Source organism: Trachypithecus francoisi, unplaced genomic scaffold (assembly GCF_009764315.1).
Source record: "Trachypithecus francoisi isolate TF-2019V2 unplaced genomic scaffold, Tfra_2.0 Lachesis_group16, whole genome shotgun sequence".
Taxonomy (NCBI): Eukaryota; Metazoa; Chordata; class Mammalia; order Primates; family Cercopithecidae; genus Trachypithecus; species Trachypithecus francoisi.
Window position 1 is genome coordinate 98,409,343 of NW_022681461.1, and position 68,878 is coordinate 98,478,220.

At 54.8% G+C, this 68,878-nt stretch overlaps 2 protein-coding genes across 6 annotated transcripts; one reads left to right on the plus strand and one right to left on the minus strand.

Annotated features, from left to right (window-relative positions):
• The first annotated feature begins 8,425 nt into the window (after positions 1–8,425).
• On the plus strand, positions 8,426–46,707 carry BRD3 (bromodomain containing 3). 4 transcript variants are annotated; one of them, XM_033238635.1, is made up of 12 exons: positions 8,426–8,445; positions 23,401–23,726; positions 24,545–24,682; positions 25,314–25,461; positions 26,420–26,634; positions 28,543–28,914; positions 31,546–31,674; positions 35,076–35,267; positions 36,752–36,987; positions 40,733–41,025; positions 42,217–42,345; positions 43,324–44,169. In XM_033238635.1, the coding sequence occupies exons 2-12, from the start codon at positions 23,514–23,516 to the stop codon at positions 43,437–43,439; spliced, it is 2,181 nt and encodes a 726-aa protein (XP_033094526.1). In that variant the 5' UTR covers positions 8,426–8,445; positions 23,401–23,513; the 3' UTR covers positions 43,440–44,169. The 4 variants fall into 4 exon arrangements, with proteins under 4 accessions (XP_033094526.1, XP_033094528.1, XP_033094524.1 ...); XM_033238637.1 differs by lacking the exon at positions 8,426–8,445 and adding an exon at positions 8,840–8,986 and having other exon boundaries at positions 42,220–42,345; positions 43,324–46,707; XM_033238633.1 differs by lacking the exon at positions 8,426–8,445 and adding an exon at positions 8,842–8,986 and having other exon boundaries at positions 43,324–46,707.
• BRD3OS (BRD3 opposite strand) lies at positions 45,535–51,571 on the minus strand. 2 transcript variants are annotated; one of them, XM_033238638.1, is made up of 3 exons: positions 51,456–51,571; positions 50,902–51,147; positions 45,535–50,788 (listed from the first exon to the last, which is right to left on the minus strand). In XM_033238638.1, exon 3 carries the CDS (start codon positions 50,226–50,228, stop codon positions 49,974–49,976), a length of 255 nt encoding a protein of 84 aa, XP_033094529.1. In that variant the 5' UTR covers positions 50,229–50,788; positions 50,902–51,147; positions 51,456–51,571; the 3' UTR covers positions 45,535–49,973. The 2 variants fall into 2 exon arrangements, 1 of the variants encoding a protein (XP_033094529.1); XR_004443736.1 differs by having other exon boundaries at positions 48,883–50,788; positions 51,364–51,520.
• Positions 51,572–68,878: the final 17,307 nt, after the last annotated feature.

A 68,878-nucleotide genomic window follows, 5' to 3' on the forward strand; every position in this document is an offset into this window, starting at 1 on the left:
CTCCCAGGTTCAAGCGATTCTCCTGCCTCAGCCTCCTGAGTAGCTGGGATTACAGGTGTACGCCACCATGCCAGATTAATTTTTGTATTTTTAGTAGAGACAGAGTTTCACCATGTTGGCCAGGCTAGTCTCGAACTCCTGATCTTGGAATCTGCCCGCCTTGGCCTCCCAAAATGCTGGGATTACAGGCATGAGCCACTGCACCGGGCCTATTCTTTATCTCTTTACATGGATTCAAGTTACTGTCTAGTGTTCATTTATTCCAGCCTGACTCCCTTTAGCATTTCTTAAATGGCAAGTCTACTAGAAGTAAGCTATCTTGGTTTTTGTTTATCTGGGAACATCTTAATTTCTCCTTTTTTCTTGAGAAATTGTTTTGCAAGATATACAATTTTTGGTTGACAAGTTTTTCTGTTTCTTTTAGCACTTTGCATATATCATCCCACTACCTTTTGGCCTTTGTGGTTTCTGATGAGAAGTCCACTGTTAACTTTATTGAGGATCCCTTGTATATGAGTTGCTTTTCTCCCTACTTTCAGGATTTTCTTGTCTTTTTTTTTTTTTTTTTTTTTTTGAGACACAGTCTTATTCTGTTGCCCAGGCTGCTGGAGTGCAGTGGTGCAATGTTGGCTCACTGCAACCTCTGCCTCCTGGGTTCAAGCAATTCTCCTGCCTCAGCCTCTTGAGTAGCTGAGACTACAGGAACCCACAACTACGCCTGGCTAATTTTTATATTTTTAGTAGAGACAGGGTTTCACCATGTTGGTCAGGCTGCTTTCAAAATCCTGACCTCAGGTGATCCACCCACCTGAGCCTTCCAAAGTCCTGGGATTACAGGTGTGAGACACCAAGCCCAGCCTTCTTCTTGTCTTTAACTGTTTGATGATAGTGAGGCTTGATATGGATCTATTTGAGTTTATCTCACCTTGAAAAAACTTTTTTGAGTTTCTTGGATATGTAGATTCATATCTTTTGCCAAAAATTTGGGGAAATTTTGGCTATTATTTACTGAAATGATCTTTCCTCCTTACTCTTTCTCTCATATTCCTCTCTGACTCCCATTGTACATATATCGGTATGCTTGATAGTGTCCCACAGCTTTAAGGCTTTGTTAATTTTTTTCTTTATTCTTTTTTCCTTTCCTTTCCTCCAATGGCATAATTTCAATTGACTTATCTTTAAGTGTGCTGATTATTTTTTCTGTCTTCTCAAATATGCAATGAAATTTCTCTAGTGAATTTTAAATTTCAGATGAAATTGGGTTCATTCAGGGTGTTATGGCTGTAGATGGAATTTTTAATTTCAGTTATTGTTCTTTTCAACTCTAATCTTTCTATGTGGTTCCTTTTTTTTTTTTTTGAGACAGTGTCTCCTGTCACCCAGGCTGGAGTGCAGTGGCACGATTTCTGCTCACTGCAAGCTTCACCTCCTGGGTTGACGCCATTCTCCTGCCTTAGCCTCCTCAGTAACTGGGACTATAGGCGCCCGCCACTACGCCCGGCTAATTTTTTTGGATTTCTGGTAGAGACAGGGTTTCACCGTGTTAGCCAGGATGGCCTCGATCTCTTGACCTCATGATCTGCCCACCTTGGCCTCCCAAAGTGCTGGGATTACAGGTGTGAGCCACTGTGCCAGGCCTATTTGGTTCCTTTTTATAATTTCTCTTTATTTCTCATTTCTATTTGGTAAGATATCATGCTCATAGTTTCCTTTGGCTCTTTGACCATGGTTTTCTTCAGCTCTTGAGCATATTTAAGACTCGATTCAAAGTCTTTGTATAGTAAGTCCAATGCTTGGGCTTCCTTTTTTTTTTTTTTTGAGACGGAGTCTCGCTCTGTCGCCCAGGCTGGAGTGCAGTGGCTGGATTTCAGCTCACTGCAAGCTCCGCCTCCCGAGTTTAAGCCATTCTCCTGCCTCAGCCTCCCGAGTAGCTGGGGCTACAGGCGCCCGCCACCTTGCCCGGCTAGTTTTTTGTATTTTTTAGTAGAGACGGGGTTTCACCGTGTTAGCCAGGAGGGTCTCGATCTCCTGACCTCGTGATCCGCCCGTCTCGGCCTCCCAAAGTGCTGGGATTACAGGCTTGAGCCACCGCGCCCGGCCAATGCTTGGGCTTCCTAAGGATGAGTTCCTATTAATTCCTTTTTTTTGTCCCTGTGTATGGGCCACACTTTCTTTGCTTCTTTGCATGCCTTGTAGCTTTTTTGTTGAAAACTGGACATTTCAAATATTATAATGCAGCAACTCTGGAAATCAGATCCCCCCTCACCGGGGATTGTTGCTGCCATCTAAGTGTAATTGCTGTCATTCATTTGGTGACTTTTCTGAACTAACTTTGTATAACCATCCCTTTCCTGTTTCTCAACTGAATTTTCCAATTTTTGTGCTTTTTGTCTCTGTTTCTCTAAGCTTCATTCTAGCTGATTTCCTCAGATCTATCTTTCAAGGAACTAACTCTTTCTTCAGTTTTGTCTAAGCTTGTTTTCCGAGACGGAGTCACACTTTGTCACCCAGGTTGGAGTGCAGTGGTGTGATCTCAGCTCACTGCAACCTCCGCCTCCCGGGTTCAAACAATTCTCCTGACTCAGCCTCTCGAGTAACTGGGATTACAGGTGCGCACCACCATGCCTGGCTAACCCTTTCCCTAAGATTTAAATTTCCATGTAGCTGGTATTTTTTATTTTTCAAAGTTCTGGGATTATTTTCAAACCTTCCAGAAAATTTCGTTAGTCTTTTTAAAAAAAGTTTATTTCATGTTTTTAATCCTTTTACACACACTTATTTTATTGTCTTGGGGCTCCTTCTCTGTGGCCGGGGATATGAGGGAACACAGACAGGGCCATGGTGTCCCAGGACAGCAATGCAGAAAGCCTTCCTGTGGATGGCAAAGCCAAGATGGGCTGGCACACCATCTCCTAAACCATCAGCTTCAGAAATGCCAAGAGCACCTACAAATTCAGCAAGGATCCCAAGAGATTTATAGGACCTTCCAGGCCAGCTCTCTCTCCATTACATCATGATGACTGATTTTTAAAACCAAACTCAATTTTCCCTACCTAGTAATACCTATTTGCCACAGAAAAGTGGAAAAAAACCAATGATGAAAAAGAAAAATAAAATTACCCACGATGTTTATTACCCATATATAGCTGCCATGACCACACCACCCCGTCTCCCTGGCTCCCTTTCCTGCCTGCGTTTTCTCCCTAGCACGGAACACCATCAGGCACACTGTATGTTTTAGTTATTTATGATCGTCTGTCTGTCCCTAGGAGGGGGTCAGCTAAGGCTTTGTCTTGTTCATTGTTGAATCTGCAGTGTCAGGAGGTGAGAGCATAGAAACTCCATCAGTACCTCGGGAGTGAACGAACGAATGAATGTTCTAGCTTATGAGAGAGTATTTGTACTTCGTTTATCCTCACACCAATCCTATGAGGTAGGTGGGGGTTTTTTTTGTTGTAGTTTGTTTGTTTGTTTTTTTGAGATGGAGTTTTGCTCTTGTTGCCCAGGCTGGAGTGCAGTGGCGCAATCTCAGCTCACTACAACCACCGCCTCCCAGGTTCAAGCGATTCTCCGACTTCAGCCTCCCAAGTAGCTGGGATTACAGGCATTAGCCACCATGCCTGGTTAATTTTGTACTTTTAGTAGAGACAGGGTTTCTCTATGTTGGTCAGGCTGGTCACAAACTCCCGACCTCAGGTGATCCACCCACCTCGGCCTCCCAAAGTGCTGGGATTATAAGCATGAGCCACCGCGCCTGGCCTATTTTTTTGTTTTGTTTTGTTTTTTGTTTTCCGAGACAGAGTCTTGCTCTGTCACCCAGGTTGGAGTGCAGTGGTGCGATCTCAGCTCACTGCAACCTCTGCCTCCCAGGTTCGTTCAAGCAATTCTCCTGACTCAACCTCCCGAGTAACGGGGATTACAGGTGTGCACCACCATGCCTGGCTAATTTTTGTTATTTTTAGTAGTGATGGGGGTTTCACCGTGTTGGCTAGGCTGGTCTGAACTCCTGACCTCGTGATCTGCCTGCCTTGGATTACAGGCGTGAGCCACTGCGCCTAGCAGAGGTAGGTATTTATTGTACCCATCTTACAGATGTGAAGACTAAGACTCAGTGGGGGTCACCTGTCCTGTCTTTTTTTTTTTTTCTTTCTTTTTCCAGACAGGGGTCTCACTCTGCCGCCCATGCACTGGAGTGCAATGGCACAAACACAGTTCACTGCAGCCTCAAGCTCATTGGGCTCCAGCGACCCTCCTGCCTCAGCCTCCTGTGTAGCTGGGACCACAGGTGTGCACCACCACACCCGGCTAAATTTTTGATTTTTCACAGATACTGGCACTCACTTTGTTGCCCAGATTGGCCTCCAACTACTGGGCTCAAGCAGTCCCCTACCTCAGCCTCCCAAAATGTGGGATTGCAGGTGGAAGCCCCTGGGCCCGGCCCACCTGTCTTCTTGTCCTGCCTGCCTCCTTTTGACTGTCTTTCTGCAACCAATTTATGCAGCTGCAGCACAACTCTCTCTCCCTGTTCACCTGGGCTCCCAGGTTATACCAGAGACCTTTCCACTCCATGTCTTTAAGGACTTTACTATTATTTTTGTGCAAAAATTTTCCATGTTGTGGACGAGAAGAACAGGAAAGTGAGAAGGCTCAACTCTAAGTTCCCTCCCTTCCGTGGGGCTCCCCACCCTTTTCTTTTCTTTTTATTTTTTTGAGATAGAGTTTTGCTCTTGTTGCCCAGGCTGGAGTGCAGTGGCACAATCTCGGCTCACCATAACCTCTGCCTCCCGGGTTCAAGTGATTCTCCTGCCTCAGCCTCCTAAGTAGCTGGGATTACAGGCATGCACCACCACGCCTGGCTAATTTTATATTTTTAGGAGAGATGGGGTTTCTCCATGTTGTTCAGGCTGGTCTCGAACTCCTGACCTCAGGTGATCTGCCCACCTTGGTCTCCCAAATTGCTGGGATTACAGGTATGAGACACTGTGCCCAGCCTCCCCACCCTTTTCTAAGAGAAGTTTAATGAACTTAGATCTGGGCATTTACTTCCTCAAGTTAATGCCTCACCTTCCCCTACCAAGGTGCAGTCTTCTGGAATATATTTTGTAAATGAAATATGAAGCCATATTTGGGTTCATGGCTCAGGCTAGTAATTTAACCTCACTGTGCCTCCATTTTCACCTGTAAAGTAGACATAATCATCCCTACGTCATCGAACTGTTTCGGGATTCAGTAAAATGGTGTACATAAGGCTGTTGACACAGGGCCTGGCACATAGTAAGCACTAATTATTGTATAATTAAAAACCTCTGCTCCGCCACCCTCCAGAGTGCTCTGTAGCCCAGCCTCTGCTTGGTGGAGACAGAAATTCATTTTCTTAAAAAGTTGTGCTGAGAGCTGCTCAATCCTGGGGAAAGACACATGATAATGAAACTTTCAAGAAACTGATGAATAAATTTCAGTGCCATAATGTAACTGCTCAGTGCCTTAAGGCAGGATCCCCAACCCCGGGGCCTTGGACTGTTACTGGTCCATGGCCTGTTAGGAACAGGGCCACACAGCAGGAGGTGAGCAGTTGCGAGCGAGCATTCCCACCTGAGCTCTGGCTCCTGTTAGATCAGCAACGGCATTAGATTCTCACAGGAGCACAAACTGTACTGTGAACTGCACATGTGAGGAATCTAGGTTGTGTGCTGTTTATGAGAATCTAATGCCTGATGATCTGAGATGGAACAGTTTGATTCTAAAACCATTATCCGTCCCCACTCATCCATGGAAAAATTGTCTTCCATGGTCCCTGGTGCCAGAAAGGCTGGGGACTGTTGCCTTAAGGGGCATTATGGGTGAAGGAGGAGGAGGCAGCTGAGGCCCTGGCTCCTGTACTGGCTGGAGCCTGGCTCTGGGGCCTCCTTTAGATGTGAGCACGTGGCTGCTTCACTGGTAGAGCCTGGGCTACACTGAGGTTTGCAAATAGAGGCTGGAGGGCAGGACAGAGGTGCAGAAGAGAACATTTATTCATTCAACAACTATGTATTGAGCACCCACTAGGTACCAGATACTGTTGAAGGATGTTTAGGGATATCTCATGGACAAGGTGCTTTGCTGTCATAGAACTGTGAGACAGTCCACAAGGAGGCTCAGGAAGTAAAACGTCAAGGTAGACAGGTGAGTGGTGGCCAAGGAGGCAAAGGCAGCAGCCTGCTCCCGATCACAGTCCCAGCCTTTGCACACGCCCTGCTCCCTTCCCAGAGCTGCGAGATCAGGTTCTATTTTTATCCTCCTGTGACAGGAGAGGAAACCTGGGTCGGGGAGATTAAGTGGCTTCACTTGGGAAACTCAGCAGTACCAGAGGTTGAAACTCCAAGAGCTGAGGCTAGGAAGGGAGAGGATGATGGGCTGTTGGGGGCTGGAGGGGACCACAGAGCCACCCCAAATCCCTTCTCAATGTCAGCCCTGCTGGCTTTCAGCTGTTTGCCACTGTGGCCCCTAAACTAGTCCTCAGAGATAGTAGCACAGGGGCTGAGATGCTCAAATGAGAGTTTCTGTCCTGTTCCCTTACAGATTCTGCTTCCGAGACTTCTCCAGCCTCAGGAAAGTTGGCTCCATGGAACCATCCGGGCCACTCATGAGTGGGTGGGCAGTGGGAAGGGAAAGAAGAAGGGGATCTTGGTTCTTCCATCTGAGCCAGTGCCCAGGGAGGGCCTGGGTTCCTGCCATACTCCTGGGGGTCATCTTAGGGCAGTGGGAGGACCATCAGGGTTGGGGGCATTTGGTCAGCAGCCTCAGACACATTGGCTGGTCAGGGCAGCCTGCTGTGTGCATGCACCTGGGCTCCTTGAGGTCAAGACCAGGTGGAAAGGCTTTTTGTTCTGGCCTCGGAAGGAGTGCAGTGGGGTCTGTGTAGGTGGTGAGGTGGCCATCCTGGTGGCCAGGGTGCTCAAGATACCCAAGGAGATGAGATGCAGACAGCAAGAATGGGTTGCAGCCTCCAAGGTGGCTAACACAGAAGCCTGTAGTTTGAGGAACTACACTGGGGCTTTGGGGACACAACCAGGATGGTAGTTCTAAGGGACCTGCCTGCAGATCTTCACCTCCCATACTCCCCCTCCCCAACCTTCCTGTGCCTGAGGACTGCACTTTGTCCATTTTGCCAACTACAAAGGCACGGCTGGAACCTTGTCCTAGAGTCTTGCCCTGGAGTGTAAGAAGGTCCTGGGCTCCCAGCAGAAACAGAGGGGCAGGGCTGGGAAAGGTGCTGGCTTCTCCTGCAAACTCATCCTAAGACCCCAGGGCTTTGGGGTCTCAGCCCTCCTGCAAATTGGCTTCATGACCTTGGGCAGGACCCTTTGCCTCACTGAGCCTGTTTCACCTGTCAGCCTGGAACAGAACACCTGCCTTCTGGGTGTGCATGGGGTTGAATTGTCTCTATGCTGGCACTCACCTTGTGAATATTGCATAGATGTGTGCATTCCAGGCAGTGGAGCTGCTGCTCAACTTGGAATACACCTGGGGACCCCAGGAGCTTGGGGTTGGTGCAGCCCACACAAAGAAAGTCGACCTTGCAGTTGGCAGGTTCAGCAGGCACCGAGGAACCTTGTTTTGTTTTTGACTTTTTTATTGGGGTCAATATACACAACATGTAACCACCTTAAGTTACAGCTGGATTAAAATTGATTTATGTGGCCTGGTGCAGTGGCTCACGCTTGTAATCCCAGCACTTTGGAAGGGCGAGGTGGGCGGATCATCTGAGGTCAGGAGTTTGAGACCAGCCTGGCCAACACGGTGAAACCCCGTTTCTACTAAAAAATATAAAAATTAGCCGGGCATGGTGGCGGGTGCCTGTAATCTCAGCTACTCGGGAGGCTGAGCCAAGAGAATCGCTTGGACCCGGGAGGTGGACGTTGCAGTGAGCCGAGATCGAGCCACTGCACTACAGCACTCCAGCCTGGGTGACAAGAGCGAAACTACTTCTCAAACAAACAAACGAAATTGATTTATGTGTAAACCCAAGTGGTCATCACCCAAAACAAGATGCAAAACGTGTCCACGGGCTGAACCTCTCAAGATACAGAAAAAGGGCCAGGGGTGGCCCTCTCCCAGAATCTCAGCTTGGAAACCTGGTATCTAGTTGCTGCCCCTCACTGGGCAGATGGGGAAACTGAGGCTTGGGGCGAGAATGTCCCCAGCCCGAGCTGGGAACACCCCTAACTCTTCGCCAGCTCTGGGGACTTGGCGCCCTCTCCAGCCACAGCGAACTTGGGCGCCCGAGCCCCAGCAAGTCAGGGGTGGGGGAGATGGGGACACAGAGGGCGCGGCTGAGCGCGGCTCCTCCCCGGGCGGGGCCGACCTGCCCGCGCGCGCCGACGCCCCGCCCCCCCCGCCCCGCGGGCGCGCTCCCGTCAGGCTAATTAGGCGCGCGGTTTGTTTACAAACACGGGCTCCCGGCAGGTGCGCGCCGCCCCGCCCGTGCGCGGCCGGGGTTCGAGGGTGGCTCTCGTGGGCCCCGGGGTGTCCGGGCGGGGGCCGCGGTGCTGGCTGCATTCCCGCTTCTTCCACGCCGTCCTGGGGTACCGGAAAATCCGCCGCCAGGCGCCGTCCCCGACACCGGGTGGGGAGAGCCGCGCGGGCCCGGGCGGGGAACGGCCCACGGGGTCCCAGCGTTGCTGCCCTGCCGGGCGGGGGTCGGGCCCCGCCCCCGCGCGCCCCCCGGGCCAGGCCCGCTCTCGGCCGGGTCGGCGGGGCGGGCGGGGGCGCGCGGGGCGGGGCGCGGCGCCGGCGGGGCCGGGACATGTAGTCCGCGCTCTGCGGCCTCCCCTGGGCGGCCCCGGCGCGGGCCCGGCCGCGGACTACGACTCCCGCCAGGCGCCGCGGCGTAGCGCATGAGCCCTGCTCGGCTCCGGCGCGTCTATTATGCTGCCGGGGCCGGCGAGCCAAAGAGGAGCCGGCCGCGCGGGCCGGGAGGGGACGGCCGCCGGAGCCGCGAGGCCAAGTACGCCTTTCTCTTGCTTCCTTGCGCGCGCGGGGCGGCGGGCGGCGGCGGGTCGGGCCGGGCAGCGCGGCCCGAGCGCCCCGCGCAGGCCGCCGGCGCGTCCGGGGGAACCGGGAGCCCGGGGCCGCCGCTGCCGCCGCCTTTGTGCGCGGCCACGATGCAACAAAGCGCGGCGGCCGCCCGGGGTCGCGGCGGCGGTAGCGGCGGCGGCGGCGCGGACTCCGCTCCCCTCCGCCCGCTCCCGCCTGGCCGCCTCCGTCCCGGACTCGGGGGCGTCGCTGCGGCCGGGGCGCGCAGCCCGGAGTTGGCGCGGCCCGCGCGCCCCGCGCCAGCCCGGCCTCCGCGCGCCCTCCCTCACGGAAGGGATTTTTTTCCCCCTTTCCTCCGCCCGCCATCTTTCGAAGGGGGGAACCCAGGGAGGACGCGGAGGGGGAAGGTGCGCGCGGCGGCCCCGGCCTGCGGCCGTGCGCTCCGCGGCGCCACTTTCCCCGCGCCTGTCCCGCCGGCTTCTCTCCAGAGCCGTTGCTGGGGCCCGCGCCTGGGGACCGTCGCCGCGCGCCGCTGCCGGGGCGGGGGGCAAGGCTGGGCTCGGGCCTGGGCTCTGCGCGGCCTCCTCCCAGAGTTACGGGCCCAGAGCTGACTTTGAGCCCTCCTGAGTTGTCGGATTATTGCACCCAAACCAGGGGGAGACCCAGTTCCCGTTTTGAAATCAGCCTGAAAATAGCTTAATCCGGGCGAGGGCGAGTTGGAGCGGGAGGGTCGGGGGCGCTTCCCCTCCTTTCCACTTTTGGGGGCCGCCGGAGTGACAACGTGATACAAGCCCATCCGGGGAGAAATGCGCACCCCGAACCTTGTACACCCACATGGCCCTGGTGGGCTCCCTGTGAATAAAGCTGGGGCGTGCGGGAAGTCTCATTCCACCGGTTGCTCGTATGGGGGCAGGGCCGGGATGGGGGCTTCGCGCGGCCTCCTTTCCCTCGAGGGCGGGCGTCCCAGAACTCGGCCCGCCGAGACCCACCGGGGGCAGGGACCCGGCGTCCATCGTGTGAGTTCCTCCATTGGACCCAGTGCTTGAGTGGTTGCGATCCTTAATTTTGGTTGAAAGCTTTCTGCTCAGAAATATATAGCTGGGGTTTCTCTCCCTTACATTAAACTTGGCCATTGTCTACAAAAGTTAACCAGGAGGGGAGACTGTAGTGCATTGGTGGGCAGAGTAATTGGACTGGAACTGCAAGAGACAGCTTCGCGTGTCCTGCCCTCCCCCGCCCTCCCCTGTGAGAAGAAACAGAAGAGGAAAAGAATTTTCTTTTTCCCTCCTCTTTTGTAGGCTTTTCCCCTTACTCTTTCCTTTAAAATGGAGGTTTTTTTTCTGGGTCCATGCAGTGGCCCCGGGGAGATTCTGAAATCTATGCAAAGTTGTGTGGCATTTTTCTGGGGAAAGTAGTTTGTTACTGGCTTCCAGCGGGGTCTAAGGAAGGTCTAAATCCCGCAAGGGGCTGGCCTCAGGGGTTAGGGACACCTCCCTCCGGGGTCCTTCCCTGGCCACCCTGATGCAGCCTCTCATTTGCAAATAAAAGTCTGTGTTTGCCGTTTTCTCTGTTGAGGCCTTGATGTGTGCTGGTGGTTACTGATCAGGAAAGATAAGGCACTCGCTGTGACGGGACAGGCTGCAAGCGAGCGAGGGGCGTTTCTTTCTGACCTTCCCGGTAGCCTCGGAGGCCCAGTGCCCCAGCAGGGCACCGGGTGCCTGGAAAGACTGTGGGAGGAGCTCCAGCCTGAGCCCTGCCTCTGGGACATCCGGGGAGGAGGGATTTCAAAAGCTTTCTCCGGGTGGGCAGTCACTCCCGTTTTTATTTTTGTTTTGTTTTTAGAAAGCAGAGTAATTACTTTCCTTTGACAACTCGCGCCTGCGTCGGAAGTGAGTGAGCTTTGAATGAAGGACGGGACTTGCAAACACTCCGTGCCCTACACTCTGGAGTAGTCATACCCAGAAAGTGAAAGTGGGGGTGTGCGAAGCGGAGCAGCCAGGCCTGCTGCATGCAGCCTGCGGTCCCTTCCTCTGCCCTCTTCCTCCAGGCTCTGGAGGTGCCAGCCGCAGGAGCCCTGTGCACCAGGCGGGCGGTGATGGCCTCGTCCCATTCCTGGTGCCACCAGGAAGTGCCACCACTTTCTCTGAGGCATGGTGGCTCGGGGTTTCCCAAGTGGGGTGATTGGCACAAAACCAACAGCTGTGCTGTGTCTGTTCAGCCGCTCGTCCGCCCAGTTCTCCGGTAATGGGGCGGGGTGTGGGGAGCCGGGGTCTACCTTTCCCGGCGTTGCTGCCTGGGAGGTGGGGGCTTGCCTGAAGTCATGCTGCAGGTCTCTTGGTTTTCAAAGCAGTTAAAGCAGTTGGTCAGAGGATCCTCCTCCTGCTTCCTTGACCCAATCATCAAGGTATAACTGACCTGACGGGGTTCCTGTCCTAGGGCAGGTTCCTTTTTTTTTTTTTTTTCCCCCTTGAGATGGAGTCTCGCATTGTCACCCAGGCTGGAGTGCAGTGGCACCATCTCAGTTCACTGCAACCCCCACCTCTCGGGTTCTAGTGGTTCTCCTCCTTCAGCCTCCCAAGCAGCTGGGATTACAGGCGTCTGCCACCATGCACCGCTATTTTTTTTGTATTTTTAGTAGAGACGGGGTTTCACTATGTTGGCCAGACTGGTCTCAAGCTCCTTACCTCGTGATCCACCTGCCTTGGCCTCCCAAAGTGCTGGGATTATAGGCATGAGCTACCGCGCCTGGCCGGCAGGTCCCTTATACCACAAAGCCAGTGTCTGGTTGAAGCTAAAAGGTAGCTGGATGAATCAAGGCAGAATGCAAGGCTTCTTGCCATAAGAAGGTTTTGGAACTAGTTGGTCTGCCTGGGGCCTTCCTGACCCCTGTGGCTCCGCCCCCTTGTTGGAGCAGAAGAGATGTACAGGTGGCAAAGCATGATGGGGCGCCAGGTGCATTTGGGTCAGCATTTGCCAAGAATGGCGTTGCTCCTGTGTTTTTGTTGGTACTGCCACCTTGTAGAGGTGCCCAGCTGGTGGTGGAGCATAGGGCTTTCTTTGCCTCTCCATTCTGTGAAATCATGGGCCCCTGTGCCTGGGCCTCCCTGCTCCGGTTCCTGGACTCCTGCCATCTGAGATGCTTGAGGGCTTGCTTATTTGTTTGTTTGTATTTTTAGTAGAAATAGAGTTTCACCATGTTGGCCAGGCTGGTCTCAAACTTCTGGCCGTAATTGACCCACCCGCCTCAGCCTCCTGAAGTGCTGGGATTACAAGCATGAGCCACCATGCTCGGCCACGATCCTTAAGAGCTCATTTATTTATTTATTTGAGACAGAGTCTCATTCTGTTGCCCAGGCTGGTGTGTCATGGCATGATTTCCCCTCACTGCAACCTCCACCTCCTGGGTTCAAGCAATTCTCCTTGCCTCAGCCTCCCAAGTAGCTGGGGTTGCAGGTGCCTGCCACCACGCCTGGCTATTTTTATTTTTATTTTTTGGTAAAGATGGAGTTTCGCCATGTTGGCCATGCTGGTCTTGAACTCCTGACCTCAGGTGATCCACCCATCTGAGCCTCCCGAAGTGCTGAGATTATAGGTGTGAGCCACCATGCCCGAGAGCTCTTTTAAAGAGAAAGTGTCACATTTTGGGCCATTCACCTGTTGATGGTTTAAATTGTGAGTCTTCTGGCCACTGCTGATTGAGCTCCCAGTGGAGACAGGACCTGTGCGTGTGATTGGAGGCTCGGACCCTGTTGTGTCTGTGCTGTTGGCTGTCTGCATCTGGCACCAGCCTGTGGCTGTTCCCTGAGAGTCAGTTCACAGGCTGCCTCCTCGTGGGGCCTTCGGAGCCTTGTGTTGGGAAGACGGGGCTTGGAACATGCCCCCGCCCCCCTCCTTGCTGCAGGCCCCCAAGATACTGAGTTCGTCAGAAGTTAATGAAGTGTCGTGGGGACAACTCCAGCCACTTGGAAAAGTGTCCTGCTGAGGGTGCGGTGATGTTCAGAAGTTGCCGGCTGGGTCTTTCTGAGTGTGGCTTGTTAACCAGCTGCAGCATTTCCCAGAGCACCCGGTGGACTCAGGTGTGATCTGCAGAGGCGGCTGCTGGTTGGGCCTGGAGTCTGGGGCAGAGGGAGTGCCCTCGGTGCACCTATGAGGACCTGGGGCTCCGAGTCGGTACCTGGGAGCTGTGGGCTCGGGGGCGGGACGTCCTTAGCCTCTGTGTGAGCACTGACCGAGATGAGGCACAGATACATCTGTGTGGGGTGCCTGGCCCCTGCAGGAGTGTTGAGTGTTGTAGCTATAACCTGTCATGTGGCAGAAGGAAGAAGAATCTGCCATAAGCGGCTGAGGGGATGCCCTCCCTGTGGCATTCGTCCCTGCAGCCCTGGCCTGACAATCCTACAGGGAGCAAAATGTGCAAAGGGGCACCTGTGTGAGCCTGCGGGTCCACGGTGCCACCCGCCCCCATCTGCCCACACCACAGGACGGAGCCCTGGGTGCGCTGACCAGGCCCTTGCTGGTGCCAGGGGCTGGGTAGGAGACAAGGGTCAAGCACAGTGGCTCTGTGGGTTGTGGACTCACAGACAGGTGTGCTGCACGCCCACGCTCTGCTCTTAGCTCTGCCTCCGGTCTGTCCCTGCAACAGACCTGGGGGCGCCCTGCAGTCCTCCGTGTTTGTGGTTGGGGGCGGGCAGAGAACATGGACGAGATAACCAAGGGGATGGTCTAGCTGTGGCCCTGCTGGCCCCTTGTCCTGACTTGGCATGGCTGGGTGGGAGAGCGGTAAGGCCAGGCTTGACTCCTTGGCCGGGGTGTTTTGTGAGTTTGGTTCTCGGCAGGCCGGCCGAGAGGAGATGGAGCAGACATGGGTGCTGGGTGGGCCCACCGCAGCTTTGTTTTAGGAAGTGCACGGTCGGCGGAGTTCCAGGGCCTGACCCTGAGGCTGTGTCCCTCTGAGAGCACGGTGTCCCCTTCCCTGTAAAGGGCCAGGTGCTGTCCTCACTCACTGCCCCTCTGAAGAGAGTCCCCTGGCTGAGTCGTGGCTCTCCTGCCATTCCCAGCCCTGTGGGAGACCCTGACTACGTGGCAGTGGCCTGGGGTTGGGAGGGCCCAACCCGTGTCTATGGGGCTGGCTTCCTCGTTCCCACTGTGTGCAGAGGAGGGTCCCACAGGGGTAGAGAGGCGGGTGGGGACAGAGCTTGGAAGAGGTGATAGGGTGTGGCTAGAAGGCTGTGGGGCGTCATGGCAGGAAGGGAAACCTTCTGAGAGGCCATTCTCCCAGGGCCGTGGGGCCATGGAGAAGCACAGGCCCTGGGTTCAGAAAGCAGGAGGCGTATGAGGTCTTAGGTCTGGAAGGCACTGGGGGGTGCAGAATGGGGAGAACTGTGGGGTACAGGGGATAGTCACGGGAGAGGCGGTACTGGCAGCTGCAACCTGCCCAGTGCGTCTGGGGCCATGCCCCAGGACAGCTCCACCAGTCCGCTGAAGCACCCGGGGACAGGGCTGGGTCTGTAGACAGGCGGCCAGGCAGCTGTGGGAGAGCAAGTGTGCTGTGCATGGGGGGCTCACGGCACCGGGCAGAGTCCCCTGAGGAGTAGGCGCCAGGACTGGCCGTGCCTGCTCGGGTGGGGCCCATGATGCCCAGCTGCCCTCCCCAGGGCTCCTCCAGGGCGACAGGGGGCCCCCAACCCCCGACTTCTCCCCTGGCTCCACAGAAGGAAGCAGTTGGCTCCGTCTGTCACTGAAGGCAGCCCTGCCCGGACAGATCCAGTTTCCCGAGTCCTGGAGGGTGGCCCCAGGGTGGCCGCTGGTCACCACGTGGGCCAGGGAGGAGGCCCCTCTGGCCGCCTGGGGACAGGTGCTCGGTTGGCCGGGTTAGTTTCGGGTGTGGGGGCGGCAGGCTGGGGTCCCTTCTCACAGCCTCAGCTCCCTCTGCCACAGGCAATCACAGCACCACTCCCAGCATTATCCCGAGAATTCTGGGGCTGTGGGGTGCTGGCGGTGAGTCTGGCGTGGATGTCCAGCTTTGTTCAAGCTGGCTCTGGCCTTCTCTGCCTGGGTGACCTTCTGCCCCTTAACCTCTGAGCGTCCCCTCCACCTATGGAAGATGGTGCTCATCTGACCCCCACTGATGCAGGACAGAGTCCAGGAGACGGGCTGGAGTGCCGCAGTGGGGGCCACCCAGTCAGGGACATGGGGACCCTCAGGGTACAGAGGCCCAGGGCTATGGAAATCCCAGGGCTGGAGACCCCTGGGGAATGGGGAACCCCTTGGAAAAGCCTCCCTTCGTTTCCTCCAGCACCCCCACCCCTGGTTCTGGTGCTCCTGTCTCCCACCCTTTAGCTGGCAGGCCCGGCTGAGCCCCTGCAGAACTGTGTAGCCTGTCCCTCCCTGCCTCCGCTCCTCCCGACCCATGTTATAGCTGGACTGGCCTTGGCAGGCCGTCCTTCCAGCCCTGCCTGTTTGCTGAAAGCTGGGATTCCTCCTTCCTGGACCCCAAATAAGGGCTTTGTGTTCTGGGGCCAAACCAGGCTGGAGATGCCCCCATGGTCCAGCCGCTGCCCCTTGGCTGGTCTGCCCCAGGGTATGTCATTGGGGACGGCACCTCTCTGTCCTCCGTCTGTGGAGTGCCTGAAGGCTGTGCTGCTGTGCTGGCCAGGTGGTGTGTCTGCTCCTGCCTCTAGGTCCCTGCTCCCCAGGAGGGCCGTGGAACGGCGGGAGGGGTCAGGGAGGTCGCTGCCGGCTTTTCTGGGTATTTTCTTTGGTGGCAACTTTACAGATTCCCATTCCTTCCCCATTTGTCCACAGCCCTGAAACGGTCCAGGACTCAGCATCTTTTCTGATAAATTCTGGGCTGGGTCAGCCTAAAAGGGGCTGAATTTCTGCTTTTCATTCAGGTCCTCCTGCGCCCTATGGAGAGGAAGGTGGAGTCCAGGGACCTTGGGAGGGGTTCAGGGGAGCACCCACAGCTTCTGGGCCAGAGGTGTGCCTGCCTGGGGCCATACAGCAATGGTGAGGATAGGTAGGACTCGGGCCACTTCACCAACATCCCTTCCATATCCAGCACAGAGCCCCTCCTGGATAGGGCATGAGTGGGACCCAGGGAGGGGGCTAGTCAGTGTTTGGGGAGGCTGGCCACTGCCCTCCCTGGTGGCTACCTTGGAAATCTCCATGGCATTCCAGATCGTGCGTGCGTGCGTGTGTGTGTGTGTGTGTGTGTGTGTGTGTGTGTGTGTGTACTGGCTACCTTGGAAATCTCCGTGGCATTCCAGATCGTGTGTGTGTGTGTGTGTGTGTGTGTGTGTGTGTCAGGGGATTGCTCTGACATCCAGGCTAGAGTGCAGCAGTGCGATCACAGCTGACTGTGTCCTCAAGCTCCCAGGCTCAAGTGATCCTCCCAACCTCAGCCTCCTGAGTAGCTGGGATTCTAGGTGCACCACCAGGCCTGGCTAATTTTTTAAAATTTTCATAGAATCAGAGACTTACTATGTTGCCCAGGCTGGTCTTGAACTCCTGGCTTCAGGGGATCCTCCTGCCCCTCCCAAGGTGCTCGGGTCACAGGCCTGAGCCACTGTGCATGGCCTGGGTCCTTGAGGATCTCACCAGACCCACTCACTGCTGAGTTTTTTGCTCGGCGTTCGAGGACTTTTGTGGTTTGTCTGAGTTTCCTCTCTGGGCAGTTTCAGATCCTCTTGTGTCTAAGGCAGGCTGCCTGCTCACTCCGACTTTCACCCGACTGGCAAGGGTGGTCTCTGCCTCTGTGTCTGCTGGGCCCGGCAGGCAGTGCCTGTGGGCTCTATAGCATGGGCTTTGTGGGCAGCTGAGTGGGAGACCCGGGGAGGTGGGCCCCAGGGAGGATCTCTGAGCCTCCGCCTCCTCCTCTGGGAGATGGAGCTCCATCCCTGTCCTGTGGCGCCCTGGGGAGAGCAGCAATAGCACATCTGGCTCCCCAGGCCTGTCCCCAAAGGACCCACAGCTTTCCTGCCACGGTCCCAGGGATGGAGTGCGTTTGCTGAGGATGAGGCTGCTGCTGTGACAGGCAGCTAATAATGGCCGGGCTGCCTTCCTGAGGGGGCCTTGCTCACACAGCAAAGAGCCCCTCAGAACGAAGCAGCTGCCAGCAGGCTGTGTGGGAGCCCCTCACCACAGGAGGACTGAGTGGTGAAATTAGTTCTCCTGCCCTGTCTCCCACCCTTTAGCTAGCAGGCCTGGTTGAGCCCCCATACATGCTCACAGACCCTTCAGGTTCACATTCCAGCACACTGGCTTCCGGCCCCGCCAGTGTCCAGGGTCCCTGTGAGCCCTGGCTTGGCCAACCGCCCCCCCCCACCGCCGGCCGCTTCCCGAGAAGAGGAGCAAGGGTTTTCCCCCAGGAGACCACACCCCCTTCTGCTGCACATTCCCGCAGGGCAGGTACGAGGGCTGAAGGAGGGATAGCAACACGAAGGTTTCGTGTGTCTAGACTTTAAGGCACAGGGGTCTCTGGCACTGCTGCCTTCCTCCAAGTCACTCCACCTGAGTCCATCGGCCCCACCCTGCCCCACTTCCTCACAGGTGGCTCCTCAGCTTCTTCCCCATCCCATGAAGGTGGAGAGTGGGTACAAGGCAGAACCCTGGATCCCACAGTTGCTGTGAGGACACAGCATGCAGTGTGTGTGTGGAGGAACGGGGTCCTGGGGGCCTGGGGAGAAGGGAGGTGCGCCCTCTTCCCTCTGAGAAGCTTCTGCGGGCAGGAGCAGCTCTGGGCTGGCGCGTTTCTTCCAGACCCCACTCATTTTCACCCCTCATATTAGGAAGCACATTCCAGACACGTTTAATTCGTAGAACTTTCAGTCCAAATCCCTGAAAGATGAGGACTTTTGAAAGGTTATAACCACCATGCCACCGCACCCTCGGTACTAACTCTGGTTCCAGAAATACAGCCAGTGTTGAATCAGTGCCCCTTGACTCCTCCAGCAGGCTCTGCCAGCACAGCAGCCCAAGGCACAGCCACCAGTGCCCAGCTTTGCTTCACATCCAGTGCCACTGCCTACACCAGCCGTGGGGCCCAGACCACCCCTTCCTGGACTGTAAAACGGAGCCCTCTTTGGCCACCCGCCCACCCTCCCTCTTGGTGACACAGTGGGCTGAGCAAGGGACTGGACCCTTTACAGCTGATGCAAGGCTGCCCAGAGTTTGAACCTGTGTCTCTCTGCAGAAGACCGGGTTTGATTTGTGATGTCATCTCAGACCCTGGGGTAGGGGTGCGGGTAGGAGAGACACCTCCACCCCCTGAGGAAAGGCTCCCCTTGCGGGTTTGACTTTCTGAAATCCAGAAAGTTGACAGTCACGACAGGAGTAGAGGCAGGTGACACGGAGTGGTCAGACTCCGGCCTGGGGGGATAGGGCGATAGGGCTGTAACAGTGAGGGGCTGGTCCCTGGCGTCCAGACGTGATCCTTCTGTTTACTTTGTTTCTGGGAGCTGGGAGAAGTAAAGGCCATGTTTGTTTTGGGCAGATGTGTTCTGAATGTCCAACACTGCCAGCCACGCTCCCAGTGTTACACCTCTGTTCGTCCACGTGGCACCCTGGAGTGATGCAAGGTCCTCCTCCCTTTGCTGCGGCCCCGGGTGACTTGGGATCTAGGGACACCTCCTTTTCTCCCCGGCCAAGGGGGCCCATGGTCACACCCAGTGCTAGCCACTGGCTAGGACGTCCCAGCCCCCAGAATGTCCTTGCATGAGTGAAGCTGTGGCCTGTGGGGGGCATGACTCTCATGGCTGCCCATGGGCTGTGGTGGGAAGTACTCGGCAGATGACGGCCTTACTGAGCTCTCAGCACAAACCGTCTCTTAACTTCACAGCGAGGTCAGCCGGGGGTGGAGAGCCGGGCTGTGGATCCTGGTGTGCCGACACCCGGGCGCTCCATGCCTCCCTTGCAGGGCCTCTGTGTCTGGTGTGCGGACCCCATAGTGGCCCCCTACTGCCTTTCTGCATGGCCTCTGTGTCTGGTGTGCGGACCCCGTGGGGGCCCTGCAGTCAGCCCTTTCGGAGTCTCCACTGAACCTTGGGTTCTGGAGGGGCCTTGTGGCTGGTGGCTGGTCCTGCCCTGGGCTGCCTTTGTGTCCTTGCTGGCCGTTGGGGTTGGGGGGAGCAGGAGCGCCTCGTTCTTCAATTGCCCGGGGTCCTCTTGCTGTGTGGCCGCCTGCAGGCTGAGGAGCCTGGGATAGGAAGCCCAGGGTCTTGATCCTAGGCTGTGCCTCTACTGCCCACTGCTGAGTGCTTCGTGTCCCAAAGCGCCTGCGCTCAGGTGGCACTCCGGAGGTGAAGGAGGAAGGGGCCTCAGCTTAGTCGTCTGTACATGTGCACAATCATTCTGACCTTGCAGGTTTGTTGTGGGGATTGCGGGGGTCTCGGCATCAGTGAGCTGAAGGGTTTGTGGCCCTGGCCGACCACCTGTGCTGGTTGTGGTGTTCCCTCCACTGTCTGCTCCCACCCCACCTCACCCCGCAGAGGAGCCACCGACGTCTGGGCCAGAGGGCAGAGGTGGGGTGAGCATGGTGTGAAAGCACCTGGCTGTCCTGCTTGTGCGTCCTCTGGGGTGCTCAGAGGCTGGGGTAGGGTGATCCCACCACCGTCGTTCTCTTGTTGGAACCTCCACGTCGATTTGTACCTTCGTCCATCAGTGATTTTCAGCTGGCCTGGCCGGTGTCTGTTTCATTGTAATCTCTGTGTGGAAACCTCAGTTGCCTTTCACATCTCGGGGTGGGGCCCCGAGCTGCTTGCACAGACATGGAAGGTGCCTGGGCTCTGGTCGGGAAGCTGTTTGCCTCGTCTCGTTTCCGCCGCCCTAAGGGAGGTCTTTCAAGGTGGTCTGCAGGTCGCCCTGGTTCTTTCCAGCGTCTGTGTGGGGCTCCCTCGCACAGAGGCCTTCTGGTTTCTTCATCTTCTCTGGACAGTTGAGACACTGAGGGTGGCAGAGCCAGGCGCTGGCTGAGGTTTTTGTCTGTCCACCCACTGCACTTGGAGGGGAGGCGTCTGCAGACGGGAGTGGCCTTCAGCCCCAGAGGGGATGATGTGGGGTGAATGTGCTGTGGACGGGGACCTGAGGCACTGAGCCCGTCTCAGCCGTCCCTCCCCCGAGGACTCTGAGAGTCGCACACTCTCCCACAGGGAAGGGTCGCCCTGGGCTCTCACCTGACTCGTCTTCCGGTCTCGTCTTGCACGGCGTGGTCCTTACCAGGTGGTGCGTCTTGGTACCTGGTAGTGGAGAGGGCTTGAAGGGGATGCCACCCCTTTGCCCTCTGGCTGCCCTCCCTCCCTGTCCCTCCCACTGGCTGGTGCCAGGCTGCCTGGGGGCTCCACTTCTGTGCTGAGGGCTTCTTGGGGAGGCAGGGCCACTTATCATGGCATTGTGTTGTCCTCAAGATTTTGTAAAAATCTGAGTGTGTGTGGGGTAGGTGTCTCAGAGGGCAGGGTTTGTGTTCCAGGAGAGGAGACGTGAGGTCACCATACCTCGCCACCGGGGGTGGGGCAGTCACCTGCCAGTGTGTGCCAGGGGCTTTTTACACTGCACCCCTCAGCCTTCCAGGTCTTGTTGGGGTCGGTGTGTTTCTGCCAGGTAGCAGAGCTGAAGGCGAACTGCACCCTCAGGGCCTGTAGTGACCACTGGCATTCAGTGAGCGCATGCTGGCACCAGGCGCAGCCCTAGAGCTTTAACCACATTGGCTGGGATTTCCCTGGCAGTACCAGAAGGGCTCCTGGGCTGGGCCTGGGCGGCTCTGCCGTGGCTGGTGGGCTTGTGCCAACCAGAGCCCAGGGCGCTCCTCCCTCTGCCTTGCTCAAGCTCACAGTCCATGGCTGGGCGGGGCTGCCTTCCCCACCCAGGACGAGGCCTGCACTCCGGTGTCCATGGCCGGAGCTGGGCTCCTACTCAGCCTCTGGTTTGGAACAGTAGGCGGGTGGCTGGAAGTGGGTGGCTTGAAGGGCCTCATCTGGCCAGGCGTTGTGTCCCGACGGCGGCAGAAGCAGGCCCCCACGCTGAGCTGTGACCGTCTATCCTCATGCTTGGAGGAAGCTGGCCTGCAGCCTGGGAGCCTTCCTTTGTCCCATGACCACTCCCACACCCCCAAAGGTCAGTGTCAGCCCCATTTCCTGGCTCCTGGGCCTGTGCAGCAGCAGTGGGTACTGGGAATTTCCCCATAACGGACACCTGGGAGCCGGCATGTGGGCCCTGGGAGGCGGCAGCGGCACAGCCTGGGACTTCTGTCGGTGCTGCCCGGCAGTCTCAGCGGAGCTGCGTGTGGTGCTTGGTGCCCGTCACTGGCGTGAGCTCTCTCTGTGCCTGACTCCTCCAGCGTCAGGAGCCTCGTGGGGAAGTGGAAGGACTAGGTCGTGTGGCTGGCCCCAGCATCTGTGCTGCCTGGGGCCCAGCAGAAAGGGTGTTCTGGGAGGTACCTGGAGACCTTGGAAGGGCAGGAGCCTGCTGCTGTCCAGACATTGAGGGAGGGCCGCAAGTCACAGGAGACAGGACACAGGTCTCAGGACTCTGGGTCGTCCCAGGCCCCACCAGCCAGGGTGGGGCTGGACTCACTTTCACTCTGAGTCACATGGAGCGCCTGGGAGGTTTTGAGCAGACCAGTGACTTGATCTGACTTGGTTTTAACAGGATCACCCTGCGGTACGGGCTAGGCGGTCCTTGCAGGGCAGAGCAGGGAACCCTGCTGGGAGGGCTTCATGAAAATCGTAGCAAGTGGTGGTGGCAAGGGGCAGTGCCGCCACCCTCTGGCCTGGGGCAGCAGGAAGAGAGGCGTTTGGGGGACCCCAGGTTTGTGCCCAGCACAGCAGCTCTGTGTCTGGGGTGAAGACACAGAAACCGGCGCAGCTGCCCTCCCCACCAGGGTTGCAGCCTGGGGCTGTGAGCAGCGGCTTGGTGAGATGGAGGGGCATGGAGGCACCCGCTCACCCCAGGAGGGCGTCGAAGAGGTTGGGTATGAGGGGCTTCCCTGGATGAGACCTTGGCACAGGTGGGCGCCCCTGGAGTTGAGACACGTTCTCTCGTGCAGGCATGCTTGGTGGGTGAGCTGCGTTGCGTGTAGCTTTGAAGCCCTTTCCACTCTGGGGTGGGGTGGGAGGAAGTGAGGTTGCCATGCAGGGTGCTGACAACATCGAACATCCAGCTTGGAGAGGGGCTCCTGGTTTGCAGCATTTGCCCATTGCTGGGATGTAATTGCCAACCGGGGCAGATTTCAGGAGATCAACCAGATGTCAGCTAGCTCGCAAACTTTCCTAGTCTTGACTGTCTACCCTGAGCATCTACAAGTGGCTGGTTCTGGGGCTGGAGCCGGCTCCTCCCACAGCAGAGCTGCTGCCTGTGCTCCGAGGGGAGCCTGCAGCCCTGACCTGTCTGTCAGTTATACGAGCGCGGGAAAGGCCCAAATGGCAGCAAGGTACGAGGCTGAAGTTGGAAGTCCCAGGCGCCGGGTTAGAGCTCCTCACGTCTGCCCCACACCTTTACAGGTAGACCCGGGGCCACACCGCAGGGCCCTGGCCGTGGTTGGAGGCCTGCATGCATTCTGCACTCTGCAGCGATCCTGTGGGCGCTCCCGACTGTTTGTGCCCTCCTGGGACAGGCAGGGTGGCGGTGGCCTCTTCCTGCCAGCCCTGCCTGTGGCCAGCCACTCGGGGCCAGGGAAGCCCCAGCATCTTGCATGTGCAGAGCTCCCTGTGGTCAGCTGGGGTGCAGAGGTCGGCAGGGTCTGAGCTGCTGCTCCCACCTCTCTGATTGGCCGAGAGTCAGGCCGGGTCACAACCACGCTGCCATCACAAACCTTGGCTTGTTCTCCTGGTTACGGTAGAACCTCACTGCTTGGCCTCACTTGGGGGTGCCACCTCCCCGCCCCGTGTTTGGGTCTGCAAACGTCTGTGTTGTGCTGGCCCCACTTCCCGTGGCTGTGTTGGGCCCACATTGTGGCTGTCCACTCATGGGTCACTCTTCAGAACATTGTCATAGCCAAGCTGTCAGAGCCCAGTAGCAACTAGTCGGCCCCCACGAGTGGTTGGTTGGTGGGCAGAAGGCTGCCAGTGGCTGAGTCCCTTGACACACCTGCCTCCCAGCCTGTGCCCCAAGCCCCCACCTGGGAGCAAATGGCGTGTGCCTGAGCTCCCTCCGCCGCCCAGGCCTTCCCTCCTGGCCTGAGAGCAGTGGTTGGAGAGTCGTCCTGAGCTGGTGGCGCTTGGCTTGAACAGCTCTCCCGTCAGCCGCTCACCTGGGTGGCTGGGCAGCGGGGGTGAGTGAGTGGAGCAGGCCCTGCTGGGGCTCGACAGGTGCCCTCTGGAGCCTGCCACAGCTGGGAGAGTTGGGGTCCCCAAGGTGACTGGCCTGCCTCTCTGTTGTGCTTCCTCCCTGCAGTCGTTGCCTGGTTGGGCCCGGAAATGGGACGTCGCGCCTCCTCAGGGAGTGTAGAAGCAGCCAGGGCCTCTCCAAGCCGCTGCTGTGACAGAAAGTGATCGAGCTGCCAGAGGATGTCCACCACCACAACAGTCGCCCCCGCGGGGATCCCGGCAGCCCCGGGCCCTGTGAACCCACCGCCCCCGGAGGTCTCCAACCCCAGCAAGCCCGGCCGCAAGACCAACCAGCTGCAGTACATGCAGAATGTGGTGGTGAAGACGCTCTGGAAACACCAGTTCGCCTGGCCCTTCTACCAGCCCGTGGACGCAATCAAACTGAACCTGCCGGTGCGTAGCTGCTGCCTCCCCAAGAGCCACGTTCTGCTGCTGCCGTCCTCTGTCCCCCTCATGCTGCCCCCACTCCTGGAAAGACTGCCACTCTGGCCTTGGGAAGGTGCTGCTAAGCTGGGGACAGCCTGTGCCTCAGGAAGCCCACAGCACGAAGGCACACAGCGGCCACGTGGCCGTGGGAGAGTGGAGGGCGGCTGCCCCAGGTGCAGGAAATAGGGAGAAGCCAGGCGTGTCTGGGAGGAAAGCAGGTGGATGGTGATGGGGCTTAGGAGTTGAGGCTCGCTGGGGCCTTCTGCCTCACTGGCTCCTGCAGGATGGCCCATCTGCCAGCTTGGTGAGCCCACCTGGAGTTAGAGGCAGAGATGTTGAGGCCTGCCTTCCGGGCGAGGGTGCCCTCAGCTGCATGCTCATTTTTGACCTGGGCCCAAATAGACAAACCCTGAGCATTGCAGAGGAAGCCCTGGGCTGGTGCTTGGTGGCCTGGGCTCTAGGCTCTGCTAGGCCCTGGTCACCTGCAGGTTTAGACCCCAGAAGGTTTGGCCCCATCTCCAGTATGTAGACCTGTCCTGGGGTCTGCCCTAGCCCTGTGGGCTCCCCTCTGCACGTGCTTGGGGTCCGGAGAGAGGTTAGGCAGGAGTTTGGAGCTGGCCAAGTGCCCACCTCACCGTAGCCCACTGCCGTCAGAGATCAGAAAGTGCCTCTGGGCCAGCCCCAGTCCTCAGTCCACTTGGAAAGGCCAGGCTGTGTCCTCTTGGGAATTGCGAAAATAATTATGTAGAATCTTTTGGTAATGCCTCTGAAAATCTCTTTCCTAGGATTATCATAAAATAATAAAAAACCCAATGGATATGGGGACTATTAAGAAGAGACTAGAAAATAATTACTATTGGAGTGCAAGTGAATGTATGCAGGACTTCAACACCATGTTTACAAATTGTTACATTTATAACAAGGTAAGATGCCGGCCCAGAATACCGCTTGCAGTAAGGATTCGGGTGCTGTGTGGTGCGGATTCCCTGGCCATTCTTGCCAGTGCCAGGTGGGCCTGGGTGCTTTGCAGCAGCTCTTGGGCTGGCCCAAAGCCATCACCTGGCCGGGTGCTGTGGCTCACACCTGTAATCCCAGCACTTTGGGAGGCCAAGGTGGGCGGATCTCTTGAGCTCAGGAGTTTGAAACCAACCTGTGCAACATGGTGAAACCCCATCTCTACTAAAGATACAAAAAAATTACCCGGGTGTGGTGGCAGGCACCTATGTAATCCCAGCTACTTGGAAGGTTAAGGCAGGAGAATTAGTTAAACCTGGGAGGTGGAGGTTGCAGTGAGCCGAGATCGTGCCACTACACTCCAGCCTGGGTGACAGAGCAAGACTTCATCTCAAAAAAAAAGTGTGTGTGTGTGTGTGTGTGTGTATATATATATGTATACGTATGTGTGTATATATTACACATATTCATTTAGTTCTCTCCTGCGCTGCCAAATTTGTTAACAAATTTTAAGTATTTTTTTGAGCTACAACTAATAATGTCCTTTGTAAGCACACGGCTCCTTTCCTGACCGGTGACCTGGACTCTCTGTGTCTTCAGCCCACAGATGACATTGTGCTAATGGCCCAAGCCTTAGAGAAAATTTTTCTACAAAAAGTCGCCCAGATGCCCCAAGAGGAAGTTGAATTATTACCCCCTGCTCCAAAGGGCAAAGGCCGGAAGCCGTCTGCGGGAGTCCAGAGCGCAGGTACAGGGAGCCAGGGCGGGGAAGGGCAGAGGCCCACGGACGGATGGGCTGGGACGCGAGTCCCTTAGCCATCTGAGCTGTTTCCCGTCTGTCGTGAAGAGCTCGTGGGTGCTGGGTCTTGGCTGAGTGTGGCCTGTGGGTGATGTTGGAGGGGCATCTAGCCCAGGGATACAGATGACATTAACGCCGGAGCCGGCTGCCTTTGAGCCCACTCTAGGGAGGAGCTCATGGTCTGGGAGGATCGCCTGTCCCTGCTCTTCACCTCCCAAATCCTGCTCTCCCTTCCAGCTCCAGCCCTGAAGTCACTTCTTCCATGACACCTGGGGCCTGTGCTCCTCCTAGGGCTTTGTCTCTTCAGCACTCATTTTATTCTCTGTGACCTGAGAGTCACTGTCACCTGCTTGGCTCCCTGGTCAAGTAAGACCGCCTCTCCTTGTTGGGGAGCACGGTGGTGATTAGTGCTGTGAGCCCTGGGATCCCACCTGGCCTGGAAACCTGGCACGCAGGCGTGTCCAGGTGGAAAGGCTGACCGAGCGGGATGGTCAGTGCTGTGTGCTTTCCCGTGTTGCAGATGGGAGAAGCTGGGGGCTTAAGTATGGCCACATCCTTGGTCACTCAGCTAGTTACTGAGGGAACCGAGTTCGGTACCAGCTTTCTGTGACTCCAGGGTGGCCCTTGACTGCCAGGCCATGGGACTGCCCTGGCTTCCTTGTTCTGCCTCTTGTGGTCTGTGGCGGGGGTCTCGCCTTCATGCGGGGAGCCCTTAGCCAAGATGAGCCAGAGCAGTCCTGCCCCCAGGATGCAGGGTTGGGGGCATCTCAGCATGGAGGGCTCTTGTGGCTGGGGGTTTTGGCAGCACAGAGCTGGCCCCCATGTTCTGGCTGGAGGGGTGGCACTGGAAGCTTCTGGAAATACTAGTAGAGCCTGGCATACCAAATGTCCCTTCCTTGTCTTGAAGGTACGCAGCAAGTGGCGGCCGTGTCCTCTGTCTCCCCAGCGACCCCCTTTCAGAGCGTGCCCCCCACTGTCTCCCAGACGCCCGTCATCGCTGCCACCCCTGTACCAACCATCACTGCAAACGTCACGTCAGTCCCGGTCCCCCCAGCTGCCGCCCCACCTCCTCCTGCCACACCCATCGTCCCTGTGGTCCCTCCTACGCCGCCTGTTGTCAAGGTGAGCACCCTGAGTCCGGACGGCTGGGGCGTCCGAGCCCAGCCAGGGTTCCTGAGGTCAGGGCAGGAGCAGCGGGCGGGGGGCTCCCATCTTTCCCTGAGTGCCGGCTCTTGGGAGTGGTTCTCTCTGCACCCTGGGAGGTCAGGCCGTTGTTCCTGACGCAGATGAGGAGACCTAGGCCTGGGGAGCTGAAGGTCACACAGCTGGTAAGGGAGGGCCTGGCTGAACTTGAACCCCAGCTTCTCTGGCCAGAAGCCCTGGCCAAGGGCTTGGTCAAGGTGGGGAAGGTGTGGGAGAGAAGCAAGGGTGGGAGGGTCCCGGTCCTCCCCTGCTCACAGCCAGGAGAGTGGTGCCAGCTGTACCCACCTGGGTGCGTTGTGAGGTGCCGGCACCCAAGCCGGCCCCGCCCGTGGGCTCCACATGGGAGCATGGGGACCCGCCTATCCTGCTCCCCACTTGGCTGGGAGCTTTTCACAGCGGGCCCTGTTGGTCTCGGCAGGGAGTGGGTGCTCCCTGCAAGATTTGGGGCTAGCGAGGCCTGGTGAGTCTCCTGCTTTGGGCAGGGCCCGTGCCAGGCACTTATGTGTATTATCTTCTTCGATTTGATCCTCACAGCAACCCTCTGGGGCAGACAGTATTTCCCCCATCTTACAGATGAGGAAGCGGGCGCTCAAAGGGGTTAAATGGCTCGCCCAAGGTAAAACGCCACCTCCGTTGCTTCCCCTCCCCGTGGCCTTCACTGCCTGCACTTATGGGTGGCCCCCGGCCAAGCCGCCTCCCCCAGCGGGGGCTGTTTCTGGAGCATGTCCCATTTGCCACGGCCAGATGAGTCCATCCCTGCTCCCACCCGCCCTCTGAGGCACGCACCTGGCGCTTGGCAGCCCGTGGGTGCCTGTCAAGTGTTGTGGATAGCCGGCTCCGGCCCCTGCCAGTCCGAGGGCGGCGGCTTGGCTGGGCAGTGACTGTGGGTGGCTCTCTAGACGGCAGGTGCCGTGGGCTGGCTCCTCTCCCGCTGGGCTAAGATTAGAAGCCAGCTGAGCTGGTCTCAGGGTGCACACTGAGCCCTGGCCCCGGAACGCTGAGGTGATGCCCATGGGTGCTGGGTGCTGAGGCCCTTTACAGGCTGCCCAGAGAGACCTGCACACCCCCAGGAGGCCTGGACATTAAACATGAGTGTCTGGTGCCTGGCTCCGCCCCCAGGACACACCCGTGGAAGGCTCTGTGGGTCGCCTCCCTCCTCTCCTTGCTTGAAATAGCCTTCAGTGGCTCCCATTGCCGCCGGGATGGAGTCCAGACTCGCCCACTCACTCCCTGAAGTCCCTTGTTCCCAGAGCTGCTGTGGCTGCTTCATGCCTCCTGGTTGGGCTGCCCCTGCCCTGTGTCCGGAATGCTCTCCTGCCTCCTCCTTGTCCCGCAAAACTTGTGTTTGTCTGCGGAGTCCCCGCTGTCAGGCCCTTGTCTGGAACTTTCCTGCTGGTCTCTAAAAGCAGGGAGTTCCCAGGTCTCTGCAGCGCCGAGGTCCCCGGGTCCTGGCCTGGGTGCTTGTTAGGTGTCTGGCGAATTGCATGCAGCACCTCACACGGCTTGGGGTGTGAGGTGCGAGCCCACCCGGGACCCCTGAGCCCTCGGGGCTAAGGGAGAGAGGGGTCTCCCCACGCCCAGGTGAGGGCGGGTTTCAGAGTTGAGCCTGAGGGAGAGTCCCAGCCTCACCACTGCCAGCTGTGTGACCTTGGGCCAGTGACGTGGCCCCTGAGCCTTGGTGTCCTCTCCTGTGGGGCCGTGCATGTGGCCGCTTAGCCCAGCGCCAGGCAGGCAGACAGGCAGTGCCCCAGAAATGCGGCTGCAGTGACATGCGTCTTCGGGGCGGCGGCCTGGTTTCGGGGCTCACTGGTTATTTCACTGTCGCAGAAAAAGGGCGTGAAGCGGAAAGCAGACACAACCACTCCCACGACGTCGGCCATCACTGCCAGCCGGAGTGAGTCACCCCCGCCGTTGTCAGACCCCAAGCAGGCCAAAGTGGTGGCCCGGCGGGAGAGTGGTGGCCGCCCCATCAAGCCTCCCAAGAAGGACTTGGAGGATGGCGAGGTGCCCCAGCACGCAGGCAAGAAGGGCAAGCTGTCAGAGCACCTGCGCTACTGCGACAGCATCCTCAGGGAGATGCTGTCCAAGAAGCACGCGGCCTACGCCTGGCCCTTCTACAAGCCGGTGGACGCCGAGGCCCTGGAGCTGCATGACTACCACGACATCATCAAGCACCCGATGGACCTCAGCACTGTGAAAGTACGTGGCCGCGCGGCAGGCCCTGCTCTGCCCACGTCCTGCGGATCTGCCGTGGGTGCTAATGTCTTGTGCCGGCTGAGTGGGGGCTCTCGGGGAGCAGGGTCTCGCCTGCTGGAGAAGCGCACCCTCCGGGCTGACCCCCGTGGCCCTGGCTGTGGCTGGCAGGGCTCAGTGAGAAAGGTGTGCCCTGCCTGTGGGTCCCGGAGTCTGTGGCTCTGTTGTGTTTATTCCCATCAAACCCCTTTGGTGATTTAATTGATTTCCTACCCACCTCCCATTCTGTATCATCAGGTCAGGGGGCCCCTAGATCTAGGCCACTCTCACAGTTGGCTCAAGTTTTAAAGCTACACTTTGCCTCCCTCAAGCCCTGGATACAGGTGCCTCACAGCAAACCGGAATGAGGCGGCCGGTGGGGATGGCCTGGCTTCTGTCCCTTAAGTGCCTCCAAGCCCCACCCCCTCACCAGACGGAAGCGGGCCCTGGGCGGGTGGCAGAGCTGAGACTGAGAGCCTGGCCTCCCCCATGCCCGTCTTCTCGAGGCGGCAGCCTCTGCTTGGCCTCTTGTGTGCCTCGCAGCAGGTCAGAGTGAGTCTGGTCCCGGTGGGGGGTGGCATTTGAGCTGCGCCGCCCCAAGGCAGGGTGAGCTCCACGAGGTCTTCCCTGAGCGCCTTTCCAAACTTCTAGCTGGCACCTGGTCTCCCTCTGGGAGAGCTCTGAGCCAGCTCCCAGTGCAGGCGGTGGAGGTGTGGCCCGCCTCCTCCGCCAACTGCTGGTGGCCCTGGGAAGAGCTGCTGGGAGCCCTGTTGGGCAGGTTTTTGTTTTCATCCTGGAAAGCCAGTCGCAGTTATTCTGCACCCCCTGAGCCAGGATCCCCTGATGAAAGCCTTTTCTTCCCTGGTTGACTGGATCTCGGCCGGGACAGACCTGGCTGGCTCAGGCCCCAGTGCCGGGTGCACAGTCAGGCGAAAGCGATGAGCGTGGCCGCCTGGCTTCACTGCCGTGGGTGGGGAAGCTGAGGGCCGGAGCCACGCGGCCCAGAAGCTGCCAGGAGCCTCAGCTCCAGCCTCCAGGGCCAGGGTTTGTGTGTCTACCACAGCACAGTAACAGGAATTTCTGGAACATCACTGGGGGTTCCAGCGTTTGTGCCTGACTGAAGCTCAGCTTAATTCTGTTTTGGTCGAAGGGTCTGATATGCCCTTGAAACCGTAATAAAGAAGCTCTAGAAAACCAGTTCACTTTAAAGTTGTGATCTGCTTTGTTCGGAGCTTCCACCTCTTGTCTGTCCTGGCGCGGGGAGAAGCCAGGTGCCGTGGCAGCACCTGCTGCCTGCGAGTGTGGCCCAGACGCTGCGGGGAAAGGGCAGTGAATCAGCGAGAGAGGCCTCAGGACCTGTAGATTTTACAGGTGGAGCTTTTGGGGATGGTTTGCCCTGGCACGTGCTGAGGCAGAAAACAAGCTTTTCTCCCAACATCAGAGGCTTTCAGGTCCCTCTGTGCTCTCGGGTTCTTTCTGCCAGCCCGCCCTTCTGGATGGGTCTCACGTCCGAGGGCACAGGGTGCGGGCCCTGAGTTGGGGGGTGCCCTCTGCGGGTTAGGACCCAGCCCCTCCATCTCACTAGCACCTGGATGAATGCAGCCTGGACCCCATGGAGCGGTCGGGGTAGACTCGCCCTGCCCTTGCGTGTGTCCCCCTCGAGGTCCCCGACAAGGTCCCTCTCCTTGAAGCCGTCCCGGGATGGGAAACTCACTCCCTCCGGCTCAGTGTGACCCCTTTTTGCCCCAACTGGTGTGTTCCCAGTGGCCACCTTGAAACGTCCGTCGACGATCCTGCCTCTGGCCACTCCCTGGCCGAGCCACCTGCACCTCCCAGCTCTGGGGACTGACTGTGTGCCCCTTCTCACCCCTGCCACCTGGGACTGTCTGCCCAGGCCTTGGCCTCAGTTCTCTGCTTGCCAAAGCCAGGTGGGACGTGCGGTGGGTTTTGCTCTAGGGTCTCTGTGTGGCTGAGTAAACGTGGGTGGGTGTCGGCCCACACGCCCCCATTGCCTCCACCCCCTGGGGTTCAGGAACTGCCGCTGGACACAGCATGGAGTCCCTTAGGTCCAGCACGGCTCCTGGGATACCGGGGTGCTTCTGTAAGACGCAAGCTGGCTAACGGCTACTGGCTTCCTCGAGGGAAAAATAACATTTCCTTGTGTAGACTGAGCAGGTCCCTGTTGTTGGTGGAATCTGACTTTGCCGCAGCTTCATGCCACTCCGGGGCTGCTGATGGCATGTCGGCATGTGAAGATTGACCCACTGTGTGTGAAGGGACGCGCTGGACAAGGAAGGGGCTAAGGGACACCCGCGGGAACCCGGGATTTCTCGTTGAGCGCCTTTTTCTTCCAACCGGGAGATCTGTCTCTGGAGTCCCAGACCCTCCCTACCAAGCCATCGAGTCACCCTCTCATGTCCTCACTTTGAGCTTCCTTGTATGAGGTCCCAGAGAACTGGGGTGTCCTGCTGGTCAGGCCAGTAGGCACTGCCCTGGAGCTGGCAGTGGCCCCTGCTCCACAGTTCATCTCGTGGGGTGTGGCAGAGAGTCCTGAGGCCACAGGCCACGCTCACTGACCCCTGTTGCTGTGTGTTGCAGAGGAAGATGGATGGCCGAGAGTACCCAGACGCACAGGGCTTTGCTGCTGATGTCCGGCTGATGTTCTCGAATTGCTACAAATACAATCCCCCAGACCACGAGGTGGTGGCCATGGCCCGGAAGCTGCAGGTAACCCGAGGCTGGGCACAGGTGGGGCGGCTCAGCTCGGCGCCGTGGGCATCCTGGCCTCGGTGTGGGGTGGGTGCCCAGGTAATTGTCCAGCTGAGGAAGGCCTCAGCCTCATTCCCTCAACACGTTTTTCCTGAGTGCCAACCAGGTCCTGCCAGGCTCTGAGCTGGGTTCCAGGAGCTGCCGCTGGGGCAGGGCAGCCAGTGAGCAGGCGGGACCACTGGGACTCTGTAGGGGTGCCACAGCAGTGAGCCTTTCCCTCTAGGGGCTGGTGCATGTACCAGGTGGGATGGCAGATGCCCTTGCTCCTGTGGCTTCACCAACTGTAGTTTCCAGCAAGTCTCTGTGGCAAGGAGAGGCTTGGACACTAGCCTGACAGTGCAGCCGGTGGATGAATTAGATGACAGTGGCTTGTGTAGCATTTTGCTTTTCTGACAACAGAAGTAAAAGGCGGATTGGAGAAGATGCAGGAAGCGGTGGGATGTCTTAAGGGAAAACAGGAGTGTCTTGGTCTGGCTCTCAGCACTGGGACTTTGTGAACATGCACAGACCTCACAGAGATATTTGTGTTTGTGTGTGGACGTGTGTGCGCGCGTGGACCTGTGTGCGTGCGTGTGCGCGCGCGTGGACCTGTGTGCGTGCGTGTGTGCGCGCGCGTGGACCTGTGTGCGTGCGTGTGTGTGCGTGTGTGGACCTGTGTGCGTGCGTGCGTGTGCGCGCGTGGACCTTTGCATGCGTGCGTGTGCGCGTGTGGACCTGTGTGTGTGCGTGTGTGGACCTGTGTGCGTGCTCCTGACTGCATGTGCATTTTTCTGCCAAAGTCCAGGTCCCGCACATATATTTTGGTGTGGGTGGATGCGCCAGAATCTATTCTTACCTTTTCTAGTTGTGATCGCAGGTGGTTTGCTCTTATGAAAAACAGCACCACTATTATAAATGTTATTTAATCAAAGGACTTGATTTTTGGAGGAAAGGGGAGAATGATGGGTATGTGTTCTCTTCCAGCATGCTTTTCCTGTTCACGGGACCTAGAATGTTGTGTAAGATGTTCGCAATCCTTGCACAGACTGTTTTGAAATCCCCGAGCAGTCCGTGGTATTACTGTGGATGGCACAGGACCCATAAAAGGGGCAGAGAGAGAAACTCATTCCCCCACTGCGAGTCCTGCTGCCTTTCCCACCCTCCCGCACACAGGGCCTGCCCAAGTTCCTCTCCCAGGCACTGCTGCCATTGCCACCCTCTCTCTGCACTGGGTCCTGCAGGGGATGATGGCAGAGTGGTCCTGGAGGTCCCATTACATCCAGAGGAAGCCATCAGAACCCCAGTTTTATACCGAGACCTTGCTCACTGTGTCTTGAACCCAAAAGACCTTGCAAAGCCCAGTCTTCTGGAGCCTGATAAATGCTGGGTTGAGTTTCACGAGGGACCTGAGCATAGAGGATGGAAACCCAGGCTTGCAGACCAAGCAGGGACGCCGGCAGCTCTGCCCCCCCCCACTCCTGCAACAGGTGCTGTTGGATAGACATGGTGCTCACGCGGGTAATCCCAGCACTTTGGGAGGCGGAGGTGGGAGGATCACTTGAGGCCAGGCATTTGAGACCAGCTGTCTCTACCACAGATTTTCAAAACGAGCCACGTGTGGTGGTGTGTCCCTAGTACCAGCTACTCAGGAGAGTGAGATGGCAGGATCACCTGAGCCCAGGCGTTAGAGACTGCAGTGAGCTGTGATTGCACTGCACTCCAGCCTGGGCAACAGAGTGAGACCCTGAGGCCAATGGATTTCCATGACTGAGCACTCTTTAGCAATTGTGCCATTTTATCAATTGAGCTGTGGGGTTAGAGCCCAACAGCAAAATGACCTGACCTGAATGACCTTCAAGGTTGTCAACCGAGTGGGGGCCTGGGTCGCTGCTCTGTCGGTTGGGTTGCCTCTGGGGACACCGGAGAGGAGTGCCCGGGATATGAGAGCCTGGGATGGGCTTTTCCAGAGCTGGGTCCAGCCTGAACAGTGGAGGCACATCACGTGTGCGGACCGTGTGGATTCAGGTTTCTGAGCTTGGCAAAGAAATCTCCCCTCATTTCTGCATCACTGTGCATCCCTGTCTTCACTGAGCCTGGGCTGCCCCAGGGAGGGGGACGTTTGCTGAGAGAGGCTACTGAGGGCCTAGGTCCTGGTCCAAAGGCTTTCCAAAGTCAATTTTGATAGGAAGTTCGGGTGTGATGGCGCACGCCTGTAATCTCAGCACGTTGGGAGGCCAGGGTGGGAGGATCACTTGAGCTCAGGGGTTCAAGACCAGCCTGGGGAACAGAGCAGGACCCTGTCCCTACAGAAAATAAAGTAGGCTGGGCGTGGTGGCTCACACCTGTAATGCCAGCACTTTAGGAGACCCAGACAGGCAGATCACAAGGTCAGGAGTTCGAGAATAGCCTGACCAACATGGTAAAACTCCGGCTCTACTAAAAATACCAAAAATTAGCTGGGAGTGGTGGCATGCACCTGTGATCCCAGCTACTTGGGAAGCTGAGGCAGGAAAATCACTTGAAACCAGGGTGTGGAGGTGCAGTGAGCTGAGATCATGCCATTGCACTCCAGCCTGGGCAAAAGAGCAAGACTCTGTCTTGAGAGAAAAAAAAAATAGTAAAAAAAAAAAAAAAAAATATATATATATATATATATATATATATGTTATAAAATATTTATATATATGTATTTATATTTGAGACAGCGTCTCACTCTGTCACCCAGGCTGGAGTGCAATGGCATGATTTCAGCTCACTGAAGCCTCTACCTCCTGGGTTCAAGCAATCCACCCATCACAGCCTCCCAAGCAGCTAGGATCACAGGCGTGTGCCGCCATGACTGGCTCATTTTTATATTTTTTTGTACATAAAATATTGATAGGACTAGACTTTGGCCTTTTGGACCAACTTTTGGAGTTAACCCTTCATGAGATGTGATGCTACAGTCAGTTCCGGGGTGAAGAGATGGGGAGAGGTCAACACTCTTTGGACTCCTGTGGCTGTGGAGGACCCTGTCCAAGTTCAAAGGGAGACGCTCCCGTGTCACAGCAGGGACAGCCCCGGGGAGCTTCGGGCCAGCAGGCTGTGAGGATGCGTGCATCTTCTAGAGAGGGCTCATGGAGTTGGTGAAGGGAGCTGTGGGTCAGCTCCTGTGTCCCCTGCTCCCAGGCCTGTCCCCAGGAATTGCCTGGGGAGGGAGGGAGGGCGAGTTGGAGGCGACCACAGCCCCCCAGGAAGGCGGGACCCTGTCTCCTCCTGGCCCGACCTTCATAACAGCTGTGTGTGCTGCCCCAGGGGCACTTCAGGAACCCTGAGGGCCCACACCAAGGGGCAGCCCCATGGGGGTCCATGTCTTCAGGGCAACCTCTGTTCTCCCGCAGGACGTGTTTGAGATGAGGTTTGCCAAGATGCCGGATGAGCCCGTGGAGGCGCCGGCACTGCCTGCCCCCGCGGCCCCCGTGGTCAGCAAGGGTGCTGAGAGCAGCCGTAGCAGCGAGGAGAGCTCTTCGGATTCAGGCAGCTCGGACTCAGAGGAGGAGCGGGCCACCAGGCTGGCAGAGCTGCAGGAGCAGGTGGGCACTGGCATACCCGGGTAGGGTTCAGGGGCTGAGGCGGGATTGCTGGCACGGCAGCCCAAGGTCCGTCCCTTTGCATGGTTCCCTCCCCTGCCCTGTGTGCCACAGCAGCTGCCGTCGTGCTTCCTCGTAAAGGCACTCAGAGTGCCCTCCCCTGGCCTGGGGTGGTGCGAGCCTAACCCACAGCACACATGGGTGGCTGCGCTGACTCGTGGCTGGGATGTTTCTGGAGACCTGGCGGGCCTCAGGTGGGAGCTTAGTGGTCATGTGTGGTTATGTGTGCCTTGCTCTGCTTGGGAAAGGCCTGTGAGGCACTTGGAGAGGCCGCAGTAGTGCCTGGGCTCCAAGCAGTCACTTGCAGTGGGGTGGGATGCGGGCTCCAGGGTCCCGAGGGCCCTGCCGTGCAGCTGCCCAGCCCCAGCCCAGCTGCCAGGCTGTGCTTCCTCCCCCTTCTCTGCCTCGCTTTCCTCGTTTGCAGTATGGGACAGATGTCGCCCCCTCTGAGCTGTCTCGAGGTCGAATTGAGAAAGATGTGAATTGTTTCCCCAAACCTCTGGCAGCCAGCCAGGTGCATAATTTCTGGGACCCCAGATTGAGAGAAAATAGAGCAGGGCTGTCGAGTCAGGAGGGGAACAGCATGAATCAGGGCTGCAAGGACAGCGATGGCCCTGCAGTCCCCAGAGTTGGGCCGGACATTTGATTTTGGAGTGGCAAGGACACACAGCGGGGAAGACGTCTGTGAGGTGGCAGCTCCTCCACCCACCCGCTGTCTTCCTTGCACAGACCACCCAGAGGCAGGGACAGGCCGTGTCCTCGCCTGGGCAGTGCCTCTCCTCTCCAATGGGGTGGCTGCAGTGGGGAGGGCGAGGCGCTTGGCACACTGCCAGCTGCAGGGCGGCCCCGGATGAATGCTGGCTGCTAGCAGTGGTTTGTTTTAACCCCGGAGACCTGCGTGTTATCAAATGGCTTCCCAGAAGTTACTGATGAAAATGTCCTTTGTGCGGGCATGTAAACTTCTAGAGTCCTTCCTCATCTAAACAGTGGTAATAAAAATGTGAGCTGCCCACCTAATGTAGATGATGGGTTCATGGGTGCAGCAAACCACTGTGGCACATGTGTACCTATGTAACAAACCTGCACGTTCTGCACATGTATCGCAGAACTTAAAGTATAATAAGTTTTTTTAAAAAAGTTAGCTGCCCTTATTGAGTCCCTGTTGTGCAGCCTGTGCAGTGCTACGCCTGTGGCCAGGCAGCTCTTTCCCACTGCAGGTGAGGAAGCCGAGGCGGAGAGGGCTCATGACTCACTAGGGGTCACAGGGAAGTGAGAGGCAGAGCAGGGACCGGGTGCTCCTGGTTCACCTCCGCGCCCAGCCGAGGCAGCTCTGACATCGCCCCAAGCCCCTTCCAGTCCAGGGCCCCAGGCAGCCCCAGTGGTGTGGGCTGTGCCTGACGCCTGCTCAGCTGCCCGCTCTTTTCCAGCTGAAGGCCGTGCACGAGCAGCTGGCCGCCCTGTCTCAGGCCCCAGTAAACAAACCAAAGAAGAAGAAGGAGAAGAAGGAGAAGGAGAAGAAGAAGAAGGATAAGGAGAAGGAGAAGGAGAAGCACAAGGTGAAGGCCGAGGAAGAGAAGAAGGCCAAGGTGGCTCCGCCTGCCAAGCAGGCCCAGCAGAAGAAGGCTCCTGCCAAGAAGGCCAACAGCACGACCGTGGCCGGCAGGTGGGCTCCAGACCTGCTCAGGCTCCAAGAGCCCGGCGCTCGGTGTGCTGTGGGGGTTCACGTAGGAGCAGTGCTGGGATTGGGGGCTTTGTGCCGTGGCCACCTGGAAACCGGGGTGATGGGGGCGGGGAGACTGAGGACCTGATGAGACCTGTGCTGGGAAGTCCGGGGGCTCAGGTGGTGCTGCTCAGCTGTCTGCAGGGCAGGCCTGGATTCTGGGCATTGAAGTGTTGCCACGGCCTGGTCTCCACATCTTGAAACTTTTGGGATGTTTTCCTGATCTGGGCCAAGGATCTTGACTTGGGGGAGTTGGGCGCCCCATTTTGGGCTTGCCCATATTCAGGGGACGGGTGGTGGCATCGTGCACAGCTGCATTCAGCCTCCTTCGGGAGCCCCTGCTGTGGCTGGACACCACCCTGAAGAGTGTCTGCTGGGGACACGCAGGAGCCACAAAGCACTATGAGCTAGTAGGGAAGGAGCTCAGGCCCAGGATTCCTCTCCCAGCCAGGTAGAAGGGAGGCTTCCCAGGGGGAGGCAGCAGCTGTGTGGGAGACAGCTTGGCAGCCGAGGGCTGGGGAGGGAGTTCCAACAACAGGGAACAGTGGGTACAAAGCCGCAGAGGCCAGCAGGACGTGCTCCTTTTGGGAATGAGGGCAAATTTGGCACCACTGAAAAAGAACGAGTTGGGAAAAGAGGTGAGTTGAGGCTGCTGAGATCGGCCGGCTTCGTGTGAGGTGTTCACGCTTCCTTTCCAAGTAGATGAAGGGGAGTTAGGATGTAAGCTCAGCATGGTCGGATCCTTGCCGCTATGGAGAAGAGCTGAGTGGGAATCTGGAATGGAAGACGGGATACCCCTTTGGAGGTTATCGTGGCTGTGCAGGCAAGATAAATTGGTGTGGCTCTGGAGATAGAGTAATTTGGGAGGTGGCATGGCCAGGTCTTGGTGCTTGGAGGGGGGATGAGAGGAGCCTGGGGGTCCTGGGTTTGCGCTTGGATGGCTGGGTCAGCCATTAATGGAGACAGTGAGTGGAATGGTTGGGGTGGGTCTTTCCTTCCCTTCTTTTCTCCCTCCCTCCCTCTTTCCTTTTTGGAGAGGGATGCAAAAATCCATTTTTCTTATACTGGTTGAGTATCCTTTATCTAAAATAAGGGTGTTTCTAGAATAAAAAGTGCTTCAGATTTTGGATTTTTTCAGAGTTTGGAATTTTTGCATTATACTCCCCATTGAGCATCTTAAATCTGAAGCATCTCAAATCTGAAAATCTGAAATGCTCCGGTGAGCATTTCCTTTGAGCGTCACGTTAAGACTCAGACAGTTTCAGATTTTGGAGCATTTTGGATTTTTGGTTTTGGGATACCCAGCCTGTTCTCTCTTTGTCTAGTTTTAGTATCGTTATAATGCTGGCCTCAAAAATGAATTGGGGCCAGGTGTGGTGGCTCCCACCTGTAATCCCAGCACTTTGGGAGGCCAAGGCAGGAGGATCACTTGAGCTCAGGAGTTTGAGACCACCATGAGCAACACAGTAGGACTCTTGTCTCTTAAAAAAAAAAAAAAGTCTTGGGATATAATATTCAAGTGATTAGAGGCAATTAAAAAATGATTTAAGGCCGGGTGCAGTGGCTCACACCTGTAATCCCAGAAATTTGGGAGGCTGAGGCGGGCAGATCAGCTGAGGTCAGGAGTTTGAGACTAGCCTGGCCAACATGGGTAAAACCCTGTCTCTACTAAAAATAGAAAAAATTAGCCAGACGCGGTGGTGGGCGCCTGTAATCCCAGCTACTCGGGAGGCTGAGATAGGAGAATCGCTTGAATCCGGGAGGCAGAGGTTGCAGTGAGCTAAGATCATGCCACTGTACTCTAACCTGGGCGACAGAGTGAGACTTGGCCTCAGAAAAAAAAAAAGATTTGAAAAGTGTTACCCTTCTTCTGTTTTCTGGAGTAAATTTATAGAATTGATATTAATACTTAAATGTTTGGTAGGATTCACTAGCAAAAGCATCTGAGCCTGGAGTTTTGATTGTTGGAAAGTTTTTAATCATGAATTCAATTATTTTAATAGGTATAGACTTATTAGATTATCAATTTCTTCTTGAGTGAGTTTTAGAGGTTTAGGCCTTTGAAGGCATTAATCCATTCCACTCAGATAGTCAAACTTATGGACATAGGTTATTTGTTAGTATTTCTCTATTATCATTTTATTGTCTGTAGGGCCTGTAGTGGTGTGTCTCTTTCATTCCTGATATTGGTAATTTGTGTCTTTTTTCTTGGTGACTCTGGATAGAGACTTACAATTTTATTGATCTTTCAAAGAAACATAATTAGATTTCATTGATTTTTTTAAAAAAATGTTTTTACTTTTATTTCTCATCTTCACCGTTTCCTTTTGCTTAGTTTAGACTTGGCTTCCTTTTACAAGGTAGAAGATTAGATTACTGACTTGAAATCTCATTTTGATTTTTTTATTTAAAAAATTTTTTTGAGAAGGAGTTTCGCTCTGTTGCCCAGGCTGGAGTGCAGTGGCATGATCTTGGCTCACTGCAACCTCCGCCTCCCGGGTTCAAGTGATTCTCCTGCCTCAGCATCCCAAGTAGCTGGGATTACAGGTGCCCGCCACCATGGCTGGCTCATTTTTGCATTCTTAGTAAAGCCAGGGTTTTGCCATGTTGGCCAGGCTGGTCTCAAACTCCTGACCTCAGGTGATCCACCCGCCTCGGCCTCCCAAAGTGCTGGGATTACAGGCGTGAGCCACCATGCCCGTCCCTGCATTGTCCTTTTTTCCTGAAAATATTCCTTTTTCTGAAGTTTACTTTGTCTGAAATTAATATAGCCACCCCAGCTTTCTTTTGACTAATGTTTGCATGGTATATATTTTTTCTCACTTTTTTCCTTTTAACCTACCTAGAACATTATATTTAAAGTGACATTTGTGTAGACACTATGTAAGTTGGGTCTTGTTTTTTTAATCCAACCTGAGTATCTCTTCCTTTTAGTTGGTGTGTTTAGACCATTTATATTTCTTTCTTTTTTTTCTTTTTCTTTTTCTTTTTCTTTTTTTTTTTTTTTGAGATGGAGTCTTGCTCTGTCACCCAGGCTGGAGTGCAGTGGCAAGATCTTGGCTCACTGCAGCCTCTGCCTCCCTGGTTCAAGCAATTCTCCTGCCTCAGCCTCCCATGTAGCTGGGATTACAGGTATGTGCCACCTCGCCCGGCTAATTTTTTGTATTTTTAGTAGAGACCGGGTTTCACTCTGTTAGCCAGGATGGTCTCGATGTACTGACCTCGTGATCCGCCCGCCTCAGCCTCCCAAAGGGTGGGATTACAGGTGTGAGCCACCATGCCGGGCCTTAGACAGTTTATATTTCACATCATTATTGATATAATTGGATTTTAGTCTATCATTTTATTATTTTCTTTTTCCTCTGTGTTTTTTGTTCCTTTGTTCCCCCTTTTTGCCTTCTTTTGGATTACCTGAATACAGAGATCATTTCTTGACCTGTGGAGTTTGAGACGCCTATGGGGTGTGGAGAGGAACTAACCTCTGTAATTGTTTTCTGGCCAAGGTCTGGAAACCCCGCAGCTGGGAGCAACTTTTCTAACCTTGGATTTTCTGCCTTGGGGCACCACTTTGGGAAGAAAGCTTGGTCCCAGAGAACAGCCTGCTGTTGGGAGGAAGGGGTGTGTGCAGTGGGCTCCCAGGGCAGGCAGACAGAGACTCAACGCCACGTTGCTCTGTCTTCTGCCCCAGACAGCTGAAGAAAGGCAGCAAGCAGGCATCTGCCTCCTACGACTCGGAGGAAGAGGAGGAAGGCCTGCCCATGAGCTACGATGAAAAGCGCCAGCTTAGCCTGGACATCAACCGGCTGCCCGGGGAGAAGCTGGGCCGGGTGGTACACATCATCCAGTCTCGGGAGCCCTCGCTCAGGGACTCCAACCCCGACGAGATAGAAATTGACTTTGAGACTCTGAAACCCACTACTTTGCGGGAACTGGAGAGATACGTCAAGTCTTGTTTACAGAAAAAGCAAAGGAAACCGTTCTGTAAGTTGCCTGGGTGGAGCATGGTGCTCGAAGCTCCTCTCCCCTCCTTGGCCTGCCCCTCCTGTCACTCCTCACAGACCCTGTGCAGCGAGTGTGGGCACAGGGCTGCTACACTGTCTTGGCTCCTTGGTCCCACCACAGATGCCCTGAGGATATCTGTGCTCAGCCAGGGCCAGTGGGCTTGGGGCTGAACCCAGGCCTGAGCCCCACCCAGCCAGAGCCCTCTTGCCCTATTCTCGGGGACATGGGCAGCACTGCGTGCCTTGGCCTTAACCTTGTCCAGGGAAGGTGCGACCCTGGGGCTGGACTTCAGCCCCAAACCCCATTCATTCAGGGCCCAGTTAGGGTCCTCACTGCATGCCTTCCTGAGGTTCCCTCCATTTGGGGCCTTGGCTGCAGGTGACCTCTCATGGTCCCTTGCAGGACAGACGGGCTTCTCTTATAACAGGGACACCCTCCCTTTGACTGGAGTCACAAGTCCAGAGGCCTCACAGGACGGACCCTGGGGCACCGGCCCAGGTTTCCCTGAAGTCAGTGGCAGGAACGAGTCACTGCTGGGGTCTGCAGGTCTGGCAGAGGAGGAGGGAGGGCAGACCCGAGGCGGCCCTTGTGGCGACCCCCACAGGCTGCCCATTGAGTGCAGAGCTCACTTGAACTTGCATGTGGCCTCTCGGGTGTACCTGGGGTGTGCATGAGACTCTCAGAGCGAGTCTCCTTTTCCTGGATGGAATATCTGTGTGGTCATGGTGCGTCTGACCCACGGCAGGTCACCAGGTCAACTTGCAGGGAGTGACTCAGGAGTGTCAGGCAGTGGGGAGCAGCGGCCCTGGTGAGGCAGGTCCATGAATCAGAGGCTCTGGCCCTGCACATGAGGGACACTGGCCAAACCACATCCTGCCCGTGCACCTGCTGGCACCGTAGGAATGGCCTCTGTCACCTTAGGAGCCAAGCTTTGCACACCCTGAGGGCTCAGCAGATGCGGGTGGTGGTGGGTCTGTCTCAACCCAGTCATTTCTGCCACTTGAAGCACTGGTGACAGCTCTGCGTCTGTCAGCTCCCAGACCCATGAAAGCTGGGCAGCTGGTGTGGATGCCAGTGTGTAGGGCTGGGGCCTTAGTCACCTGGATGCAGCCCTGGCTCCTTTCCCATCGGTCCCCTCTGCAGTCTGAGTGCCCATTTGTTCCCCGACAGCAGCAAGCGGGAAGAAACAGGCAGCCAAGTCGAAAGAGGAGCTAGCTCAGGAAAAGAAGAAGGAGCTGGAAAAGCGTCTGCAGGACGTCAGCGGGCAGCTGAGCAGCAGCAAGAAACCTGCCCGGAAAGGTACCGCCTGCAGCCGCCATGCCACCTCTCTTTGGTGGGGGTTAGGGGGTGTCAGCAGTAGGGATTTGAGCATCAAGCAGGCCCACGTCTGAGTGTGGCTTACCTGATGAACTCCATGTTCTTAGATGAGCTCTTGAGCTCCTGAAACCGCAATTTCCTTGTCTGTCACTGGGGGGTCACACCCCAACCCTGCAGGGAGGTGTGCAAGGTAGGGGGTGTGTGAATACACCCAATTCTAGGGCACCATAGACAGAGGACCCCCCAGGAAAGGGCTCTTGTGGGGCTCGACCGGGCAGCCCAGCCCCTAGGCAGTGAGCTTTCTGACTGTTCCCTGGCAGTGGCAGCAGTTCACAGCAGGCTGAGGTAGCAGAGGTGGGAGGCCCAGCCCCATGCCCTGCGCATTGCCGGGTCTTGTGTTCAGGGGAGCCAGCATTTGAGCCCTTGCCTCCGTTTTTGGACCCTGTTAGAGCACGCATCTCTTTCCCTGGCTTCCAGGACACACATACAGGGGACAGTATGGTCCTGTCTGGACTGGAGCATGTTCTAGCTGGGGGCCATGGCCTTGCGACATGGTTTGCCCAATGTCGAGACAGGGCCCGTGACTCTGCCCACTGAAGGGGTCTGTCTTCTGTAGTCACTCTTGGGACGCCCCAGGCAGAGTAAGCACTCCAGAAACGCCAGCAGGTGGTGTTCCTGTCGTTGCTGCTGGTGGCTGTGTGCTGATGTTTTTGATGGGCAGCCTTTCTCGCATCCATCCTTTCCTGTTAGTAGTCTGCATTCATTTTTTCTGTCTCAAGTATATTCAGATAGTCTTGTTGACCTGATTAATTTCAATAAATACTGATTAAACGACTGGGCCAGGAAATGGGTGGATCGTGGCATGCGGTGTGGTGGTGTCACACTGGCATGGATGACATGCCGCCAAGCAGGTCAAGGAGCGGGTGTGCAGAGCGCATCTCCCTGTCCATGTCTCTACAGAGAAACCCGGCTCAGCACCCTCAGGGGGCCCATCCAGGCTCAGCAGCAGCAGCTCCTCTGAGTCTGGGAGCAGCAGCTCCAGCGGGTCCAGCTCCGACAGCAGCGACTCAGAGTGAACTGGCTTCGGACAGAACAGGACAGATGGATGTCGCACACGCCGAGACTCTGCCGTACCCCTCTGTGGTTCATATACTACTTTTGTTCCATGGTGTGCAGGTCTGCTTCTTAATTCAGTGTTATGATATCTTCCAGTTTTTGCTTTCATAGGTCAGAGATCTATCTTGTGTGTGCGTTAGACTTGATGAGAAGGTGTGAACTCTGCAGAAAGTCTCTTCTTCATCACTGAATTCAGTCACTTGGAGATGACAACTTCACATGCTAACCCGATGACCCCAGAAAACTGTGTGAGATTCGTACCGAAGAACCTTGTGGATCCCTTTGCTTAGGCCCAACCTGGTCGACAGCTCGAAAAAGCATTTTTTTCCAAGGAAATGTCTCGGCCATGGGTACTGTATTTGAAAGCTCTTAGCTTTGTCAACACGCATCGTCCTTGTCATGTGGGCCCTGAGCTCTGACCCTCGTGTCTGACACGGCCGCCTCTTTCTGGAGGGGCTGAGGACAGATGTGCCTGCTTGTGGGGACCAGGCTGGGCCTAAGCGAAGGGTTGTCACAGCCCCAGCCTGGAGCGTGGAGCCCTTGTGGGGGTCGGGTGGGATGTGCGTTCTCCGATCGTGGGGATGTCAGGAGCTCCTCAGAGGGAACAGAGTGGCTGTGCGTGCAGCCTGCAGGTTTCCATACACTGAAGCTTTTACCTCAACTTTAAAAAAAAAAAAAGAAGAAAAGATTTAAAAAAAAAAAAAGGAGACTTTTTTTGTAAGGTTCGGCAATTTTCTACGGAAGTCCAGCCCGCTGTGAGTCCCCGCCTGGCTAGCGCCGCCCCTGCTGCTGCTGCTGCTGCGCCCTTGGGAACCACTTCCCGAGCTTTTGTGTATATAAATAGTTATTTATTAACATCATTGGTCATTTTTTAAAAAAAAATAAGAAAAAACCGCAGAAGAAATGCATTCACACAATCGCAGAGATGCAGGCCTTGTCAGTGGTGTGCCGGGCCCGGGTCCTGTCTGGCGGCGGCCTGTCGTCTCCAGGTGCTAACTCCTGCCACCGCGCGGTGCTCACCCACATCTGTGTTCGCGCGCTCGCCCCTGGGTTCGTTGGGTATTTTGGTTTTTTTCTTTGTGGTTTTTTTTTTTTTTTTTGTATGAAACTTGGAGGCTTACAGGTATAGACAGCTTTCAGCTACAGCACATTCTAATTTTTTATTTTGTTTAGTTCTTTTGTATTCACTTCTGGTCTCTTTAAGACTGTTTTAAAAGAAATCGATTTAGGGAACCCCAGTTATATAATATAAACTTTGTAATCTGAGAGAAAAAATGTATAGTAAATCTAAGTCTTGATTTTTAACTTTCTATTGTAAAAAATAATAATATACAGAGTTTAATAGAAGGTTATGTTTTGGTTTTGTTTTCCCAGAGGCTGCCATATGGCCTTTGAGTGCGGGGATGCCCCACACTGGCCCACCAATGAGCATGGCGGCTTCGGCCAGGAATGCCAGGGTTAGCCTCCCAGGCTTGTGGGTGGGCATGCCTGCCCCATGCCAGCCTCCAGGGGCCTGGCCAGGCCCTCCCCAGCCTGTCTGCCCTCCTCAGGGGTGGAGGAGTCTCTGGGCCCCAGGAGGATTCCCTCCCGGAGACTCGCACGGTGCTCCCTGCTCACGCGTTGTCACAGTTAGCCCGGAAATGACTGAAACCAGGCGTTCTCCCAGACCTCGGCGTGGGGGAGCCTCCAGGCAGACGCTGGGTATGGAGCCGTGGTGTCGTCTGTCCTGTATGGTGGCCAGTGCTTTCTGCCAGCACTTCTGGATGGATATAGGGACTATCATTAGTATCCTAATACATGGTGATTTAAAAAAAAACAACATAAAATTGATTCAGAGTCCACTGGCCCTTACAGATGTAGGTATACCCTTACTGGAGAGGGGACTCTGATGAGGAAACGCTGGTCAGTTACTACATTTTAAATTGCTGGTAAGTCTGACACTTGGTGAGTTTTCAGCCAGTTTGTTAAACTTTTAATTAAGTTTTGTTTATAATAAAAATATAAATGGATTTGAAAGTTTCCATTTTTTAAAGTTACCCTTGTTTTTCAAAGGTATTTTCTAAACAGATCTTTAATGGACTATTTAAACCGAATTTAAGGAATTCACACACGACAGTTGACAGGTCTTCACGCAGGCTGGTTGGTAACGTGCTGCCAGCACAGGGCTGGGTGATGCGCACACCCTAAGCTGGGGGTGCCTGGGGATGGGGGGCGCTCCTTGAAATGTCCCTCCAGCCACAGGGCAGTGAGGCATGTGCTGCCTGTGTGAGCCGTCAGGGGAGCAGCCGGCTGTGGGGGCAGCGCAGCAGGAGTGTCGTGGGGCCATTCCTTCTCGGCTGGTTCTCTGTGATGGTGGCGTTGGCTTGCCTCTGCTCCTTTCATCTAGAAAGAAGCCACTGACCCTGACGGCCCACCGAGGGTACACTGAGCAGCCGCATTGGTGCTGTCACTTTTTTAAGGCTTTCTGTCCAGACTTCAACGCTGGTTTCTTTTCAGAGTTTCGAAGGATTGATGACTTCCTCAGTGCCCTCGCCGGCAGGCTGAGGGTGACAGTCACGTCCATGTCTTCTGTATTAGAAGGCTGCGGTGATTCAATTAGATTGTCCCACTGCTAAGACCTGTAGGGCAGCTTCTAACATGCTTTTTTCAAGGGGAGAGGAGCAGTGACAAGTCGTGTGTCGGAATTGGATTTGAGAATGCTGAGTGACCCCTGGAGGCCGAGGGGGCAGGCTTCGGGCGTGAACTGAACTCCAGACCCCTCTTTGTGTTGGGCGGTGTCATCTTGCTTACAAACTGTAAGACACATTTTCTTTTGTGTTTGTTTTTGTTGTTGTTCTTTTGCAGCACTCACGCCTCTGACAGTCTTTTGGGAAAGAGTAACACCCACATACAGAATTTGTCACATCCAGAGTAGCGCTGTTTCTTAATACTGGCATAACGCTTCCAGGAAGGTTTTCTTTTTTATATTTAAAGTGTTACTTTTCTGTATGATGTGCATGCAAGTTTACCGTAACTTTTCTTAAACTTTTTAGTGCCGTTTCTAGTATATTCCTGTAAATGTCAGTTACTGAAAATGAGTCCAATGTAAGTAGTTTAGCTTGTTTATTGCAATGCTGGCCTCAACACAACAGAATAAAAATGGTAGAAAGTACTCTTTGATGTTTCTGGTAATCATGGACCCTTCTCCTGGGGCATTTGTTTTGTTTTCATAATAAAAAGCAAAAAAAACAAAAAGGACTGTTATTTTGCATTTTCCTGTGCTTTCTGTGGGGGCTCCCAGCCTCTCTCCTGGAGCCTGGAAACGTCTGGAAGCACCTGGTCTGGAACAGCCTTCACTGGTCCACAGTGAGGGTGCTGAGCTCCCCACACTTGACATCCTGTAACTCTTGGCAAAAACACCCAAAGCATCCAAAAGGGGCCCCAAAAAACCATTTAAAAGCAGAATGCAGTGGCTCGTGCCTGTGATCTCAGCACTTTGGGAGGCCGAGGCAGGAGGATGGCCTGAGGCTAGGAGTTTGAGGCTGCAGTAAGCCATGATTGCATCACTGCACTCCAGCCTGGACGACATCTCCCCCAAAATAATAATAATAACCAAACCATTAAGTAGCCCTTGTCCTGTGCCCTGGCAGGATGAAGGGAGCATCATTTCTGGCCTCACTAGGAAGCTACGATCCCCTTTACTGACAGTTCATTGGTTCCCTGGAACAAGCTGCCCTCTTCGAGACGGCCAGGTTCTGTGCTCTTCTAGTCGACCTGGCCACTTGTCCCCTCCCTCTGCACCTCAGTCTATCCTGAAGTGGCTTCCTGTGATGCGCTCAGTCCTAAGGGACATGCAAATAAAATCCCAAAAGCAGATTTTCATAGGTTTAACTGCCAGACTGCAGAGGCTGGCGTGCAGCATGGCTCACTGAAGAATGACAGCTCTGGAACTAGGCCTGGAGGAGACGTTCCAGGGGAGAAGATTCTGGCTGGGCCCACGTCTAGGCCTGAGGACCTGTCCAACTCGACCCCAGATGGAGTCAGGGGGCCCGGTGTCACTCTTGACCAGATTGTGACCCTTATCCAGACCAGCCTCCTTGAGGACGGACATGGGGCCTTGTCGGCCCCAGGCAGATGGTGTCTTCCTGCAGCCTAAGCAGCTTAGTGCCAGCTGGCTTGGGCATGGCCCACACGCCCTGAGCCCTGCAGAGACTGGCCCTTGAGCACACATCCTCCCAGCACTGCACATGACCTCAGACCCCATTCTGCGTGTCAACCCCGCCACAACCCACCCTCGGGGGAGTCCGTGGTGCGGTGAGAAGGTGGCACACAGGCATCCCAGATTTGCCTCTGGAGTTTGCTTTCTTCCCAGGCAGGACTTCAACTGAAGAACTGAAAAGATGCAGACAAACCCTACCTAGTGGATGTGTACTGCTTCCTTGGCAGGCCCGCCTTGCTGTGGGTGTGTCGGCTGGCGGGGCAGGTCCTCCAGCCCCACGCTGGCTCACTCTGCAGCTCCATGCAGCAATCCTGGAAGTCTGACTTCAAACCTCCCAGCCGCAGGCTGCAAACAAGCCAGGAATCCCTCAGAAAGGACTCGGGCTGTGCGGGAGGCTGCTGCCGACCAGGCCTCTGGCAGGACATTTGGGGAATGCACTTTGACCTAGCAGTTCCACTTCTAGGATGTTTGCGAATGAACTTGCACAGCTGCAAAGAGAAGCACGAACAGTACGGGCACATTCAGAACATGCTGTTTGCACAGATGACAACCTCGATGCTGTCACTGCCCATCTGTGGGCTCATGCGAGAGCTGCGAGTCAGAGGTTAAAAGCATGAAGTAGGCCGGGTGCCGTGGCTCACACCTGTAATCCCAGTACTTCGGGAGGCCGAGGCAGGCATATCACCTGAGATTGGGAGGTCGAAACCAGCCTGGCCAACATGGTGAAACCCCGTCTCTACTAAAAATACAAAAATTAGCTGGGCGTGGTGGCAGGCACCTGTAATTCCAGCTACTCAGGAGGCTGAGGCAGGAGAATCGCCTGAACCCAGGAGGCAGAGGTTGCAGTGAGCTGAGACTGCGCCATTGCACTCCAGCCTGGGCAACACAGTGACTCTGTCTCAAAAAAACAAACAAACAAAGCATGAAGTGAATGCCCAGTCTGTACAGTTGGACAAGAAAGAAAATGGCAGACATAAGAGGCGTGGTACAGGAGGACGCCGTCAGAATCACGTGACCGTGCGCGCACACTGAGGAGCTGTGGGACACGCCCCCAGCTGCCAGCCAGCTTCTCCCCAGGGAGCACTTTTGCTTTGCTTTATGCCTTTCTGTATTGCAGGTTTTAGCAATCAGATATTACTGCTATAAAAAATGGGAAGCCAAGTAGCATATTACAAACAAGGATGAAAATAACGTGAGGAACGGGAGGAGTGTATTAAAGGATGTTTATTTAGAAAAGAAAAATTAGCTTTGACAAGAGACACTTGCACATTTGTGTAGCCAAGGAGATGTCAGAGCAGAGGGTGAATCCTTCATGGAGACTGAACACACAGGTGGCCGGCTGTGGCAGCGACAGTGAACACATGTCAGTGTCGGCCTGGGGGCAGAGAGACTGAATGCTTTAAGTCTGATGGAGAGCCTGCCTTGCTCAGCCCTGTTACTACGTGGAAATCACTGTACGCCACACATGTGCAACTTACAACTCTCAGGTTTCCTGAATGTGTTTTGGAGCCACTGGCCGGTGGGCCGCAAATACTTGGAAGCTACCATGATGCTTCACACATGACGATCATTTTGGTAACTCAAAATATAAATGAGGGCTTGGTGCGGTGGCCCACGCCTGTAATCCCAGCACCATGGGAGGCTTGAGCCCAGGAGTGTAAGACCAGCCTAGGCAACATAGGGAAACCCTGTCTCTATACACAGTAGTTTGCCTAGAGCCACAGCTACCCGGGAGGCTGAGTTTGGGAGGATCACCTGAGCCCATGAGATCGAACCTACAGTGAGCTGTGATCGTGCCACTGCAGTCCAGCCTGGGCAACAGAGTGAGACCCTGTCTCAAAAAAGCAAAAAACAAAATGTAAGTGCGACAAAGCTCCCAGTGAGATGCTGCGGCTACTCCGCCATTTATGCTAAAAACAAAAAACTAAAACCTATACAAACTTGAAAAGGTGGTTTATAACGGGAATGGGAGGGTTACTCTTGGCTTGGTTAAACCAAGCATCTAGCAGTGCCCAGGCCTATGCTGTCCCTAGCAGCACCTGGAGAATCTGAATGTCGCAAGAGCTGACTACAGAGGGGACTCTACAGGGGAAGTGTCCTGTGCACCAGTCAGACCGTGGCTGTGCTGAGGGACTCGGGGGCAGATTCTGTGCTGCTTGGGTTCTTATGCCACAGTTTGATCTTCACATTCATTATTCAAAATCTTCCAGCAAGGATTAGAAATCAAGACAACTGAATGAAACTCGGGTCTGTTTTCCTCGAAGTGTGGTCCTGGGCTCAGGTGCTCACATCGGAATTACATGATTGTGCAAAACTTGGACTGCCCTGTGTCCCTGGAGACCTCGAGCTTGTTTTTGTCTCGGACCAAGATGGCCTCATTTCCATACTGTGAGTACCACATGCTTCGGCTCCTGCTCAGGTATGTCCCAGGTGGCACCGACTCCAACTTCTGCTGTTGCTGCTGCCAGATGAGCAAGGAGGTGTCTCTGTATCGGAGGCGGGCGTAGCCTTCAGACAAGGCCTTCTCTGCCAGGGGGACGCGGCCACTCATCCCCTACCCTGTCCCGCTGGACTCCTGGGAATCCTGCTGTTCTGAAATGGCCCACGAGTGGACGGCTGCCACAAGCTTCGCACTAAATTAACAGACAGCTTTCCCAGCTTTGGGGTTTAAGGAGCCCTTGTTTAATTGAATGGTAGAAATTAGGAATTCAGCCCATTTGCAGGCAGCGTCCTCAGGAGGGTTGTGTGGCGAGGAAATGAGGCGGCCTCGCCATTCTGAAGACACCTGAGACCCATTCAGGGGACCGCACACAGGTCAGAGCAGCGCTCAGCCACAGCTCTTGCGGGTGCAGCTGTGTGGAATTGATAAAGACGTGGCGTCACACCCTGGGGGGTGATTCTGCCAGCATGGCCTGGACCACTGAGCTTGAAGAGATGTATCCAGCGCCCTGAGGAACGGACATGGTGGCCCCAGACACAAGCTGCAAGGAGCTCCAGTGGCACACCCTGCACGCATCTGTCCGAGACGGTTTTCAGGGCAGCGGCTGTTCTGACCCACCCTGGGGATCCGGCCCCAGCGTCTGTTCAGGTCTCCTCTCCCCAAAGATGCTGCTGCAAAGGAACGAACGTGTAGTCAGGCGAGGGGAAGTCAAGCGCCCCGGCAGCGGCGGCCGTCTACAGCGCAGCATCAACTGGGGGTCAGGGGCCTAGATCGAGCTACTTACCTCCCGTGGGGCAGCCTGGGAGCTGGGTGGGGAGTGAGACGGGCGCCCAGTGCCAGCTTTTTCAGTCACTGGGCGGTGCTGGGGAGGCTGCCTGTTGGGGCTTCAGGGTCTCCATCTGTGAAACAGGAGCCAGCGGCGCTTGAAAGGGCGCGGGTTCCCGGCGAGGCCGCCAGGCGTCAGCCCCGGGACCGGAAGGGGCCCCCAGGGCCGCCTTTCTGCTCCGAGCATCCAGCTCCCGGGAGGCCCCTGGACCCAAACAAAAACGATGTCAGGAGAAAACGAACAGGGAAGCATCGCAACCCACTCCCGAACGCCCTCCCAGCTGCGCAGCGTCAGGGACCTCCCCTCCTGGGATACCCGCGCTAGGTCAGCCTCAGCGTCCCGAGCCCCCATCGCGCGTCCCCGCCGCCTGCGCGTACCCTGGGGCCCCAGTCGCATGGCTCGCTGCCCCCATCCCCGTACCCTGGACCCCACGCGCTCTGGGTCGCCCCATCCTCCAGTCCCCTATCGTCCGCCCGCATCCCCGGGTCCCCCACGTCGCCCGCCCCAGTCACCGCGCGTCGTGAGCCTCGGAGACGCGGGCAGTGGGGCGAGGCGCTGCAGGACTCCCAGGGCGGGGCCTAGGGCCGCGGGGCCGTGTCTCCATGGCAGCGCCGCAGGCCTGGCGAGCCGAGCGCAGAGGCTGGGCAGGCGGGTGCGACGAGCCCGAGCCATCGATCGCTCCGGGAGGCCTGGCCGGGCCCGCCCCGAGTAGGAACTGGAAGAGGAGGAGGTGGGGCTGGAGGAGCAGGGGCTGGAGGAGGAAGGGCTGGAGGAGGAGGGGCTGGAGGAGGGGCTGGAGGAGAAGGGGCTGGAGGAGGAAGGGCTGGAAGAGGAGGGGCTGGAGGAGGAGGGGCTGGATGAGGGGCTGGAGGAGAAGGGGCTGAAGGAGGAGGGGCTGGTGGAGGAGGGGCTGGAGGAGGAGGGGCTGGAGGTGGAGGGACTGGAGGAGGGGTTGGAGGAGGAGGGGCTGGATGGTGAGGGTCTGCGCGAGGAGGAGGAGGGGTTGGAGGAGGAGAGGCTGGAGGAGGAGGGTTTGCGCGAGGAGGAGGAGGGGCTGGAAGAGGAGGGGCTGGATGGTGAGGGTCTGCGCGAGGAGGAGGAGGGGCTGGAGGAGGAGGGTTTGCGCGAGGAGGAGGAGGGGCTGGAAGAGGAGGGGCTGGATGGTGAGGGTCTGCGCGAGTAGAAGGAGGGGCTGGAGGAGGAGGAGGGGCTTGGAGCGGAAAAGGGAGGAGGGTTTGGAAGAGGAGAAGGGGCTGAGGAGGCACTGGAAGAGAAAGAGGAGCAGGAGCTGGAGGAAGACGTGGAAGAGGAGCTGGAGGAGGAGGAAGAGAAGGAGTGGGGACGCCCACAACCCTGTTAGTAAGACACTGCTGTACTGTATGGCCTAAGCATCTTGGTGGTTTTCCAATTCTGCTTGTGTGGTTACTTTTGCCACTGCTGTTACTGTTTCTATTAGCATTCTTTCTCCCAATAATGGATACGATTATTTTTAATTAATTACATGTCTGGGCATACTATCTCAAAAATAGGTCTTGAATTTCTCCATCTCACCCAACCAAGCCAGGCCTCTATAGTGCTCATTTGGGCTCCTCAACAGCCCCATGAACGTGAGATTTCCTTTTTCACTCCACCTCCAATCATACTCCAATAACACTCTTTTAGTATCTACCCCTTTCCCCTAATTTTATGGTTTTCTCCAATGCCAATTAAGAAAACTAGCATAATGGAGCCTGGTGTGGTGGCTTACCTCTGAGTCCCATCTACTTGGGAGGCTGAGGCAGGAGGATCCCTTGAGCCAGGAGTTCGAGGCTGCCGTGAGCCATAATCATGCCACTGCACTCCAACTGAGACGAAAGACCAAGACCCCATCACTAAAAAAAAGAAAAGAAAGAAAATGAGCATAATAGACATCCAAGGAGGATGCTTAGTGTGAGCACTAAGCCCACAGTTGTGGAATGCACATTCTTTTGTTTTTTAAGAGGGAATCTTGCTCTGTCACCCAGGCTAGAGTGCAGTAGCGTGATCTCAGCTCACTGCAACCTCCGCCCCCCTAGGTTCAAGCAATTCTCCTGCCTCAGACTACAGGTGCCCGCCACCATGCCCAGCTAACTTTTGTATTTTTAGTAGAGACAGGGTTTCACCATATTGGCCAGGCGGGTCTCGAACTCCTGACCTTGTGATCCGTCTGCCTCGCACTTTCTTTACAAGTACCTACACAAGTCGTTTAGCAAAACTGATCGCGTGCTGGACCATAAATAAGTTTCAACAAATTTGAAAGCGTTTAAATCTTACGTGATCACTCAGTCTTCCGACCTGGGAAAAGACAGCAACTGAAGATAAACTGCTTTCAAGAGACACAAGAACAGGCCTGTACACAAAGACTCATTGAACACTTTTACCTCTATCTGGCCGGGTGCGGTTTTTACACCTGTAATCCCAGCACTTTGGGAGGCCTAGGCGGGCAGATCACTTGAGGTCAGGAGTTCGAGACCAGCCTGGCCAACGTGATGAAACCCTGTCTCTACCAAAAATATAAAAAAGTAGACCAGTTTGGTGGCAGGCGCCCATAATCCCAGCTACTCAGGAGGCTGAGGCAGGAGAATCTCTTGAACCCAGGAGACAGAGGCTGCAGTGAGCTGAGATTGTGCCATGGCACTCCAGCTTTGGTGACAGAGTGAGACCCCATCTCAAAAAAAAACAAAAATTTGCCTCTGAGTTAATATAATTTATTCTATGCCTTGAACTAAATAATTTGAATAGTTAGTTACCTGTAAGCCTCCTTTTCCTGTTGTTGTCAAAACTATATAGGACTCATATTTCTGTTCGAAACATTACTTATGTTTTGTTTTCCCGAGTCAAAAAACCATTTTTTCTTTTGAGCTATTTTATAGCTACAACAATTAAGTAGAAAACGAAGATTACCTCTCTCTTTTTTTTTTTTTTTTTTTGAGACAGAGTCTCGCTGTGTCGCCCAGGCTGGAGTGCAGTGGCGCGATCTTGGCTCACTGCAAGCTCCGCCTCCCGGGTTCACGCCATTCTCCCGCCTCAGCCTCTGAGTAGCTGGGACTACAGGCGCCCGCCACCTCACCCGGCTATTTTTTTGTATTTTTATTTTTATTTTTTTTTTGAGACGGAGTCTCGCTCTGTCGCCCAGGCTGGAGTGCAGTGGCCGGATCTCAGCTCACTGCAAGCTCCGCCTCCCGGGTTTACGCCATTCTCTCGCCTCAGCCTCCCGAGTAGCTGGGACTACAGGCGCTCGCCACCTCGCCCGGCTAATTTTTTTTTTGTATATTTTAGTAGAGACGGGGTTTCACCGTGTTAGCCAGGATGGTCTCGATCTCCTGACCTCGTGATCCGCCCGTCTCGGCCTCCCAAAGTGCTGGGATTACAGGCTTGAGCCACCGCGCCCGGCCTTTTTTGTATTTTTAGTAGAGACAGGGTTTCACCATGTTAGCCAGGATGGTCTCGATCTCCTGACCTCGTGATCCACCTGCCTCGGCCTCCCAAAGTGCTGGGATTACAGGCTTGAGCCACCGCGCCTGGCCACCTCTCTCTATCTGATATCTCCAGAATCTGAAAATGACTTAAAATCCCATTGGCCCCAATCTGATTTGATATCAAGCACCCTCCCTCTAGGCCCAGGGACGATTGCAGAAGAGGTAAACGCATAAGATTGTAAGGGCTGATTTCGAGGGATAAAATGTGTTCAGACCCCTCTGAATCAAAGATGGTTCACAAATACCTAAATAGCTGATAGCTCAATACATAAAACTTAGGATAAGTCAATTCTGTAACCTCACTTTCTGGATTTTGGTTTTTGGCTCAGCTCAATACATAAAACTTAGAGATAAGTCAATTTTCTAACCTCACTTTTTGGATTTTGATTTTTGGCTCTTATCTTGCACAAAAGGTTGAGTTTTTTTGTTGTTGTTGTTTTGTTTGTTTTGTTTTGTTTTGATTTTTTTGAGATGGAATCTCACTCTGTGGCCCAGACTGGATTCGGCTCACTGCGACCTCCACCTCCCGGGTTCAAGCGATTCTCTTGCCTCAGCCTCCCAAGTAGCTAGGATCACAGGCATGTGCCACCATGCCTGGCTCATTTTGTACTTTTAGTAGAGACAGGGTTTCACTATGTTGTTCAGGCTGGTCTCAAACTCCCGACCTCGTGATCCATCCGCCCGCGTGGTGATGGGCACCTGTAATCCCAGCTGCTTGGGAGGCTGGAACAGGAGAATTGCTTGAACCCGGGAGGCGGAGGTTGCAATGAGCTGAGATCACGCCATTGCACTCCAGCCTGGGCGACAAGAGTGAAACTCCGTCTCAAAAAAAAAAAAAAAAGCTTTAAAAATTAAAAAAACGAATACATCCTAAGCCCCCCAATGGATTGAACAGACCTCCTCTTGGCTAAGGGGACCCCAGAGAAACCTGAAAAACAGCATTCCTGGCCGTGACAAGAAGGGAGGCTGGACATGCCTCGTTCTCCCCTCTCCCTTTTGGAATTTAGGCACCACGGACCAGCATCATTAAAATAGAGGTCGTGAGATTGACAAAACAGAGTTTTTGTTTTGTTTTGTTTTGTTTTTTGAGACAGTCATGCTCTATCGCCAGGCTAGAGTGCAGTGGCATGACCTCGGCTTACTGCAACCTCTGCCTCCTGGGTTCAAGCGATTCTCCTGCCTCAGCCTCCCGAGTAGCTGGGAATACAGGTGCCCACCACCATGCCTAGCTAATTTTTGTATTTTTACTAGAGACGGGGTTTCACCATGTTGGCCAGGATAGTCTCAATCTCTTGACTTGGTGATCCACCTTTCTCAGCCTCCCAAAGCACTGGGATTACAGGCGTGAGCCACCGCGCCCAGCCAAAACAGACTCTTTATGGCAACAAGATACTAAATTCCAACCAGACCCTTGTATAGCATTGCATGACAGATAGCAGACCCTGAAGGAAAGGAAAATATTTTACCCCAAAATATATTTCTTTTTTTTTTTTTTGAGATGGAGTCTCGCTGTGTCACCCAGGCTGGAGTGCAGTGGCACGATCTCGGCTCACTGCAATCTCCACCTCCCAAGTTCAAGCAATTCCCCTGCCTCAGCCTCCCGAGTAGCTGAGATTACAGGTGCGTGCCTCCATGCCCAGCTAATGTTTGTATTTTTAGTAGAGATGGAGTTTCACCATGTTGGTCAGGCTGATCCTGAACTCCTGACTTCAGGTGATCCACCTGCCTCGGCCTCCCAAAGTGCTGGGATTACAGGCATGAGCCACCGTGCCCAGCCCCCAAATACATTTCTTTGACATATTTTGGAATGTCCCTGCAAAGCCGTCTTCTGGAGGGGAAATTTACATCTGTAAAGCATCTCCATTAGGAGCCTGGCCTTTCCTTTCTAGGCCTTTCCTGGATTTAGGAGAAATTAAATGAGAGTCTAATACAGGGGTGTCCAATCTTTTTTTTTTTTTTTTGATATAGAGTCTCTGTCGCCCAGGCTGGAGTACAGTGGTGCGATCTCAGCTCACTGCAAGCTCTGCCTCCTGAGTTCACGCCATTCTCCTCCCTCAGCCTCTGGAGTAGCTGGGATTGCAGGTGCCTGCCACCACACCCAGATAATTTTTAAAATTTTTTAGTAGGGACAGGGTTTCACCATGTTAGCCAGGATGGTCTTGATCTCCTGACTGTGAGCTGGCTGCCTCAGCCTCCCAAAGTGCTGGGATCACAGGCATGAGCCACCGTGCCCAGCCAGGACAGTCCAATCTTGTGGCACCCCTAGGCCACATTGGAAGAAGAATTATCGGCCGGGTGCGGTGGCTCACACCTGTAATCCCAGCACTTTGGGAGGCCAAGATGGGTGGATCACGAGGTCAGGAGATCGAGACCATCCTGGCTAACACGGTGAAACCCAGGAGGCAGAGCTTGCAATGAGCTGAGATCCGGCCACTCACTCCAGCCTGGGCGACAGAGTGAGACTCTGTCTCCAAAAAAAAAGAACAAAAACTTTCTTAATTTAAGAATAGGTTTCGGCCGGGCGCGGTGGCTCAAGCCTGTAATCCCAGCACTTTGGGAGGCCGAGACGGGCGGATCACGAGGTCAGGAGATCGAGACCATCCTGGCTAACACGGTGAAACCCCGTCTCTACTAAAAAAATACAAAAAATTAGCCGGGCGAGATGGCGGGCGCCTGTAGTCCCAGCTACTCGGGAGGCTGAGGCGAGAGAATGGCGTAAACCCGGGAGGCGGAGCTTGCAGTGAGCTGAGATCCGGCCACTGCACTCCAGCCTGGGTGACAGAGCGAGACTCCGTCTCAAAAAAAAAAAAAAAAAAAAAAAAAAAGAATAGGTTTCGACCAGGCACGGTGGCTCAGGCCTATAATCCCAGCACTTTGGGAGGCCAAGGCGTGTGCATCACCTGAATCCAGGAGATTGAGACCAGCTTGGGCAACATGGTGCCATCTCTACCAAAAACCAAAATTAGCCAGGTGTTGTGGCACACACCTGTGGTCCCAGCTACTCGGGAGGCTGAGGTGGGCAGATCATTGAACCTGGGAGTTTGAGGCTGCAGTGAGCCACGATCGCGCCACTGCACTCCAGCTTGGGCGAGGGGAGCAAGACCCCATCTTAAAAAAAAAAAAAAGGAATAGCTAGATGCAAACATACATGCACTTAACAGGTAAGGGAAGCTATGGAGCTGTTACAAGCCTCGTTCCTGCAACCAGTCCCAAGGCCATAGCATATCACAGTCCTGAGGCCACAATGTATTATGCAGTGGGCATTTCCAGGGTTCCTGCACCAGCCAGCAGCATCTCAGCTGCTGAGGGTTCTTTAGCCAGCAGGCTGACTTGTGCCTTCGTTCCCCAGGGGCATGAACCCGCGATTACCCTGCCCTTTCTATGTTTATGTTCAGTTGCTGTAGCTTTCTACTGGCCTCTGCTGTTGGGTAGAAATGCTAAAACGCACGTCAGAAAATCCCCTGGGCTCCTGCATATACTGAGCCTCAGTATAGAGCCACGACTCACTTTCAACTTGGCATTGGGCATCAATCATCCCAGCTGGTAAAGTCACGTGCTTCTTGGTTTTGTTTTGTTTTTGAGACAGGGTCTTGCTTTGTTGCCCAGGCTGGAGTACAATGGTTCAATCACGACTCACTGCTGCTTCCACCTCCTGGGCTCAGATGATCCTCCTGCCTCAGCCTCCCTAGTAGCTGGGACTGCAGGCGTGCACCACCACACCCAGCAATTTTTATTTAATTTTGTTCTTGTAGAGACAGGGTTTTTCCATGTTGCCCAGGTTTGTCTCGAACTCCTGGACTCAAGCAATCTTCCTGCCTTGGCCTCCCAAAGTGTTGGGATTATAGGCGTGAGCCACCGTGCCTGGCCCTGCTTCTCGGTGTTTTGATGCAGTGGAATGAGGACACCAAGTTGCCAGGTGGTAGTGTCATTTTCCAAATCAGAGGAACCATCATTGAATTCCTGGGTGGAGGAAAAGAGGCTGATGATGTCTGCAGAGGGGGCAGCTATGGAGATCTGAGCCCCTCTGAAGCGAACTGGCCTCAGAGACACTGGCCCGGCACAGCTGTCCCCACAGCTGTCCATCTGGTACTTGGTCCCAGAACTCCCAGACACCTTGCTCCCAATCCATTCCTTTCCAAATCCTGAACCATCCAGCCAGACATTTGCAACTGCTCAGGAGTCAGTGTGGATGCATACAGGCAATACTATCCAGGGATTGGGAAGAAGTGAAGGGCTGGAACAGCCGGTGAACCTGAGAACAGTGTACACAAAGTATATAGATTGTATGACTCCGTTTCCGTGAATTGTCTGGATTTGCGGTTGCCAGAGGCTGGGGTTAGGTGGGGTGGAGGAGAATGGAGAGTCATGGCTAATAGGAACGGGGTTTCTTTTAGAGAGATGAAAATCTTCTAAACTTCGATTGGGTGATGGTTGCACAGGTCTGTGAATATACTAGGAAGCTTTGGATTATACAGTTTAAATAAATGAATCTTATGGTATGTGAATTATATCTCAATAAGGCAGTTTTTGGTTTGTTGTTTTGTTTTGTTTTTGTTTTTGCTTTTGCTTTTGAGTTTCCCTTATGTTGCCCAGGTTGGAGTGCAATGGCACAATCTTGGCTCACTGCAGCCTTCTCCTGCCAGGTTCAAGCAATTCTCCTGCTTCGGCCTCCTGAGTAGCTGGGATTACAGGCATGTGCCAGTACGCCGAGCAAATTTGCTGGCCAGGCTGGTCTTGAACTCCTGACCTCAGGTGATCCACCCACCTCAGCCTTCCAAAGTGCTGGGATTACAGGTGTGAGCCACCGCGCCCGGCCAATAAAGCAGTTTTTAAAAAGTTAATCATGACTTGCTCAAGGCTCTCAGCAAAAATTGTGGAGCAGGGAACTCCCAATTCTGCCCCTTCATAAAGGCAAATTTAAAAATGCGCAAAAATCGTCAGAGTAAAATTTTTTTTGCAGCTCAGGAAATTCACAGGAATGACTGTTCCACCTAAGGAACGGTGATTCAGAAAGAATGGCTGATGGCCATTAGGAACAGTGAACTTGACGGCTTTTTCATTTATCCCAGTCACTTACCCCACTTCCTACAAATATTTTAAGAGAATTGGACTGGGATCAACACAGCCAGGTTGGCCCCAGTGGATAGAGAAGGTACGGAATGAAAAGAGACCTTTTGCCCCCAAGCTTCTAAGGCAGGGATGAGGTTAGGCTCAACAACAAACACAACACAGCCCTCCGATACCACGTGATGCCCAACACAGACGCCATGTTGTGTGGGACACCATGTCACAGTTACAGGAAGGAAAAATAATTCGTGCCAAGAGCCATGAGGAATCATTGCTGGAGCCTGCACGAAGGAAGTGGCAAAGTGCCCCGCTGGCTTTGAGAAAAGATGGACTTGGGGGGCTGCTGTGCGCTCCCCCGGGCCTGTGTTCCCACTGTTCGAATTGGAGGGTCTACAGCAGCTTGTCCTGTGTCTACTGGGTATGTAGTCACTGGGTGTGGGGCAGACAGTCGGCCTCTTAGTCTTCGGTCCACAATGGAGAGGAACTGTGACTGGTAAGCTGCACCTGAGGCCTCTCATTTGCACCTGGACCTAATGACGTCACCAGAGCAGGAGGCCGTGATAGATGCTTTGTGGGGAGAGGTGAGTATATTCTGCACGTGCAAGGAATATAAACAATTCATGGATAGAGGATGGACTGCTTTGGATTTAAACATGCCAAACGCCTTGACACGTCTCTCGTCAAAATTGCAGCCTAAGCCAAGGATGGTATTGCACACCTGTAGTCCTGGCTACTCAGGAGGCTGAGGCAGGAGGACCACCTGGAGGTCAAGGCCTGGGGGTCAAGGCTTCAGGGAGCTATAATGACACCACCATACTCCAACCTGGGGGACAGAGTGAGACCCTATCTCAAAACAAACAAACACAAAACAGGCTGGGTGTGGTGACTTGGGAGGTCGAGGTGGGTGGATCACTGAGGTCAGAAGTTTGAGACTAGCCTGGCCAACACGGTGAAACCCTGTCTCTACTAAAATTACAAAAATTAGCCGGGTGTGGTGGCAGGCGCCTGTAATCCCAGCTACTCAGGAGGCTGAGGCAGGACAATTGCTTGAACCCGGGAGGCAGAGGTTGCAGTGAGCTGAGATCGCACCACTGCACTCCAGCCTGGGCAACAGAGTGAGACTCCATCTCAAAACAAACAAACAAACAAAATTGTAGCCTGAGCCTTCTCGCCTTGAATGTGTGCTATTCGGAGTGACTCCTTTCTTCTTTTCTTTTCTTTTTTAGGGGATAGGGTCTCATTCTGTCACCTAAGCCGGAGTGCAGTGGTGCAATCACAGCTCACTGCAGCCTCAACCTCCTCGGCTCGAGTGAGCCTCCTGCCTCAGCCTCCCAAAGTGCTTGGGTAACAGGTGTGCACCCCTGCACCTGGCCCTTTAGTGAGTCCTTTCTAAGGAGTAGTATGTGGCAACAGCAGCACCGCGTGGCTTCTGTGGCTGGGTGGCGGCCTCCATCCGGCTGTCTTGGCCTCGGGACACTTGCAGGGGCTTCTGGACTAGCTTGTGTTCCCTGTTGCTCTCCAGACTCCACGGCTCCTGCCCATTTCCAAGCCTGGGCTTGTGAGCTTCCTAGAGATACCGTGAGCTACTGATATTCTTTCCTCATCTGTTCGTGGAGGGTTGGATCCTTTGACTCGCAGGTAAGAGCTCCGTGTTGGCTTTCTGGGGCTACGTAACAAATGTCACAAATTTGGTGACTTCCAGTGACATATTTATTCTCCTATTCTGGCAGTCAGAAGTTTGGAATTAAGGGGTCGGCAGGGCTCCCCTCCCTCCGGAGGCTCTGGGGGGATTTTGTTCTGTGCCTCTCTTCTGGCTTCAGGAGGCTCCAGTCTCTGCCTCTGTGGTCACTGAGCATCCCTCTCTTCTGTCTGTCTCTCCTCTGTTTATCTCTAACAAGGACACATCATTGGATTTAGGGCCTACTCAGATCATCAGGGATGATATCCTTAGTTAATTACATCTGCAAGGACCCTTTTTCCAAACAAGGTCACACGAACAGGTTTCAGGGATGTGATGTGGACGTATCTTTTGGGAGTCCACCATTCAACCCACTGTAAACCCTAACGCAGAAATTGGTGCAGAAAAAAATGGGGAGAATCTGGGATTGTCTATCTGGCCAGGCTGGTGGCAAAAAGCAATGAAAATACTGCTTGTCTCAGGGAATGGGACAAAGGGTGGTCTCCTGGGGTCCCCTGGGAGGAGGAGCTCAGTGAAAGTCTCTGGGGTTCCAGATGGTGCCCCAAAAAGAATTCAATGGCTATGTCTATGGTGTGGGATACTTTTGAAACAGCTTTCAAGAATGAGAATAAGTCCAGATGCCATGGCTCATGCCTGGAATCCCAGCATTTTGGGAAGCCATGGTGAGCATATGGCTTGAGCCCAGAAGTTCAAGACCAGCCTGGGAACATGGCAAAACCCTGTCTCTGCAAAAACCAAGTACCAAAACCAAAAACAAAACCTAAAAAAATAGCTGAGTGTGCTGGTAGTCCCAACTACTAGGGAGGCTGAGGTAGGAGGATCGCTTGAGCCCAGGAGGCCAAGGCTGCAGTGAGTGCAGTGAGTTGTGATCATGCCACTGCACTCCAGCCTGGGCAACAGAGTGAGTCCCTGTCTTAAAAAAAAAAGAGGCCGGGCGCAGTGGCTCACGTCTTTTATCCCAGCACTTTGGGAGGCCAAGGCGGGCGAATCACAAGGTCGGGAAATCGAGGCCAGCCTGGCCAACATGGTGAAACCCTGTCTCTACTAACAATACAAAAATTAGCCGGGCGTGTTGACGGGTGCCTGTAATCCCAGCTATTTGGGAGGCTGAGGCAGGAGAATCGCTTGAAACCAGGAGGCAGAAGTTGCAGTGAACCGAGATCATGCTACTGCACTCCAGCCTGGGCAATAGAGCAAGACTCTGTCTCAAAAAAAAAAAAAAAAAGAAAAGAAAAGAAAAAAAAAAAAAAAAGAAAGAAAAAAAAGGAAGAAAAGAAAAGAAAAGCTAAGATTCCTAAATTTTAGTTCAGAGAACAGACCAATAGCCCAAGGTGCCATCTGCCTGAAGCTGACCTGTGGCACCTCATCTAGGAAGGGGCCTCGGGCAGCTTCCAGCAAGGGGCCCATGCCAGCCTCTAACAGGTCCAGAGGTTTCTTTTCTTTTTCTCTTTTCTTTTCCTTTTTTTGAGACAAAGTCTCCCTCTGTCGCCTAGGCTAGAGTGCAGTGGTGCAATCTTGGCTCACTGCAACTTCTGCCTCCCAGGTTCAAGCGATGCTCCTGCCTCAGCCTCCTGAGTAGCTGGGACTACAGGCGGGCACCACCACGCCCAGCTATTTTTTTTTTGTATTTTTAGTAGAGACGGAGTTTCACCATGTTGGCCAGGCTGGTCTCAAACTCCTGACCTCAGGTGATCTGCCCGCCTGGCTTCCCAAAGTGCTGGGATTATAGGCGTGAGCCACCACACTGGGCCAGACCCAGAGGTTTCAGAGGGGTCGTAAGGAGTATGACTTTCAGGTGTGTTGCCCTAGGTGTCCCTGACCTGAGTCTGTGGCCACACTGGGTCCCAGTCAGGGTCCTGCTGTTGACCAAGAAGACTTGCTAAGCTTGTGCATCCGCTCTTCCCCGGAACTCCTCAGCTGGGGCTGGGCTGGATCTCAGCTTTTTCTCCCTGGCAGCCACCAGAGCTGAAAGCCTCTTTAGAGAAGCTGCCAAAGAGGTCCTCTGGCTTTCCTGCCTCCCTGGAAAGGCTGATTAATGGCCCTCAGCTGCTCGCTGACTTTCCTTAGTGCATTCAGGGCTCCCTGCAACAGCCATCCACGGCTACCCGTCTAAGGATGAACCCCCACTGCTCGAAAGTCTGAGGCATTGCACCCGCCAGTATGTTCCCTTCCACAGGCATCTCATCCCAATTCACCACTGAGGAAGGTTTTAATGATTGCTCCCTTGTGCTAGGGACTCTCAGTGCCCACTTGCCCTCAGCAATGGGGTTCCTTAAGGTGATCCAGCCCATAATAGTATGCAGGGGTCAGCGTCCTTGGGCTCCTCCAGGCACCAAGTGGTGGGAGGGGAGGAGAGGGGAGGGGGCAGGACGCCACTGGCTCTTGGGGCATAGCAGGGTCCATTCCAACTGGAGAAGAGGCGGTGGGGCTAGGAAGCCAGCAGGTGCCTCCTGGGGCACGGCTGGCAGCACTGCTTGACCCTCTCGGGTCACGGTAGCAGGAGGTCTGGGGACACAGCTGGGCGTGGGGATGGCGGCCATTGACAAAGGCCTGTCACAAGCACAATAACAGCATCAGTGATCAGCACCTGGGTGCAGAGCTGGTGGGGTTCATGATGCTCCGGGATGCCGAGGCGGACAGATCATGAGAACCATGACCTGCATTTTGGCCCTGCGGGGACAGAGAAGGGAAACCGTGGGCTAGGGGAGGAGAAATAATAACGCGGTGCCTGGTGCGACTCAAGTTAAATGTTCCGCAGGAGGACATGCCTGTCTTGGTGCATGTGCCTGTCACCGTGGGACGGCCCCATGTCCAGGTGGCAGTGGCGAGGGTGTGAGCAGGGGTCTCAGAGTGGCCATCTCCAAGCTCACGTCTGAGGCAGCCGGGCCTGGGAGGAGCCAGGCCAGCTGGGTCGCACTCTGGGCCAAAGGTTCCTGGTGACAGACACAGAGGGAAGCTGTCCAGGCTGCAGATGACCTGCAGGGGCTGAACATCCACCTCCCCATTGCCCACCCTCTTTGTGGCAGGGGCACTGAGACCCTGGGTGGCCCCACTGGTGTTTGAGAGAAGTGGGTCCACCCTCTGCTGAGTAAGCCCGTGGGAGCTTGGACCATTCAGGGAGTGGAGATGGCTATGGGAGGGGCTTCCTAGCATCATGGCAGGTGAGCATGGAGCTCCAAGCTAGGACCCTGGAGGGGACTGTATGGGCCCTGAGCCGGGGTTGGGTCAGCTGTCCTCAGCGCTGGGCATGCAGCTATCTCGGGGCCCTGGGTACCTGCTGTGCCCATTTCACCCAGAGGCCAGAGGTTTGACTGGCCTGCCCAGGACCTCAGAGTGACTGGGTGGAGCCCCCACTTGGGGAAGCCCCCAGCTCTCCTACAGTCAGCCCGGAGCATGTGTGAAAGGCTGGGGAGGCCAGACCTTGGGGTTCTTCTCAAGGGGTTTCAGTCTCAGGAGGCCATCCCTACTGGCCCCTCCCATCCTGGATGTGCCACAGCCACCACTGGAGTCTGAGATCAACATCTCCAGCCTGAGCCCACTCCTGGGCCTCACAGAAGCTGCAATTGGACCTTCAAATTCTCCCACAGGATGGAGCCAAGAAATTCACCATGGCCCCAGCAGCAAAACTCACTCCTTTGGAGCCAGGCTGAGCCTGGTGACCCTGGAAGAACACTTGCCTTGGGGACCTCTGCCAGGTTCAGCACAGTTGCCACACAGCATCAACATGAAGCTCCGGTGTGCAGTGGGATGGGAGGGGGCTCAGGGCATCTGCAGGTGTCTAACTCTGCTCAGAAACAACACAGCACCCTCTAGGACCCCTGGGACCTCCCTAGCAGACAAGAGGCCAGGGCGGCAGCCTCTGTTTCTCAGACACATCTGACACCTCCCTCCTGACACTGTGACAATCCTAGACTGACTCTGCATCTCCCCAGGCCTTGCACAGGGTGGATGGATGGATAAATGTACAGATGGATGGATGGATGGATGGATGGATGGATGTACAGATGGATGGTGGATGGATGGATGGGTAGATGGATAGACACATGGGTGGATGGGTAGATGGGTGGATAAATGGGTGGATGAATGGATGGATGATGGATGGATGGATGAGTGGATGGGTAGGGGGTGGATGGATAGATGGAGGGCTGGGTGGATGGATGGGTGGGAGGATGGAATGATGGATGGGTAGATGGGTAGAGGGATGGATGGATGGGTAGATGGATGGGTTGGTGGATGCATGGATGGATGGGAGAATGAACTCATTCAGGTGTCTAACTCCCACCAGTTGTGCTCAGAAACAACACAGCACCCTCCGGGACCTCTGAGACCTCCCAGGAGGCAAGAGGCCACGGTGGCAGCCTCTGTTGCCCAGAGACATGCTAGACCCTGTTCTGGGTGCTGGGAAGACACAAAGGAGGTAAACCCACAGGCTAAGCCCACAGGAGACCACCCACACCCAGGTAGACACTGCAGGACCTCTAAGCAAGGTACAGAGAGCACTGGGGAGGCCAGGATATGGTCCCTGAGGGAAAAGATGGCTGAACTGGGTTTTAGGAGACACATACATTTCCTGGGGGACCAACCTCCCGTGGGCCCACTGCTGGGCAAAGCCAGACACAGCTGGGTGTGGAGAGAATTTCAAGAGCATGAGAAGTGTAGGATTTGGGGTGGGTCTAGAGAGTGGCATAAATGAGACTGAAAGGGCTGTGAGGGGTGCAGAGGGCCTGGAGAATCATGACCAGGAGGCTGGATGTGCTCAGAGGGCAGGGGGGCCCAAGATTGTTGTTTTGTTTTGAAATATAACAAACAGCTTTATTGAAATATAATTCGCATACTGTACAATCCACCCACAATTCAGTGTACAATTCAGCGGTTCTTAGTATATTCACAGAGTTGTGCAGCCATCGCCACCATCAATTTTATAACATTTTCATCACTCCCCAAACACTTGTACCCATGAGCAGTTACTCCCCCTCCCTACCTCCTGGCAGCCCCTCCCACCCCCTGGCACCTCACAATCTACGTTCTGTCTCTCTGGATTTGCCTGTTCTGGGCATTTCATAGAAATGGAATCATACAACGTGTAGCCTTTGTGCCTGGCTTCTTTCACTGAACATAAAATTTCGAGCTGCATCCATGTTGTAGCATGGATCAGAAAACTTCATTCGTTTTTAAGGCTGAGTAACATTCCACCATATGTTTATCTGTGTTTTTTTGTTTGTTTGTTTTCTTTTCACTCTTGTTGCCAGGCTGGAGTACAGTGGTGCGAACTCGGCTTACTGCAACCTCTGCCTCCCAGGTTCAAGCAATTCTCCTGCCTCAGCCTCCCAAGTAGCTAGGATTACAGGTGACTGCCACCACGCCTGGCTAATGATTATTGTTTTGTTTGTGTGTGTGTCTGTATTTTTAGTAGAGATGGCGTTTCACCATGTTGGCCAGGCTGGTCTCGAGCTCCTGACCTCAAGTGATCCACCTGCTTCAGCCTCCCACAGTGCTGGGATTACAGGCGTGAGCCACTGCACCCGGCCCCATGTTTTGTTTTGTTGGACTTTTGGGTTGTTTAAGCATTTTGGCTGTTTTGAACAATACCACTATAAATACAGGTGTGCAAGGTTTTATGTAGACACAAAGGTGGGCTTTGAGCAGCAGGGGACATGATCAGATTTAAAGGGGTCATTCTTCCTGCAGGTGGGGATGGGGGTCAGATGGAGAAAAGAGCCCAGAAAGTCTTGGCCAATCCTTGGGGAAGTATCACCCACACTCTCTCCCCTGTTCTCAGCATACACACATGCACGTGCACATGTATGTGTGTACATCTGAGCAGCCTCCAAGGCCTGCTTTTGTTGAGTCTCCCAGAGACAGGCAAAGCTGGCCCAGGTCTGAGCTGATGGAGAAGAGTCTCTTTAGTAGAGATCCTTGCGTTCTTGTATTGATATGGGGGTCAGCCTCAGTGCAGAACTGTTTACATCCCCGCTCTCCCAGAAGCCCCATGGCCACGGGTGGGGCAGATCTCAATATGGCCGCTCATGGGAGAGGAGACAGAAGGTCATGCTGCTGTGGGCAGAACCAGGCTTCAGGCAGGCAGACCCAAGCCCAAGTTCAAGACATCCGTAGCCACCAGGCATGTGTGGCTTCTGAGCTCTTACAATGAGGCTTGTCTGACTGAGGAACTGAACCCTTTATCTAATTTGTTTTTTGTTTTTTGAGACAGAGTCTTGCTCTGTCTCCCAGGTGAAAGTGCAGTGGTGCAAACATTGCTCGCTGCAGCCTCGACCACCTGGGCTCAAGCGATCCTCCCCCCTCAGCCTCCTGAGTAGCTGGGACCACAGGTGTGTGCCACCATACTTGGCTAATTTAAAACAAAAAAATTGTAGAAATGGGGTCTCACTGTGTTGCCCCTGCTGGGCTCAAACTCCTAGCCTCAAGCAATCCTCCTGCCTCAGCCTCCCAAAGTTTTGAGATTACAGGCATGAGCCACTATGCCCGGCCTATAATTTTAATTAATTTAAAAATTGATACTCGCCGGGCGCGGTGGCTCAAGCCTGTAATCCCAGCACTTTGGGAGGCCGAGACGGGCGGATCACGAGGTCAGGAGTTCGAGACCATCCTGGCTAACACGGTGAAACCCCGTCTCTACTAAAAAATACAAAAAGCTAGCCAGGCGAGGTGGCTGGCGCCTGTAGTCCCAGCTACTCGGGAGGCTGAGGCAGGAGAATGGCGTAAACCCGGGAGGCGGAGCTTGCAGTGAGCTGAGATCCGGCCACTGCACTCCAGCCTGGGCGACAGAGCGAGACTCCGTCTCAAAAAAAAATAAAATAAAATAAAAATAAAAATAAAAATAAAAAATAAAAATTGATACTCGATTCCATTTTTGGCAAAGTTCTAAGTTTATCTGAAACAATTCGGGTATGCAAATCTACTTTTTCAGCTGTGAATTCTGTGAAACCTAAATACATATCAAATGCATCTGATGAAAATTTAGGGTTCAAACTGAAATATGCTATCAGAGCAAACCACATGCTGGATTTTGAAACTTGGTGAGAAAAAAGAATGTCAAATGTCTCTCTAATAAATTTCTACATTGATTACGTATTGAAATGATAATATTTCAAATATACTGGATCAAGTACAGTGTATTACCAAAGTTGATTCTACTTACAATGAGTTATTTGTCAGCCATGAAAAGGAATGAAGTCCTTCCTGGTGCACGTTCATGGTGAATGGAAGTTGGCATCGTGCTGGAGGCAAGAAGCCAGGCACAAAAGGCCACACGTTGGCTGATTTCATTGAGATGAATTGTCCCGAACAGGCACATCCAAAGAGACAGGAAGCAGCTTAGTGGTTGCCATGGCTGAGGGTGGGCAGGGTTGAGGAGGGCAGCTAAGGGATACAGGGTCTCTTTTGGGGGTGGCAGAAATGTCCCAGAGTTGGATTACATGAACTGTGGTCTGGCAGGGGTGCTGTCTAGCAGGGTAGGGGTGGCCATGTCTCCTTGGCAGTGTCCTTACTGCCCCTCAGGAGGTGCTGTGGCTAGAGGACAGCTGGAGGGGCCCAGGACAGGGTGGCATTGAACTCCATTAAGGGCATGGGCAGGCTCAGAGCCTGGTGTCCCTTGGCCGTGTCTTCCTAACACCAGGGTGTGCTGCCTCCCTTTCAATAAGAGTCAAAGCTT

Coding starts and splice junctions, on each gene's coding strand:
- BRD3 (XM_033238635.1), top strand. CDS start 23,514: ATGTCCACCACCACAACAGTCGCCCCCGCGGGGATCCCGGCAGCCCCG. Junction 36,988..40,732: donor AGCACGACCGTGGCCGGCAG/GTGGGCTCCAGA, acceptor CTTCTGCCCCAG/ACAGCTGAAGAAAGGCAGCA. Junction 41,026..42,216: donor AAAGCAAAGGAAACCGTTCT/GTAAGTTGCCTG, acceptor GTTCCCCGACAG/CAGCAAGCGGGAAGAAACAG.
- BRD3OS (XM_033238638.1), bottom strand. CDS start 50,228: ATGAGTGGCCGCGTCCCCCTGGCAGAGAAGGCCTTGTCTGAAGGCTAC.